Source organism: Silene latifolia, chromosome X (genome assembly GCF_048544455.1).
Source record: "Silene latifolia isolate original U9 population chromosome X, ASM4854445v1, whole genome shotgun sequence".
Lineage (NCBI taxonomy): Eukaryota > Viridiplantae > Streptophyta > Magnoliopsida > Caryophyllales > Caryophyllaceae > Silene > Silene latifolia.
The window spans coordinates 308,702,147-308,774,235 of NC_133537.1; the positions used below are offsets into that span (position 1 = coordinate 308,702,147).

General features: G+C 37.0%; 2 protein-coding genes, 1 long non-coding RNA gene and 1 other non-coding gene across 4 annotated transcripts; 2 read left to right on the forward strand and 2 right to left on the reverse strand.

The window, feature by feature from the left end:
- Nucleotides 1–13,973: 13,973 nt before the first annotated feature.
- Nucleotides 13,974–14,080, reverse strand: LOC141624204 (small nucleolar RNA R71). Its single transcript, XR_012534015.1, has one exon. It is a non-coding gene; the product is annotated as a small nucleolar RNA R71 (small nucleolar RNA).
- Nucleotides 14,081–30,073: 15,993 nt separating this feature from the next.
- Nucleotides 30,074–39,582, reverse strand: LOC141620494 (uncharacterized). Its single transcript, XM_074437350.1, has 2 exons — nt 39,292–39,582; nt 30,074–30,385 (listed from the first exon to the last, which is right to left on the reverse strand). The coding sequence occupies exons 1-2, from the start codon at nt 39,580–39,582 to the stop codon at nt 30,074–30,076; spliced, it is 603 nt and encodes a 200-aa protein (XP_074293451.1).
- A 1,556-nt stretch (nt 39,583–41,138) lies between these two features.
- Nucleotides 41,139–43,247, forward strand: LOC141620495 (cytochrome P450 CYP72A219-like). Its single transcript, XM_074437351.1, has 3 exons — nt 41,139–41,417; nt 42,580–42,588; nt 42,819–43,247. The coding sequence occupies exons 1-3, from the start codon at nt 41,139–41,141 to the stop codon at nt 43,245–43,247; spliced, it is 717 nt and encodes a 238-aa protein (XP_074293452.1).
- A 4,377-nt stretch (nt 43,248–47,624) lies between these two features.
- On the forward strand, nt 47,625–49,682 carry LOC141617409 (uncharacterized). Its single transcript, XR_012531107.1, has 3 exons — nt 47,625–47,800; nt 48,778–49,057; nt 49,148–49,682. It is a non-coding gene; the product is annotated as an uncharacterized LOC141617409 (long non-coding RNA).
- Nucleotides 49,683–72,089: the final 22,407 nt, after the last annotated feature.

The following is a 72,089-nucleotide window of genomic DNA, read 5'->3' on the forward strand; positions in this document are numbered from 1 at the left end:
GTGTCTCCCAATCAAACACATTTATATTCTCAACAAACAACTAGTTAGTGGTTAAGTCGAGGTCGATCCACGGGGCGGTGTGTTTTGGGTTCTAAGTCTATCTATCTTAATTTATGCTAGTGTCACAATTGATTTGAGTTTGTAGTTGTGTTCTAGACTAATGAAAGCAATAAAGTAATAGAGATGTAAACAAGTATTAAAGAGTACTGGGATATCATGGGGTCATAGGAGATTCATAGCATTGATCATACAAACATGTTTACAAAGTTGCAAGCAGTTAAGGTTGTGGAGGAACCGAGTTGGTTTATGTCTTACGGTTCATAGGAAGAGTTGGGTCACGGAGCCGAATCGATTAGATTGTACAACACCTACAAGCCGACTTACTTTCCTCCTATCCACTTCTATTGATCCGAAAATGGTTAGCTCGATTTAGGAGAAATACTATAATTTTTGTTGCTGATATTTTAATTAGGAGTTTAATAAAGGTTTCCTAAAAACCATAGAACTAGGTTATTTCCTAATTAGATTATTACTAGTTTATTTATTTCCTAGTTTCAGAATAATAGAATAAGGTAATTGTATAAGTCGAGTTTTAGGAAAATATTAACTTGTGAAGCAAGACAGCACTAGGTCGTTTATATTCTAGTATAAATAGAGGTCATTGTATGTTATTTTAATATAAATTGAGTTATTGAATAAAAACCGTGAGTTTTTTGTTTACAGTTGTAAAAATCGGTTCGACGAGTTCGTTCCAAAATTGTTATTGTTTGACGCGTTTTCAAGCATTAACCCGAAATATAATCAATAGATCTTGATTATAGTTCACTATTGTTCGATCTATAGGTCTAGATCGAGCAAATATCCCATTGGTTCGAGATCTTGACAGATTTCGAAGCAAATATCTCTCATTTCATTATTGTTTCTTATTCTATAAACCGCTTCCACGCAACTTTAGTATCATAAGTGGTATCAGAGCTCAGCTCTTTATTTCCCTAAATCTAGATGGTCCTAGGCATGTCAAAGCCAAGTTATTAGTTGAATTTCTGATTGCGATTGGAGTTCAAGGATTAAACTCGCACAGGTAGTTCGAGGGTTAATCGGTTTTGCATCTCAGGAGCAAGGTTCTAGTAACTTGCTACTCAAGCGTGAAGGTTGCAACAAAAAAAAAAGTTACTGTTCACGACGTGGTACTTTTCATCCGCGAAAAAAAAAAACTGAAAAAAAGGGGCAAAAAGAAGAAGACATGTCGAGAGTATTCTCAAGTCAAAGCACCTACGAGGAGAATGTTAAGTTTGATCCGACATCACCTCCTATCTTTGATGAATATGATCATGAGGAGGCGTGGTACTTTATTGAGATTAAGGACTTGTTGAACTTTAAGATGGTTGATTTTAAAATAGATGAGCATGATAGAAGTGTTGAGAAGTTGTTCTTTTAAGTTGAATCTGTTATCAAAACTGGTCGTGTTCCCTCGTGGGGTTTAGTTTTTCAGTACTTGTCGTTAGGAGCACGCACCTAGACCAAAACACAATTTATAACTTCACAAACAACTCTACAATTAGTAAAGAGGCAAGTACAGGTCGGATCCCAAGGGACGGGAATTGAGATGAGATTTCTATTGTAACTAGTGGTGCCTTAAGGGTGTCACAATTGGGGTTTGATGTAGAAGATCACTAAACTAAATAGCAATGAAAGTAAACAAGCAAGATGAATTAAAAGGGATGTAAACAATTGATAAAAGGCACTAGGGTGTCATGGGGTCATAGGGGATTCATGGGAATTGATCATACAAACATATTCTCAAGTTATAAGCAAGCAATTATTGTTGTGATGGATCGAGTTGGTTTATATCTTACAATCCTAGGAAAGTTTGGGTCCCGGAGCCGAATCGATTAGATTGTACAACACCTACAAGTCGACTTAATCTTCCCTACTCAACAATATGCATGGTCTAATGAGACTCGAGTTGGTTTATGTCTTACAAGTCTCATTGAAAAGATAGGTGATGGGTAAAAAAAATGCAAGGATTCATAGGCTCACATTTCATCAAACATAACATGTGCATAAGTTGAGATCACAACAAGCAAACAAATAAACTATGAAAGCATATTAATTTAAGCATGAATCATTCCCCATGTTGGTTTCCCCTAATTACCCATTAACCCTAGCTAAGGAAACTACTCACTCATTATCATGTTGAACATGCTAGCAAGGTTGTCAATCATACCAACAAAGTGAAACATGATGAATAAATGAAAGTGATTAACAATAATTAAAAAGGGATTAAGAGAATTATACCTACTAATGATTCCAATAATAAAGCAAAGAATAAAAGAAGTACTTGATGCTTGATTGGAAGGTTGTCAATCTCCCAATAATAACCCAAATAATCTTCAATTACCCAAAATAAAGGATGAACAAGAGAGAGATTAGGGAAATAAAACTTGTATTAAAACTTGATTAAATGTTGATTAAAAGATTAAAGAGAGATTTGATTGATATTAACTACACTAAAGATTGCTAAGAAGAACCTCCTCTTCTAATTAGACTAATGGGGTATTTATAGTGGGGATTAGGTGCATGAATTAGGGTTAACTAAGGGCTTAAATGACGATTAAGTCCCTTGTTGAGGAATCGTCGGTCTCTTAGGGAGACTCCGGTCTCTAGGGAGACTCCGGTCTCTAGAAAAAGATGTGCATCCTTCCTTGAAGCTTGTAGAAGACGAAATGGGACTGTCTGGGAATCCGGATGTCTTTAGCACGGGACGGGCGGATTTGGCAGCTTCTGGACGGGCGTCCAGAAGGGAAAGACGGGCGTCTTTGGGTGGTTTTGCCCGGGCGTCCAGCTGAGGAAGACGCTCGGATTGTGAGGTGAAGACGGGCGTCTTCTAGGCAATCCGCACGGATTGTCAGGCAGTCCCGTTCCTTCTTCTTTTCTTCCTTTTTCTTCATAAAATCCTTGAGGATTTCCTCGGGGATGCAAGGATCTTTTCTCATCATTGCCCATCTACTGTAGTATGTACAAAGGCCTTCTAATCTTATCTCTCCTTGATGTTTGGTCATTAAATTCAATCAATTTAGCCTCATTTTGCCATGAAAATGCAAGGTTTGCACTCCTTTCCTACCAAGGACACAAAACCTCAAAGAATATGCAAAACAAAGAACTAAAGACAATAAATGACCCAAATATGCACTAAAAAGCATGGGAACATGGCTAATTCGGGGACTAAATATGCTCTAATTATGGTCACATCAAATATCCCCAAACCGAAACTTTGCTCGTCCCGAGTAAAGAGGTGACAAAGACTAGCACCATTATTTAAACTAACCTAATAACATAGCCGATATGAGACAATTAGCGGGTCTCACTCCGCCCCTTCAACTCACAACAAGACACCCATGAGGTAGGATGCCTTCTTGCAAGGCAAGGTGGGTCTTGCCAAAATGGCGACACATCCAAACATTAAGCACACAAAACAAGTAATGGATGCATGTACAAAAGAATAGCCACTTTCCTCATCTAAGTGGCGGAAATTATCTACAAGGGAAGCAATTCAAGGGTACACACTCCTTCATAGATGCAATTTCTTCAAACTACTAAGCCTAGAAGGATACCAATAAATCACCTCCAAATTGTGTCAAGCTAGGGTACCTTTGTCCTTAATCGTTAAATGCTTTTGTCAAGAATAGACTCCCTATGGTGTTAGAAACACTGGAAGATCGCGGAATTCCCCTTCTTGCCTAGACAAGAAGAAGGGTCGTCCCCTCTCTACCATGCACAAAAATGGATACGATGGATAAAGGGATCGATAGTATTTGAGTTTCATTTGGGAGTTTGCTTTGTTGTTGTTTCTCTCCCCAATTTCTTGTGGCATTTGACATTTTGAGAACACTTTCTTTTGCCATTTCTTTTGATGTTTGGCAACTCAACACTTGACAATTTTCAACTTTTTGCATTTTTGAACATTTTCAAAGTCACCTCATATGTAGTGAGGGTGCCTTATATTTGAAGCTTTTAGGAGTCTATTTTTGCTCCTCTTTTCATTTGATGCATTTTGCAAACTTTTTGACATTTCATTTCATTGAACTCAAATCAATTTCTTTTTGTGCCCATTTCCTTTGATGATAAAATGTATGGTAGAACATGGATTATGGATGCATGGTTTCAAGGGTCACCTTGGAATAAACGGTAGCCAAGGAGTTATCACACCACAAGGTACTCTTAACTAGGCCTTAATCCATGGGTTAAAGGATACTAGCATGACACATCCTAGGGTGTTTTACAAGTATTCTAACAAGCAAAGTCTTAAGAAGAAAAAGCATCTACTAGGGCCTATATACACTTGTCAAGCTTCCCAAGTAGACGGTTTCGCAAAATTTTTCTAACATGCAAAACTACATGCCATGATGCAACTAGCATATAAACATCCTAATGCAAATGATTCTACCAACTAATATGCCATATAATATAAATGCAAGTCCTAAGTTCACATTGTTATACCGCATCAATCAAAATAAAGCCACATAGTCATTAACATAAAGAGGAAAAAGGAGATTGGAAAGATCATACCATGCGGTCTTCAATATCCTCATGTCTCGGATGTGGCGTAGTCAATCAATGTGAACAAGGATAAACACAATATATACAACAATATATACATGACTACACAACAAAGGAAATGAACTTGTTTTTGGATTTTCAAATTTTTCAAATTTTTGTGGTTTTTCGAAATTTTTTTATTTTTTTGGATTTTTGAATAAAAGCTAAGTTAGAATTCCCCATCCTCACACTAATATGGGCATTGTCCTCAATGGCCAAAATGATGGGAAATTATGCAAACATGATGCATGATTTCTACACTAAATGCAAGCTATACTAATCTACACTACATGATGCATGGGTTTTTGTTTATGACGGAGAGCGTAATTTAGATTACCTCCCGTTGCGTATGTATGTACTTCCCCAAACCGAGATAGACATTATTTCTAATGTCCTAAAGTTGGGGTAGTTCATGCACACAAGATGCAATGCATGAAACTAAATTGTCATTTTGGATTTTCAAAAGTGGGAACAATGAAATAAGAACACCTCAATGGCGCCGAGGTGTTAGTCCTCTATGTTGCTAGGACTCTCCAACCATGATCAAGATAAAATAATAAAACAAAGAAAGAAGTAGACAAACCTCAAGAGGGTAGGAGCCTCCAAAGCTTGCTAGTCTTCCACCATATCATCATTGTCATCATCTTCCTCAATAGAAGTGGACTCATCTCCACTTCCCTCTTCACTTCCTTGCTCACTTCCTTCATCATCCTCTTCTTCTTCTTCATTAGCCTCTTCATCAATGCTATCATCAACAACCTCATCACCGACAACCTCATCGTCACCCGGAATCTCACCCCTAGATGCACTTGGAAAGAAGACTTCCCTATCCGCCCAACTAGGCAAAGGACATGAAGGATCAAGTAGTCCTTGCCTAGCTAAATGAAGGAGGGGTGGATATTGGGCTAAGTATGCATCTTCCCGATCCTTAAAAGCTTGTTTGTGCATCTCTTGCATAAGTAGATTCATGTAGTCATTACTTGCTTTAACACCTTCGGGTTTGAACTCTTGATACTTGAAAGGATAGGGTGGTGTGACAATGGAGGAGGAGGGCATTTCAATTTCACCCCTTTGTTGACGGATGATGTATTCGGCTTCTTTTGAGAGGGGAAGAAGGTAATTGGTCCGATGGACACTCAAACGGCATATCTTGGAAGGCAAAGTAAAAGATCTAGCCTCATTGGTGAGCCACCCATATTTGGTGTCAAGAGGGTTATGAGTGATCCACTTGTACTTGTTAATCATGGCATCCATGTCAATGAGATGACCCCCCTTTTTCGCCACATACTTGCTATCCTTGTTGAAATTCGGATCAAAGTACTTAGCCAAAAGAGTGACTAGACCTCCATTTACAATAAAAGTGGTGCCTTGCTTTCCACAATCAACATTTAGCCATCTTTCCACCAAAAGCCTTAGAGAATTGTAAGGCTTGGTGAATTCCCTTCCAATATTTAAGACTGACTCAAGTAGAACACAATCGAGCTTGGTAAAGTGGTTAGTGTCTTTTCTTGCAATGATAGTATTCTCGATGACCTTGTGCCATACTCTAATGCCCGGATGGTGGACTAATAGAGCGCGACTAGCATGATAGTTCTCAAATTTCCTCCCGGAAATCGCCTCCCAAAGAGGAGCAGGGTCATACTTTTCGGGATTCTTGTAATAGCTAGGTGAATCACTAAGACCCAATGCTTTACCCAATTCATCAAAGGTGATATGCCTACTCACATTAGCAAGGCGGAACTCGATGTTTTCTCTAGTCTCTACCTTAGTAACTTTCAAAGAACTCAAGAATTCTAAGGTAAGGGAGGGGTATGTCAATTCTCTTGTAGCAAACAATTTTCCCAACCCCATGGCTTCAAAGAAGGCTTTCGTTTGTTCAAGGATACCAAATTTGTTCAAGGCATCTTTACATATGAATTTGGTGGATAGAAAGGATTTTCTAGCATACTTGGCAAATGTATCCCTATGGGAGTTATAAATGAAAATTACCTCCGGATAGTTTGATAGTTGAGCAATTTCCGGAGTTGTTGATGTTGTTGCTTCCAAGGGAGGTTGTTGTTGAACTTCCAAGTTTGAACTAGCTACCACCATAGCCAATGAGGATTTCTTTGCTTGAAGACATTTTTGTCTTGTTGAGAGTGCATTTGTCTTATGTGCCTTTGTTGATCCTTTTGTCCTTGCCATTGATGAAAATACCAAGAAAAGAGTGAAAATCTTCAATTTCCAAGTATACCCAAATCGATTTTAAGATGAAAGGCTTTGCCTTTATAATTTCAAAAATCGACTCAAAGGTTGAAGATTTTGGTGCTTGGTTTGATTTTTGTTGGAAGATGAGTGATTGATTGTTGTTAAAAGGAAGTTTCGATTTGATTTTATTGAATTTGGTTGAGGAAATCTTGTTTTGGTGATGGAGAGGATGAGGGTTTTGAGTTTTGGGGTTTATGGGTAGTGTTTTGAATGAAGGAATGAAGAAATCAATGTGGGATGGGGTATTTAAAATACCCAAAAATTTCAAAAACTGCAGGGGAAGACGGGCGTCTTTCCTTCGAGACGCTTGGATTATGCCTTTATTTTGGTTCAGGATGCTCGCCTAAAGACGGGCGTCTTTCAGCAAAGACGCTCGGATTTATCGACTGCAGGACGGGCGTCTTTTGCTTAAGACGGGCGGATTCTCAGACAGTGAGCTATTCTTGTTTTACACAGGCAAAAAGACGGGCGTCTTTCCTTCCAAGAGGGGCGGATTTCTGAAGACGAGCGTCTTCTCTTACACACCGCGGGTGCGGTGATTGATGTGAAGCATGAAGAGCTCACTCTAGAAGTGGGAGATGAGAGCATAACTTTCAATCTTTACAAGACCATGAGAGCTCCCCGTTTACATGAACCATGTTTTATGGTTGATCATTATAGCCGGAAGGATGATAGGAAGAAGTCGGAATACCAATGGAAGAAGAAAATTGAAGATGCTCCATTCAAAGAGCAAGTGAATTGTAACAAAGAGAGCTTGAAAAGCTCACCAAAGTCAAGCAATGAAAAGGATGGCCTCATTGGCCAAGATAATAAAGTGGGAGAGTTGTCTCTATCAACTCAAGAGATCTTTAGTGATCAAGTAGATGAAGTTTGTGGTCTTTGGGACGATGAGTTTGAAGGGATTTTCAATCCCTATATTGGTAATGTTATCGATAAAGACCGACAACAAGGGCAAAGGTCTATTGAAGATCTTTATCATGATAATGAACAAGCTTTTGACTACTTTTTCAAGGTGTTGAGCAACATCAACAACACCTTGGACATGCCCCCATGACATCTCACTAAGGATGAGAGTTTGGCGGAGTCCTCCCTAAACCACCATTTGTAAATATTTCTAACTCCCTAACTCGCATTTTAATTCTTACATTGCATTTTTCGTCATTGTTGGATTTTTATGCTTTGATCAAGATAATTATCATTTTTGAGAGAAGTGAGGGAGGGACTAATGATTTAATTGATGTGTAGTGCTTTAGCTTAGTGTGGGGATAGCAATTGCCTAGGCTATTCATGCCTTAGTAGTGCCCCTACAACGAAGAACACGGGATTTGAAGAATGAAAGATGACAAGGGATATGCAAGTGCACGGATGGAACTGAATCCGGGTAAAACAGGGAGAATCCGAGCGTCTTCATGGGAATCCGCCCGTCTTCAGGCAATCCGGGCGTCTTTGTCAAAATCCGCCCGTCCATCTGAGCTGAAAATTTGAAATTTTGGGACTGTTGAAGAATTCGAGCGTCCTGCAATATAATATTATTTATATAATTATAAAATACGGAGCATTACAGGCCGTGAATGGTGTTCGGTCAAGGGGCCTTGTTTCGTTTGTTTTGGATGTTTTTTAATGCCTTGTTTGTTTACCGTTTTTATTGTAATTGTTATTGTAATCTAACACATGTTTGTTTACAGTGCTTGAGTAAGAATTTATTTCCCTCTTTGGTTTTTTGTTTGCTAGTATAGTTAATGAACGCACATGCTAACCCACTTCGACGAAGTTAATTGCATTAAACGACTAGAACGAAATTCCCTTGATAGGTTTAATTTAGTGATTCCATTTTTCTCATATGATACATAGCCATCGTAGTCCATTAGTAAAGGTCGTTATTGCAACGGGCGGGGTTGGGTGTTTTATTTAACGAACTTCCTAACACGTAATCTCACACGAGCTCACGTCTCTAAAATGGTTTCCAATTTTTCTAAAAATTGGTGGAGACTCTAAAAGAAAATATTTTTTTGAAAAGAAACATCGAGTGGATGAATTTCCCTTGTCCATAATTAGGGAAAGGCAAATGTGGTAGCCAATGCACTAAGCAGGAAATCTGTATATTTTTTGTCTATGGCGATGTCATGTGTTAGATTAAGGGAAGAAGATACAAAAATGGGGATTCATGTGATTAGGAAAGGGGATACAGTTAGTGATTTGACAATTGAACCCAAGTTATATGCTGAAAATCAAGAAAAACAGTTGTTGGACGCGAGGATGGTCGCGTGGAAGGAGGGTGTCATGAAGTGGGTGCCTTCGAGGTTCACAATTCATGGCGATGGTAGTTTAAGGTTTAATGGGAGATGGTGTATTTCAGATAATGAGGAGATGAAAAGGAAGTTTCTGACAGAAGCACATAGTAAACCTTACTATGTGCATCGGGGTGGAGACAAGTCGTATAAAGACTTAAAGAATACTTCTTGGTGGCCTGGGATGAAGAGGAAAGAGGCCGAGTTTGTCTCTAAATGTTTGACTTGCCAGAGGGGGAATGGTGAGCATAGAAGACTGCAAGGTAAGGTACAACCATTGTATGTGCCTGAATGGAAGTGGGAATCTATATCTATGGATTTCGTTGTCGGGTTTCCTAGGACATAGAAAGAAATAAACATGATTTGGGTGATAGCAGATCGTCTTAACAAGACATATCACTTTATTCCAATGAAACATATACATGGAGTAAGGCAGAATTGGCAAAGACTTATATGAGGAACAATTCTATTGTTGCATGGGGTGCCTAAATATATGGTGTCTGATCATGATTCGACATTTATTTCGAAGTTTTGGCAAGAGTTGCAAGATTCTTTAGGTACGAGGTTGAAGATGAGTAAGACATTCCATCCAGCTACAAACGGGCAGACTGAGAGAACAATTTAGACTCTAAAAGACATCTTACGTGCGTGAGAGGTTAGACTTAATTAAGTTTTCATATAATAATAGTTATCATGCTAGTATTGGGATGACGTCGTTTGAATCCTTATATGGGAGGAATGTAGAAGTCCAGTGTGTTGGATAATGTGACTTATGCGTTGATGTTGGGGCCACAAATGATTCAGGATATGGTTGAGCAGGTGCAAGTGATTCGTCAGAAAATGAGAGTTGCAGAAGATAAAAAAGAAGAGTTATGCTGATTTGAGGAAGAGTGACATTGAGTTTGCACTTGGGGATAATCTTTTGCTAAAAGAATTATCGATGCGTGGTGTCATTCAATTTGGGACGAGAGGTAACTTGAGCAAGAAGTTTATTGGACCGTCTGAGGTTTTAGACAGAGTTGGAGAAGTGGTCTATTATTTGGTGCTACCTCCAGCACGGGATAATGTCTATAACGTGTTTCATGTATCGCAGTTGAGGAAGTATGTGGGTGATCCTTCTCATATGCTTAAACCTGGGATGGTAGAAATGGATGATTCATTGTCATATGTGGAAGTGGCTAAGGAGATTTTGGCCCGGAAGGTGAGGAAGACAAGAAATGTGAGTCTCTGTTTGTTAAGGTTTTGTGGTCTAATAGCAATGTCGAAGAAGCTACTTAAAAGGCTAAAGATGTTATGAAGGAGCGGCATCCTCATTTTTTTAAGCAGATATGAGTTAGGTTCCGAGGACGTAACCTTGATTTTAGGGGGTAAAATGTGATAATACCATATTTTAGACCGAATATTTGACTTAAGTTGAGTTAATTGTGTCTTAGTATTATGGGTTTATCGGGTAAATGAAGTAATGATAGTTGGGTGTCAATTGTGACTTCGGGACGAAGTTTCTTTTAAGTAGGGAAGATTGTATTACCCGTCAAAATAAGTGTATGTTGGTGTTGGAGGGTCCCTCGACCGAGTAGGAGTGCAACTCGATCGAGGAACCTACATGGTAATTAATCTAGTTAGAAATGTAACTTGACTCGTCAGAGACCGAGATCCCTCGATGGAGTAGGGCCTTTCTTTGAACGAGGAACCCTCTAGCTGCAGCGCGTGTTTTGTTTCCAATTTTTGACTTTCCTAATCTTAGTATATTATTATTATTATTATACTATATCTTAAGACTGGCCTAAGTTATTTGAGCGTATAAATATCTTTGCATAGTTACACATTCATAGACACACATTCATCAGTAAAGGGAGTTTTTGGGAGATTGTGATCTAGGAACGGGAATCGAGCAGATTAGCAAACAAGTTTGTATATTTTATATTATAATAAGTTGTTAATCAATCATCTATGTTAAATATTTAATGTTTGAGATCTGAAAATACATGCCCTTTACTTGTGTAGGTGCGAACCCTAATTGGGATTTGGGGGAAATTAGTTTATGTTCGTTGATTTATGCTAGTTAGTAACTGTATGCTCTTATATGATTATTCTAAGTTTTGAATTCATAGAGGAGCTTTAAAAATCCTTTGCTAAGCTTTTTTTGGGAAAAGAATTTCTAAAAGGTAGGGATATCCTACTCAACTTGTGTAATCGTTGTTGTTTGCGTACATGCTTTATGTTGTGTGACGATTTGATAAGTTTCGTGGTGTTCCTATGAATTATTATGCGAGACGGAATTGTATAAATGCGGTGTTGCTTATTATTATTGTTCTTATAAGTGTCGTGTTGCATATTATAGTTGTTGCTATTATTGAGATGTCGGTCTGCGTAACTGATGTGACCATAATTAGCGCATATTTAGCCCCCGAATTAGCCTTGTTCCCATGCTTTTTAGTGCATATTTGGGTCATTTCTTATCTTTAGTTCTTTGTTTTGCATATTCTTTGAGATTTTGATCCCTTGGTAGGAAAGGAGTAAGAATCTTGCATTTTCATGGCAAAACGAGACTAAATTGATCGAATTCAATGACCAAGCATCAAGGAGAGACAAGATTAGAAGGCCTTTGTACATATTATAGTAGAAGAGCAATGTTGAGAAAGGATCCTTGAGTCCCCAAGGAAATCCCCAAGGAATTTATGAAGAAAAGGGAAGAAAAGAAGAAGATATGTTGCTGAGTGACAATCCGAGCGGATTGTCACCAATCCGTCCGTCCCTTGTTGCACAATCCGTGCGGCTTTGTTTGAATCCGCTCGGATTCCACCTCCACAATCCGACCGGATTCCCTTGAATCCGCTCGGATTCCAACGCCAGAATCCGCCCGTCCCGACCTTATTCCGCCCGGATTCCAGCACAGCACGAATTGTCTTCTCCAAGCTACGAAGAAAGAAGCCCTTCTCTCGAAAAATACCGGCTCCTCCTTGCTCAATCTAAAAAGTGTAATTACTAGTTTAGCCCTTAGTTAACCCTAATGCATCCTCCCTAATTTCCACTATAAATACCCCATTAGTCTAATTAGACGAGGATGTTCTTCTTATCAATAATTAGTGTAGTTAATATCAATCAAATCTCTCTTTAATATTGTAATCAAGTATTAATCAAGTTTTAATCCAAGTTTTAGTTCTTTAATCTCTCTTTTGTTCATCCTTTATTTTGGGTAATTGAAGATTATTTGGGTTATTGTTGGGAGATTGACAACCTCTCAATCAAGCATTCAAGTACTTCTTTTATCTTTGCTTTATTATTGGAATCATTAGTAGGTATAATCTCTTAATCCCTTTTTAATTATTGTTAATTACTTTCATTTACTCATCATGTTTCATATTGTTGGTATGATTGACAACCTTGCTAGCATGATCAACATGATAATGAGTGAGTAGTCTCTTAGCTAGGGTTAATGGGTGATTAGGGGAAACCAACATGGGGAATGATTCATGCTTAAATTAATATGCTTTCATGTTTTATTTGCTTGCTTGTTTTGATCTCAACTCATGCACATGTTATATTTGATGAAATGCTAAGCCTATGAATCCTTGCATTTACTATCATCTTCTATCTTTTCAATGAGACTTGTAAGACATAACCCAACTCGAGTCTCATTAGACCATGCATGTTGTTGAGTAGGGAAGATTAAGTCGACTTGTAGGTGTTGAACAATCTAATCGATTCGGCTCCGGGATCCAAACTTTCCTAGGATTGTAAGATATAACCCAACTCAATCCATCACAACAATAATTGCTTGCTTATAATTTGAGAACATGTTTGTATGATCAATTCCCATGATTTCCCTATGATCCCATGACACCCTAGTGCCTTTAATCAATTGTTTACACCCCTTTAATTCATCTTGCTTGTTTATTTTCATTGCTATTTTAGTTTAGTGACCTTCTACATCAACCCAATTTGTGACACCCCTTAGACACCACTAGTTGCAATAGAAATCTCATTTCAACTCCCGTCCCTTGGGATCCGACCTTTACTTGCCTCTTTACTAATTGTAGAGTTGTTTGTGAAGCTATAAATTGTGTTTTGATTCGACCGTGACCCAACGACCACATCTTAATTTGTGAACACGAAACGGACTCGCATCAAAAATGGCGCCATTGCCGGGGACGGTGTTTGTTTGATTTAGATTCCTTTTTATTGTTATTAGTTGTGTCTTTCTCGCCTTGGGGAAGTAAAACTCCTCAAGGTTTGTTCTAATTGTTTTCGAGTTGTTTGATATTTTGCATGTCTAGAAGGTTACAAGGTGATTTGTTACCTTTTGACCGTGAAATCGAAAGAACCTTGACGAACAATAGGAGACTTGTTAGGAGGAATTTAAGAGGTATTAGTGAAGTTGTTCAACCCACTAGTGAGTTTGTCAATCCTTTCGCAATAGAAGGAGAAGAGAACCCATTACACAATACCCCACAAAATCCACCTACAATGCCTAAATTCTCGTCACACTCTGTACCCACCGAGGAGAATCTACCAAATGGTACTCCTACACCGCAACATCTAACCGGAAATTTTATTGCCAAGTCCGCCTTCATCCAATTAGTTGAGAGGAGCCAATTTGGGGGGATGCCTAGTGAGGACCCTCATTCTCATATGGAAACCTTTTGCGACTATTGTGATGCAATCTCTCAAACGGGCGTGACTCAAGACCAAATTAGATGGGTCTTATTTCTTTTTTCCTTAATCGGCACCGCGAAGCAATGGTTGAAGGGCCTTGATAAGGCCACCCTCGGAATAGATTCTTGGAAGAAGTTGGCTCTAGCTTTCTACAAAAAATTCTACCCACCGGAAAAGACTAACATGCTAAGAGCTCAAATTACGGGTTTTAAGCAAAGGGATGAAGAGTCTTTGTATGAAGCTTGGGAGCGGTTTAAGGGAATTTATCGCTCATGTCCTCACCATGGACTTAGCGAATGGTTTTTGGTACAACAATTTTGGAATAGTTTATATGAAGATTCTAGGAACGTTCTCAATATGGGATCGAATGGAATGTTCACCGAAGTTGATGACAATCAAACATGGAACAAGATTGAGGAAATGGCGGTCCATAACTCACAATATAGTAGACCTCGCAAGGCTACTAGAGGAGGAAAGCATGAAGTGGACTCCGTTACTCAATTGGGTGCTCAACTTAGTGCTCACATTGACACAATCAACTTGAAGTTTGAACAAGCTATGGCTAGACTTTAGGAAAACTCAAAATCATCAAAGCATCATGTTAATGCCATGACGGCATCCTCATCAATCCCAAGTGGGATATGTGAGAATTGTGGAACTTTGGGACATGACCAAGGTGAATGTAGGGGAACAAATGAACAAGTGAATGCTTTCCAAGCATACAAGAGTGGTTCCCCTTATTCCAACTTTTACAATGAAAACACCAAATTCCATCCAAATCTCTCATACAAAAGCCAAAATGTTCAAAACCCTCAAACAACATACACTCCACCACCCATGAGAAACCAAAATCAAAGACCCTTTTACAATCAAAACCAAGGTTACCAAAATCAAAATCCATACAATCACCAAAATGACCAAGGCTTTGATGTCCAAAAAGCGGTCCTCCAAATGCAAAAGAATCAACAAGAATTTTTCACTCAAATGCAAAAAGATAACCAAGCAAAGGAAACCACCATCAACAACATTCTAGCTCACACCAAGATGTTGGAAACACAATTGACTCAACTAGCATCTTCAAGCTCACAAAGACAAAAGGGGCAATTACCACCTCAAAGTAATCCCCCTAGACATGAAACGGTTAGTGCCATTCACTTGAGGAGTGGTACAAGGTATGAAGCACCGAAGAAGCAAGTTGAGGATGAAGTTGTGGAAGCTAGTGAAAAGGAAGAAATTGTGCAAAACTCCAAAGATGGAGAATCATCAAAAGAAGAAAGTTCAAAGAAAAATGAAGACAAGGCCAAGGAGAAGGAGCCCATTGTGATTAGACTCCCTTTTCCAAGTCGTCAAGCCAAGCCCAAATTTGATGATCAACTTGGAAAGTTCATGGAAATTGTGAAGAATTTGGAAGTCTCAATTCCTTTCACGGAATTAATCAATCACGTGCGGCCTATGCAAAGTACATGAAAGATATCCTCACAAAGAAGAAGTCGATCCGGAAGCTTGAGACTATCGCCTTCACTAAGGTGAGTAGTGCAATACTTCAAGGAGTTCACCTCCAAAGTTAAAGGATCGGGAAGCTTCTCAATACCGTGTACCATTGGCGACACAACGATCAACAAAGCCTTATGTGATCTAGGGGCTAGTGTGAGTGTCATGCCGTACTCGGTGAGTAAAAGGTTGGGGATGGGAGAGCTTAAATGCACCAATATCACACTCCAAATGGCCGATAGATCGACGAAGACACCATTAGGGATATGGGAAGATGTCCCCGTGCGAATTGGGAAGTTTTTCATCCCGGTGGACTTTGTCATTGTTGATATGGAGGAAGATTCCAACATTCCAATCATCCTAGGAAGACCTTTCCTACACACCGCGGGTGCGGTGATTGATGTGAAACATGGTGAGCTCACTCTAGAAGTGGGAGATGAAAGCATAACTTTTAATCTTGACAAGACTATGAGAGCTCCTCATTTGCATGAACCATGTTTCATGATTGATCATTATAGCCGAAAGGATGAAAGGAAGAAATCGGAACTCCAATGGAAGAAGAAAATTGAAGATGCTCCATTCAAAGAGCAAGTGAATTGTGACAAGGAGAGCTTGCAAAGCTCATCAAAATCAATCAAGGAAGAAGAGGATGGCCTCATTGGCCAAGAGAAGAAATTGGGAGAGTTGTCTCCATCTAAGCAAGAGATTTTCAATGATCAACTTAATGAAGTTTGTGGTCTTTGGGACGACGAATTTGAAGGGATTTTTAATCCCTACATTGGTAATGCCATCGATCAAGACCAACAACAAAGGCCAAGGTCTATTGAAGACCTCTACCATGATAATGAACAAGCCTTTGATTACTTCTTCAAGGTGTTGAGCAACATCAACAACACCTTGGACATGCCCCCTTGACATCTCATCAAGAATGAGAGTTTGGTGGAGTCCTCCCTAAACCACCACTTGTAAATATTTCTAACTCCCTAACTTTCATTTCAATTCTTGTATTGCATTTTTGTCATCTTTGGATTTTTATTTACTTTGATCAAAATAATTGTCATGTTTGAGAGAAGTGAGGGAGGGACTAACAATTTCAATTGATGTGTAGTGCTTTTAGCTTAGTGTGGGGATGACAATTGCCTAGGCTATCCATGCCTAGTAGTGCCCCCACAATGAAGAACACAAGACTTGAAGAAAGAATGGAAGAATGGTAAGGGAAATGCATTGTGCACGGATGGAACTGAATCCGTGTACACAGGGGAAGAATCCGAGCGGATTCCACAGAATTCGCCCGTCTTCAGTAATCCGGGTGTCCTGAGCAGAAATCCGCCCGTCTTGAAGAATCCGCCCGTCTTGAAAGAAAGACGTCCGTCTTTGCAGCTGAGGAAAACAAGCAAAATTTTCTGGACTGAAATTCGTCCGTCTTCAGGCAAATCCGCCCGTCCCGTGTCAAGCAAATCCGAGCGTCTTCATCAGAATCCGCCCGTCTTTAGGCGAGTTTTGTAAAGCCCAGAAAGAGCAGAATCCGCACGGATTAGGCAGAATCCGCACGGATTGCTCCTGCAGATTCGAAAATTTCGGTCTCTTTAAAACCCTTCTCACCTTCATTCATTCATTCATTCATTCATTCATAAACACTACCCACAATATCAAAACCCTCATCCTCTCCATCACAAAAACAAAAACCCTCAACAACATTCACCAAAAACAAATCAAATCATCCTTCTAACAACAAATCAATCACTCCTTCTTCAATAAAAATCAAAACCAAGCACAAAATCTTCAACCTTTGAGTCGATTTTTGATTTCATAAAGGCAAAGCCTTTCACCTTCAAATCGATTTGGGTATACTACAAATTGAAGATTTTTCATTCTTTTCTTGGTTAGTTCATCAATGGCAAGGACTAAGGGAGCAACAAAGGCAACAAAGGCACCAAAGGCTAAGGCACTCTCACAAAGGCAAAAGGCTCTTCAAACAAAGAAAGCATTGGCTATGGTGGTAGCAACACCAAACTTGGAAGTGCAACAACAACAACAACCTTCTATGGGAGCAACAACACCTTCTACTCCGAAAATTGATCAACTTTTGCATTATCCGGAGGTAACTTTTATTTCCGATACCCATAGAAATACCTTTGTCAAGTTTGCTATGAAGTCATTACAATCCACCAAATTTATATGTGAAGATACCTTAGAAAAATTGGGTGTTCTTGAGCAAACTAGAGCCTTTTTCAATGCCATGGGGTTGAAGAAATTGTTTGAAACAAAGGAATTGACATACCCCTCCCTTACCTTGGAATTTTTGAGTTCCTTGAAAGTCACCAAAGTTGAGAATAGGGAGAATCTCGAGTTTCGTCTAGCTAATGTTAGTAGACGCATTACCTTTAGGGAATTGAGTAAAATTTTGGGTCTTAGTGATGAACCGCGTTATTTTAAGAATTATGGAAAGTATGACCCCGAACCTCTTTGGGAGGCAATCTCCGGGAAGAAATTTGAGGACTTTCATGCGAGTCGTGCTCTTTTGGTCCACCATCCGGGCATAAGAGTGTGGCACAAGGTCGTGGGAAACACCATAATTGCAAGGAAAGATACCAATCATTTCACCAAACTTGATTTTATTCTCCTTGAATCGGCTTTGAACATTGGAAGAGTACACACCAAGCCTTACAATTCTTTGAGGCTCTTGGTAGATAGATGGCTCAACATTGATTGTGGGAAGAAGGGCACAACCGTTATTGTCAATGGCGGCCTAGTCACTATCCTAGCTAAGCACTTTGATCCTAACTTCAATAAGGATAACAAGTACAAAGCAAAGGAGGGTGGCCATCTTGTTGATATGCATACTATGATACACAAGTTCAAGTGGGTTGCCCATAACCCCCTTGACACTAAGTATGGATGGCTCACTAGTGAAGCTAGATCGTTCACCTTGTCTTCAAAGATTTGTCGTCTAAGCGTCCACCGGACCAATTATCTACTTCCCCTTTCTAAAGAGGCCGAGTATATTATTCAACAACAAAAGGGTGATCTTGAAATGCCCTCCTCTTCCATTGTCATACCACCTTACCCATTTGAGTATGAAGAGTTCAAGCCGGAAGGAGTTGAAGCTAGAAAAGATTATGTGACTCTTCTCATGCAAGCAATGCACAAGCAAGCCTTTGAAGATCGGAAAAATGCTTACTTGGCTCAATATCCACCCCTCCTACACTTAGCTAGGCAAGGACTACTTGATCCATCTTGTCCTTTGCCTAGTTGGGCGGATAGAGAAGTCCTATTTCCGGGTGCATCTAGGGTCATTTTGGGTGACAATGAGGTTGTTGGTAATGATGAAGAAGTTGATGATAACATTGATGAAGAAGCAAGTGAAGGAGAAAAGGATGGTGATGATGATGATGAGCAAGATGAGGAAGAAAGTGAAGAAGCAAATGACAAGGGAAGTGGCAATGTGGCCACTTCTAATGAGGAAAGTGATGGTGATAGCATGATGGAAGATTAGCAAGCCTTGGAGATTCCTACCCTCTCATGGTTTGTCTATTTCTCTCTTTGTTTTAAATATAATTTTGATCATTGTTGAAGTAGTCCTAGCACCATTAGAGGACTCACACCTCGGTACCATTGAGGTGTTCTCATTTTATTGTTCCCATTTTCAAAATCCAAAATGACAAATTAGTTTCATGCATAGCATAGTGTGTGCATGAACTACACCCATCCTTGGACATTAGCAATAGTGTCTCACTCGGTTTGGGGAAGTTAATGCATACACAACGGGAGGTAATCTAAATTATCCTCTCCGTCATAACAAAAACCATGCATCATGTAGTGTAGCTTAGTATAGATTGCATTTAGTATAGAAATCATGCATCATCTTTGCATAATTTCCATCATTTTGGCCATTGAGGACAATGCCCATATTAGTGTGGGGATGGGAATTCTAACATTTAACTCTTATTCAAAAATCCAAAAAAAATTGAAAAATCTCAAAAATCATAAAAATTTGAAAATTGAAAACCCAAAAACATGTTTTTTTTCCTTTTGTAGTATTGTATATATTGTCTTGTATATATTGTGTTTGTTCTATCCTTGTTCACATTGATTGACTACGCCACATCCGAGATATGAGGATATTGAAGACCGCATGGTATGATCTTTCCAATCTCCTTTTTCCTCTTTATGTTAATGACTATGTGGCTTTATTTTGATTGATGCGGTATAACAATGTGAACTTAGGACTTGCATTTAGTTTATATGTCATATTAGTTGATAGAATCACTTGCATTAGGATGTTTATATTAGTTGCATCATGACATGTAGTTGCATGTTAGAAATGTTTTGAAAAATGCCTATTTAGGAACTTTGACAAGAGCAACTAAGCCATTACAAATACTTGTTCAACTTAAGACTTTGCCTACTAGAATGGTTGTAAAACACCCTAGATAGTGTCATACTAGTGTCTTTTGACCCATGACCCAAAGCCTAGTCAAGGGTTTGCATGTGAGTCACCTATCCAACCCCGTGATGCGATGTGGACTTGGTTAACTTGTCTAGGTGACCTTGTTTGACCTTGTGGTAAGGCAACCCAAAAATATTTTCTATCAATAAGCTTGAAGTACTCATTTCAAAGAAATTTTGTCATGTGGAAGTAATGTAATGCCAAGGAAACCTCAAATGTTATGAATTGTTGAAAGTTGAGAAATTTAAGTTGTTTTGATGGAGGCGTACCACTTCGATGTGCTTTGGTGCGGGATCCATTGAATTGGGCCCCCATACGGTTGTGAATTCGGCCGCCCGGAGACAGAGTGACTATCACCCCGAAAAGCTATTGTCTAGAGGTTAACCGGTTGCCTAATAAGCGATTGGCGAAAGCAAAGGACACTAGCCCGGAAGGGACAAACCCCATCTTAAATTTTTTAAATGTGAAAGTGAAATGAGGACAATTTTGAATACTAGTCATATCCACCCGTTGTGAATAAAGATTTGAGCATTTCATTCCCAAAAAGCCTTTTGTCAAGCCACTTGGTCGAGTTTGGGACGATCCATGACCTTTACTTTTGTAGAGAATTCGAGACTTGTCATGTCATATGCTACTAGCATCATAGGGATCATCATTCCACCACCATCCGATCGCTCTTGACGAAAGCATTTGGAAATTGAGGACGAAAGTAGTCTAGTTTAACACCATTTGGAGGTGATTTAGTGCCATCCTCTTAGACTTAGTAATTTGTTGAACTAGTATTTGTGAAGGATTACATGCTCTTAAATTTGTTCCTCTTTAGTGCTTCCGCCACTTGATGAGGGAGTGGCTATTCTTTTTGTAGATGCATCCATTATGTGATTTTGTGTGCTTAAAGTTTGGATGTGTCGCCATTTTGGCAAGACCCACCTTGCCTTGCAAGAAGGCATCCTACCTCATGGTTGTCTTGTTGTGAGTTGAAGGGGCGGAGTGAGACCCACTAATTGTCTCATATCGGCTATATTATTAGGATAGGTTAGTATTGGTCCTAGTCTTTGTCACCTCTTTACTCGGGACGAGCAAATGTTCGGTTTGGGGATATTTGATGTGACCATAATTAGCGCATATTTAGCCCCCGAATTAGCCTTGTTCCCATGCTTTTTAGTGCATATTTGGGTCATTTCTTATCTTTAGTTCTTTGTTTTGCATATTCTTTGAGATTTTGATCCCTTAGTAGGAAAGGAGTAAGAATCTTGCATTTTCATGGCAAAACGAAACTAAATTGATCGAATTCAATGACCAAGCATCAAGGAGAGACAAGATTAGAAGGCCTTTGTACATATTATAGTAGAAGAGCAATGTTGAGAAAGGATCCTTGAGTCCCCAAGAAAATCCCCAAGGAATTTATGAAGAAAAGGGAATAAAAGAAGAAGATATGTTGCTGAGTGACAATCGAGCGGATTGTCACCAATCCGTCCGTCCCGCTGTTTGCACAATCCGTGCGGCTTTGTTTGAATCCGCTCGGATTCCACCTCTACAATCCGACCGGATTTCCTTGAATCCGCTCGGATTCCAACGCTGAAATCCGCCCGTCCCGACCTTATTCCGCCGGATTCCGGCAAAGACGAATTGTCTTCTCAAGCTACGAAGAAAGAAGCCCTTCTCTCGAAAAATACCGGCTCCTCCTTGCTCAATCTAAAAAGTGTAATTACTAGTTTAGCCCTTAGTTAACCCTAATGCATCCTCCCTAATTTCCACTATAAATACCCCATTAGTCTAATTAGAGGAGGATGTTCTTCTTATCAATAATTAGTTTAGTTAATATCAATCAAATCTCTCTTTAATATTGTAATAAAGTATTAATCAAGTTTTAATCCAAGTTTTAGTTCTTTAATCTCTCTTTTGTTCATCCTTTATTTTGGGTAATTGAAGATTATTTGGGTTATTGTTGGGAGATTGACAACCTCTCAATCAAGCATTCAAGTACTTCTTTTATCTTTGCTTTATTATTGGAATCATTAGTAGGTATAATCTCTTAATCCCTTTTTAATTATTGTTAGTTACTTTCATTTACTCATCATGTTTCATATTGTTGGTATGATTGACAACCTTGCTAGCATGATCAACATGATAATGAGTGAGTAGTCTCTTAGCTAGGATTAATGGGTGATTAGGGGAAACCAACATGGGGAATGATTCATGCTTAAATTAATATGCTTTCATGTTTTATTTGCTTGCTTGTTTTGATCTCAACTCATGCACATGTTATATTTGATGAAATGCTAAGCCTATGAATCCTTACATTTACTATCATCTTCTATCATTTCAATGAGACTTGTAAGACATAACCCAACTCGAGTCTCATTAGACCATGCATGTTGTTGAGTAGGGAAGATTAAGTCGACTTGTAGGTGTTGTACAATCTAATCGATTCGGCTCCGGGACCCAAACTTTCTTAGGATTGTAACATATAACCCAACTCAATCCATCACAACAATAATTGCATGCTTATAATTTGAGAACATGTTTGTATGATCAATTCCCATGATTTCCCTATGATCCCATGACACCCTAGTGCCTTTAATCAATTGTTTACACCCCTTTAATTCATCTTGCTTGTTTATTTTCATTGCTATTTTAGTTTAGTGACCTTCTACATCAACCCAATTTGTGACACCCCTTAGACACCACTAGTTGCAATAGAAATCTCATTTCAACTCCCGTCCCTTGGGATCCGACCTTTACTTGCCTCTTTACTAATTGTAGAGTTGTTTGTGAAGCTATAAATTGTGTTTTGATTCGACCGTGACCCAACGACCACATCTTAATTTGTGAACACGAAACGGACTCGCATCAGTAACCGAGGGGGTATTCAGGAGTTCGGAGATAGTTGCCAATCTGCGTGATAGAGGAGGTAGTTAGGAGTTCGGAGATGGTTGTCGATCTGCGTGATCGAGGAGGTAGTTAGGAGTCCGGAGTTTGGCTGTAAAAGTGAGTTGTATTAAGTTGTATTACTATGAAAGTGATTTCTTGAATTAGAGTTGTATTACTATGAAAGTGATTGCTTGAATTATACTGAGATGCTATTGATAATGTTATGTTTGTTTGTTGATTTTTCGGTTGACATGTGTGTGTTGTGTGTATCGCACCCAAACGTTTTAACTTGGTGGCATGTTATGATCTATTTGTTATTTCCGTTCAAATATGGAGTAGTAAGATAAGCATATAATATTTTATTTATGAGCTGGATGTTGTGGATGTGCGGCTTGGGGCGTGACGAGCTAGGAGTGACCGAGTCTTGGCTAGTTATCATTAGTTTTATCACTTGGTTGAACAGTAAAATTATCATTAAGACTTCCGCTGTAACAGTTTAATAATTCAGTCTATCAGTTTCAGATTACGTAATAAAACAGTTTGAGACAATTTATCATCTTTATATAACTTTTATTTAAAGTACCTTGTGTTTGTTTATCTTTGTTATTCACTACCTCGGGCAACCGAGATGGTAATAGTCTGATTTAACTAAGAAAGTCTTGCTAAAAATTCTTGGTTTAACGGGGGTGTCAAAATACGAATATTATTTGTGATTATATATTACCATAAATTGATATTAGATAATGTTATTTGATGTTGCTCCATTCACCACCCTTGCACTTTTTTTTTTATGATTTGTTACCATAGACGAATAATCCAGCACAATTAAATACTGACGATATTACACTAAGTTTTTCTTACTACATTTGAGAAAACAAAGAAGGTAGAGCGAGAAATCAAAATGATGATAGGTTACATTATTGTTAGTATCTTATGCGTTTTTATTCTACATTGCATATGTATGATAATAAATTGGGTTTGGTTTAAACCAAGAAAATTAGAGAAACAACTTCGACAACAAGGACTTGTTGGAAACTCTTACAAACTAATCTATGGAGACCACAAGGAAAGTTCCAAAATGAGAATTCAACTCAAAGAAAAGGCAATGCCTTTTACTAATGACTACTTTGGTCGTGTTTTCCCTTATTTCCATCAACTTGCTAAAAAATATGGTAATTGACTTCTTTTTTCTGTATTTTCTAAATTCTTGTGAGGTTTTTTTTTTAGTTACATCGGAAAATAGAATAAAATTATTACTCCTTTACCCATCAAAATGAAATAATTATATGATTGGATGAACCAAGATCTATCATCTTTGATCTATATTTGGTCAAATGAAAATTTGTAATGTTTTAGTGTGAATGTTATAGTTTCGTTAAATTTTGGATAACGATTACTTTCTCCGTTAGATCATTTGTTTATCTGTTTTATTATTTTGAAGGAGTATTTTAACCAATGATAAACAAATGATTTTGGATGAAAGAGATTAGATTTGAATCCGCATAAAAGGTCACGTGTTCATGTTTGGTCTGAATAATGTATATATTTGCTACTTTGTGTAAAATATACCTGTAAAACATGCAGGTGAAAATTGTTTCTCATGGGTGGGACCTACACCGTTTATACACATAACAGATTCGAGTTTAATAAACGATGCCATCTCAAGGATATATGAGTTCCAGAAAATAGAAGCAACTCCGTTAGTTAATTCGCTATTTTGTGGACTTGTTAGCTATGAAGGAGAGAGGTGGGAAATGCACAGAAAACTTCTTAATCCTGCTTTCCAACTACAAAAAGTCAAGGTAAATCATCTAATCCAATTTTATTCTAAGTGAAATTGATCATCGATTATAAGAGGTTGATATGCTTAACAATAACAATCAATCATAGAGACATTTTATGGTAAATTCAATCATGGATTATCTTTATATTGTGTCAAAAATTAAGTTATTGTTAGATAAAGACCATTTAAGTGAAATTTGCTCGATATAAATATCTTCACATGTACCCTAAGTTAATTTGCTGCAAATTGATTCATTTTTAATGGCCTCTTCAACGATTACGTCTATAATTTGATTTTCAAAAATAAAGATAATTTGTCATCGAATTTTACTGTAAACCGGTTTGTTAAGGGGTCCATGTTGACGATATTTAAATATAAAGTTTGATAATTAATATCTTTGAAAATTTATGTTAAAAAACAATTTCTCATATTCCAATGGGGGATTTCTTATCAAACTTCCTCATTTAAATCTCTTTAATATATGTCATATCTTTAGGTAATATACCAGAAAAATCGTTTCGGAAAACATAAGTTATGAGAATGTGGTATATATTAATAAATTAGTTTGAGTTAAAAATAAAATTAATAGACGCACTCACTTTGTTTCAGTTTATGCTACCAATATTTTGCGTTAGCATCAATGAATTGGTGAACAAGTGGGATAAATTATTATCGACAGCAAGTTCATGTGAGATCGATGTTTTTCCATATTTTACATCTATGACTGCGGATGCAATTACCCGAACTTCATTTGGTAGTACATATGAGGACGAAAGAAAAGTATTTCAACTTATTACCGAACAACAAGAAGCTCTTGCTCCGCTAATCAACTCTATTTATATTCCAGGATGGATGTAAGTGTGTGTGTGTGTGTGTGTGTGTGTGTGTGTATATATATATATATATATATATATATATATATATATATATATATATATATATATATATATATATATATATATATATATAGGGTCAGGATCCGGTGAGAACCACTGACATAATGAGAACCGTGAGAACCCTTACTAAATCATCATCAAATCTTGTTCCGAAAGTTTTGATGGATCATTTACTTTTTGTTTAGTTTATTCAAACACATTTTTAGTATAGGTAAACAAATTTTTTTATTTTATTAACAAAATATAAACTTAGTGTACGAAAGTACTACTACGTATACTAAAATAGCTATAGATGCATGAAAACGATTACTAGGTGCATGAAAATTGTTACATGCATGAAAATTATTACTAGGTGCATGAAAATATCAGGCTCTAGGTGCACGAAAACGAGTTCTAGGTGCATGAAAATTGTTAGATACATGAAAATGAGTAGTAGGTGCATGAAAATTAATAAAATGTTTCTCGTCTCGATTTCCGTCAATAATTTATACTTTTTGGACCAAGAAATATGTTATCTAGCCATAAAATTCTATGCCGAATCCAAATATGTCATTATTTTTTAGAAAAAATATCCGTAAGGTAGAGTTCTCACGGTTCTCATTATGTAGATGGTTCTCACTTTGGATCCCAAATCTATATATATATATATATATATATATATATATATATATATATATATATATATATATATATATATATATATATATATATATATGGGAATAGTTTGTCATTGCGCACAAAACTTGTGACTATTAAAGCTCTATTAGATCAATTTTGTCAAATTTATTCCCAATAATTAAGGATGTTAAACTAAATGTTTATTATATCCAAACCCATAACTTATACAAAATTATATTTGATATTTCATAGATCCAAATACATTGATGAAGACAACTTGTACAACTTGTACAATATAGTATATTTTGAATAGATAATGATCTATTTATGTCTTTGTAAAAAAATGGATATTAAAGGAATTAGATGCTTGGCTTTATTGAATAAAGTACAAAGATATATATACAATTCTGAGTGTTAACTAACTAGAAGTTAGTGTCCTATTCAGATGCTATTCTTTAGGAGACTAATATGGGATATTATTGACTATTACTAAGTCTACTCCTAAGATTGAGGGTACGGTTATTAGTTTACAACTAATACAAAATAATACATATTCTATCACACCCCCGCAGTCAAAGCGGGAGGAGGACGGACGCTTAGACTGTCTCGAAAATCATCAAATAAGACGCGCGGAAGACCCTTTGTGAAAATATCAGCTATCTGATGACGAGACGGAACATGAAGCACTCGAACTTGGCCACGTGCTACTTTCTCACGAACGAAATGTATGTCCATCTCTATATGCTTTGTTCGTTGGTGTTGCACGGGATTTCCGGAAAGGTATATGGCGCTCACATTATCGCAATACACAATGGTAGCTTTGCGAGGTGGACAATAGAGCTCCAGAAGTAAGTTTCGGAGCCAACACGATTCGGATACAACATTTGCAACTCCTCTGTATTCAGACTCGGCACTAGACCGTGACAGGGTTGGTTGGCGTTTAGAAGACCACGATATGATATTGTCACCTAGAAAAACACAATAACCAGAGGTGGAGCGGCGTGTATCGGGACAACCACCTCAATCGGCATCTGTGTAGGAGATGAGGTCGGACCCAATCGTACCAAAAAAAAATGCAAACCAAATGAAAAAGTACCTTTGACATACCGGAGAATACGCTTAAGAGCGGTCATGTGGTCAACGGTAGGGACATGCATATGTAAATAGACTTGTTGTACGACATAGGTGATATCGGGTCGGGTGAAAGTAAGGTACTGCAAAGCCCCTGCTAAGCTGCGAAAAAGGGTTGAATCGGGAAATAGAGGGCCTGTACCACTTAACTTAGCCTTTGTATCAACCGGTGTAGCAGACGGTTTACATGAAGCCATACCTGCTCGCTCAAGTATGTCTTCAGCATATTTTTGTTGACATAAGAAGAGACCACCAGAATGACGTGTGACCGCAATCCCAAGAAAGTAACTTAGTGGCCCAAGATCTTTCATAGAAAATTCAGATGCAAGACGCGACATAATAGAAAGGCTAAGAACATCCGACGAGGTCACAAGAATGATGTCGTCAACATAGAGCAATAAGTAAGCAGTGTCGACTCCCTTGTTAAATATAAATAAAGAATGATCACACCGACTGTGAGAAAACCCAATCTTAGCAACATAATCAGCGAAGCATTGGTACCACGCCCGAGGGGCTTGTTTAAGACCGTATAGGGACTTCTTCAAGAGGCAAACAAAGTCGGGATGTGTAGAATCACGAAAACCAATCGGTTGATGCATATAAAATGTTTCCTGTAAATGACCATGTAAGAAAGCATTTTTTACATCAAGTTGGTGTATTTGCCATGATTTAGAAAGAGCAATCCCAAGGACAGTCCGTATTGTTGCCGGCTTTACGACGGGACTAAAAGTCTCATCACAATCCACACCTGCTTTTTGAGACCTGCCATCACAAACGAGTCGGGCTTTATACCGCTCAAAAGAACCGTCAAATTTCTTTTTATGACGAAAAACCCACATACATCGTACAACATTTACTTCACGAGGCCTAGGCACTAAAACCCAAGTCTTATTTTCCATAAGAGCATTATATTCAACGATCATGGCCTTGTTCCAATTCGGGTCGGACAAAGCTATTGTCGGGTTTTTGGGTATAGGCGAGGGTGTGACGATAGCTGAGAGATTCATGGGTTTTTTTTGGTTTGAAAATGCCTTGCATTGCCCTAGTCATCATGGTACGACTAGGAAGAGCAGGAGTGACGGGTTGTAGCGGGGTGGAGGACGACTGGCTAGTGTGAAGTTCATGGCGAGGTTGGGAACTAGGCAGTGGCAGACAGTGTCGAGAAGGCTGGACAGACTGTCGTGGGGAGTGCAGGACAGTAGTTTGGGTGGCACGGGATTTGGGAGAGCGGGTCTGTTGAGGTGAGTGCACCGATGACCGTGGGGAAGTGGTGGGGGAGGGACGCGGCGGATGGCCAGGATGTGGGACAGTCGGGTCTAGGACATGGTCCTCAAATTGATGACGAAACAGAGGAGACATATCATCATTAAGGAAATCGTAGGCTTGCGTATTTGGCTTATTAAGTTCAGCAAACGAAAATTTAGTCTCATCGAATATAACATGAAGGGAGACAATGATTTTGCCACTAGATAAGTCATAGCATTTGTAACCTCGGTGATGGGACGGGTATCCTAAGAAGACACACGGGGTAGAGCGTGGTTGAAGCTTGTGTATTTTTGTGGAAGGGTACAAAGGGTAGCATAAACAACCGAAAACTCTAAGGTGTGCATAGGAAGGATTACGGTGGTAGAGGATTTGTGTCGGAGATTGAAAAGAAAGTTGTTTATGTGGAAGGATATTAAGTAAATAAGTGGCCATTTCAAGAGCATGATGCCAAAAAGAGACGGGTAAGGAAGCATGATGTAACAAAGTACGAATGATATTATTTATTGTGCAAATTTTACGTTCGGATTTTCTATTTTGAGATGAGGTGTGTGGGCACGAAAAACGAAAACGCATGCCATTTTGGTGACAAAAGGCTTGAAATTTGGCGTTATCATATTCGCGTCCATTATCACATTGAAAGCATTTTATGTTCTTTTCAAAATGTGTATGAACGAATTTTGCAAATGACAAAAAAAGGTTACACACTTGTAATTTTTGGCCTATGAGAAAAGTCCACAGATAGTTCGAAAAATACTCCAAAAAAAAGAACATAATATCGATGACCAGCAGTGCTCAAAATAGGGGATGTCCATAAATCGCTATGAATAATATCAAAAGGAAATAAAGTTTGACTACAAGACTCGAGAAATGGTAACTTAACAAACTTCCCAAAAATGCATGACCGACACTTAGAAGAACATTTCCTAGAGCTACAGGAAATAAATTTATTATTACTAAGAGACTCTAAGACTGAAGGGCCCGGGTGTCCCAGACGACTATGCCACAACGCAGGTGTCATCGCGGCAAGAGCGGATGGTGGGGCTTGGGGCTGAGCTACGGACTGAAAAGGGTAGAGGTCACCAGTGCTATCACATCTCTGTATTGGAATCCCCGTCTGTAAGTCCTTCACAGAAAAACCGAGGGGATCAAACTCAACAGATACATTATTATCGATTGTAAAATGACGGACATAAACTAAATTTTTAATAAGTTTTGGGGCATGTAGGACATTCTTTAATTTGAGCGTGGGGTTAGAATTATGGAGAGTAGTATGTCCATAACCACGAATTGGAATGCCCTGGCCATCGCCGACGATAATATTTCGGTCCGTGCTTAATGGAAAATAAGACGAGAGCATACCTTGGGTGTATGTCATATGAGAAGTGGCACCGGTGTCCATATAGAAATTTGGATCAGGAGCATTGAGAGTCATAGTATTAAAAGCTGCGTCAATCTCAGTAGGAACGCAAGAAGGTCCAGTTTGCGCCACATGTGCTTAAGCTGGTCCTCGACCAAGAATACCAAGTTGGCGATTGTAGGGTGGTCTTGCCCACGAGGTAGTAGGATAGGGACATGGTGGTGCTGCCCACTGACCCCAAGGTCCCCAAGGATAATAAGCAGGCCATGAGAGAGCCGCTGGAGAAACAGGAGAGGCAGACGGTGTCGGCGTCGGCTCGGTCTGAGAAGTTGCCGACTGAGGAGAGTTAGATCCACCACTGTTGCCTCCTCCACGGCCACGGTTGGACTTGTTATTACCTTTTTCGGAACCACCGGATCAGTTGTTATTCTTCCGTGAGCTATTGCGACCACCACCTGAATTAGAAGAGTTATCAGAGCGTTGGTCAGAGGAGGAAGAGGCCGAATACAGGGCTGTTCCGGCAGCCGTGGCATGCTTGGACTTGCGGGTTTCTTCAAGAATAAGACGAGACCGGGCTTCATAGAAGTGAGGTAACGGATTACTTTGCTGAAGAATAGTTGCGATTCCGTCATAACTCTCATTTAAACCCGAAATGAGTTGAAGAACAAGACGTTGATTTGTGACCGGGGCTCCAACATTACTAAGTTGTCCGGCTAATTTCTTGAGTTCCTGGCAGTATGCATAAACAGAAGGAAAGTCATCAAGATGAGTTGATGAGAACTGGTGCTCGAGATAAACTGTAGGGTAATATCCGTATAAAACCCTTTAATTATAGGATTATAACGCAAATTTTATATGCAATTTATTGTCATAAACGAAAAACAACAATGAAACGATAAAGACAAGAATTAACCTTCGGTCCTAGTGCAAATTGGCAATGAGAGATCAAAGTAGATCTCCTCCTAAATGATGCACCCAAGATCGTCCGAGAAATGCCCTTGTGCTAGAATGAATCCTCTAATTGCCTTGCAATATTGAGAGGATCGTTTTTGTAAGTTTTCTTTAGATGAGAGATCTAGGTTTAGAGAGGAAAATGCTCTACCAAAACCCTAAAATTTTTGTCAAAAAGAATTAGGTTTCAAAAGAGAGAAAAACCTCTCTTTTGTCCTCACTTGGTCGGCCATGGGCTCTCTTGGGAAGTGGGCTTCCACTTAAACTTTTAGTTTTAGCTCATGGTCTGGTTCGCAAATCGCTAAAATGTATATGACGCGGTTTTGTTATAAATCGTCATCGGTTATCGGCTATTAAAGCATCAACTAATAATACGGATTAGTTGAAATATTAATACATGTCCGACAAAGACGATATTGTATAATTATATTCAATATACATTAATCAAATATAAATCGCTTATATTTAATTTACGAATTAATTGCTTAATTCGCCTTAGCCGTTATTATTTAATCCGTATTAAATAAAATATCTCAACATCACATTTTGACTAATTATTAGTCAAATAACTCGGACTAACTGGTTAGTCAAATTTGGCATCTACATGACTGTATTTTCATACCGTCACATCTCTCAAACGTATCCTATAGGTGTGACTTTTAGGGACCGTTGATCACCGCCATCAGAATGACAATAACGTCAAACTTATCTAGCAAGCCAACCGTTATTGATAAACGTGGACCAACTGATTATGATACAAAAGTATACCCTTTGATCCTTTTAGAGATTTATAAGTCCTTGCACTAACTGTAAAGGACACCAGCCCCAACAAGCTCCCACTTGTCCGTACAAGTGTATGTGCAATGACGTTATCCGCACTAACTGGAGGACACAGCTCCAACAAACTCCCACTTGTCCATACAAGTGTATGTGCGATAACCGATTCTCATATTCATTTAAAATTTCTCCCACTCAATGTAAAACAATTTGCAGATCCGGATCCGCAAAGGTCGTATCTTACAATCGATCCAGTATCAAGAGTGGTTTCCCGACTAGAGAGTAACTTAAGCGATAAAACGAATACGTATTCGAGCATGGCCATGCATTTCGATTCTGACTCCTCGAGTGGCCCCGAAAAATATCGAGTACCGATAAAGGCTGAATATTTCCTTCAACTCGAACTCCTTCCGATCTAAGCACAGCATGAAATGACCCATAAACAATCTACTTGGCCCCCTGTTACGGATGACCGTGAGAAAGAAACCAAAGTCACCCAAAATCTGTCTTAGTCTCAAGAGACAGTCGTTAGTCAAAAGAATCGACTCTTAGGATCACCATGGAGGTCCTATCCACGACCGGGCACCGAATGTTATAAAACATTTAGGACTCCACGTTGATGTCACAATTGTGTCCTACGAGATATCCGTATAACCCGCTTCTGTGATTGGTCAGTCAACCTGTTGACTTATGGCTCGTTGAACCCACCATCAACCAACGTCACAAAATAATTACCTTGAGTTATCAGCTCACGTGGGCAATTAAGGACCAAAAATATAATGTTTGTTCAGTTCACTTTGTGGTGTTCAAAATTTGTCGTACAAATCCACATGAAAAACAAAATATATAAAATATCAAAACAATGATGTCGTATAGAGTACAAAAGAGAATGAATCTAATCCATAAAAGAGTACTACAACTTAGGAACACGTTTAATTCCCATGGAATTAACATGCCCTTCATGCTTATCTTGTCGTAATGGTTTAGTGAGAGGATCTGCTATGTTATCATCTGTAGCAATCTTTTCTATCACTACTTCCTTTTGCTCCACGTAATCTCGGATTAGATGAGCTTTCCGTTGTACATGTCTAGACTTGTTGCTAGACTTTGGTTCCTTAGCTTGGAAGATGGCACCTCTATTGTCGCAATAGATGGTGATCGGGTCATTCGAACTAGGCACTACAGATAGTCCATGTAAGAATTGACGCATCCATATCGCTTCCTTTGTAGCTCCGGACGGCATAGTACTCGGACTCGGTCGTAGAATCTGTAACACTTTGTTTGGAACTCTTCTAGCTGACTGCAGCGCCATTAAGAGTAAAAACGAATCCAGACTGAGATTTCGAGTCATCACGATCCGTTTGGAAGCTAGCATCTGCGTAACCGGTTGCGCATAGCTTTTGTTCGCCTCCATAAGTCAATGCCCAATCTTTAGTCCTCCGTAGGTACTTAAGAATTTTCTTGACAGCCATCCAATGTGATTCACCTGGATGCTATTGGAATCGACTTGTCATACTCAATGCATATGCCACGTCCGGACGTGTGCATATCATGGCATACATGATTGATCCTATAGCCGAGGCATAAGGAATCCGTGTCATGCGCTCTTTCTCTTCCGGTGTCTCTGGTGACTGAGACTTGCTCAAATGCACCCCTGGAGCCATAGGAAGAAACCCCTTCTTGGAGTTAGTCATGCTGAATCTCTCTAGGACTTTGTCTATGTAAGACTCTGATCGAGAGATAACATCCGTCGTGATCTATCTCGATAGATACGGATGCCCGGAATTCTTTGTGCCTCACCCGGATCTTTCATCCTGGAAATGGTTTTTCAACCATACTTTCACCGAAGTTAAGAGAGGTATGTCATTCCCAATCAGGAGTATGTCATCGACATACAATATTAGGAAGACAATCTTGCTCCCACTCGACTTGATATAAAGACATGGTTCCTCGACGGATCGAGTAAACCCATTTTCTTTAATCACTTGGTCGAAGCGATGATTCCAACTCCGAGATGCTTGTTTAAGTCCATAAATGGAACGCTTAAGCTTGCACACTTTCTTAGGATGTTCTGGATCGACGAAACCTTCGGGTTGTACCATGTACAACTCTTCCTCCAAAAAGCCGTTTAAGAAGGCGGTTTTCACATCCATTTGCCAAATTTCATAGTCATGAAAAGCGGCAATCGCTAAGATAATCCGAATGGAACGCAACATGACTACGGGTGCAAAAATTTCATCGTAGTGCAAACCTGGCACTTGGGTGAAACCTTTAGCAACTAGTCGTGCTTTATAGATATCTTGTTGACCTTCCACAGAATGCTTTATCTTGTAAAGCCATTTGCATTGAAGGGGACGAACCTTAGCAGGTAAGTCAACAAGATCCCATACGTTGTTCTCATACATAGAGTCCATCTCGGATTGCATGGCCTCAAGCCATAGCTTTGAGTCAGAACTAGTCATGGCACCTTTATAGGTTGCGGGTTCACTACTCGTTAAGAGTAGAACGTCATCTATGTCATGTTCCTCGACCATACCAATGTATGTCATGCGGAGGAATAGAGACTCTTCCCGACCTCCTAGGTTCCTCAGGAATATTAACCGCAGCCGGGATTGAAGGGATTGGTTCCTCCAATGGTTGCTCGGTATTTGGTTCTGGAATCTCCGACAGGTCGAAGGTTCTATCACTCTTTGCATTCTCGAGAAATTCCTTCTCTAAGAATGTCGCACTAGCCGCAACAAAAACACGTTGTTCGGTTGGCGAATAAAAGTAATGACCAAGTGTTCCTTTAGGATAACCTATAAAGTATGTCTTGACCGATCGCGGGCCGAGCTTATCCTCGTATCTCCACTTGACATAAGCCTCGCAGCCCCAAACCCGTATAAAGGACAAGTTAGGGACCGTTCCCTTCTATAGTTCATATGGAGTCTTGTCAATGACTTTAGACGGACTTGGTTAAGTATTAGAGCGGTGACAAAGAGCATAACCCCACAATGAGTCGGAAACACGGTGTGACTCATCATGGATCGAACCATATCAAGTAGTGTTCGATTTCTCCGTTCGGACACACCATTCAATTGAGGTGTTCCAGGTGGAGTTAACTGTAGGGCAATCCCACAGTCCTTTAGGTGTTGATCAAACGCGTGAGAAAGATACTCGCCACCACGATCCGAACGCAGTGTTTTAATCTTTCTACCCAATAGGTTCTGTACCCTATTCTGGTATTCCTTGAATTTCTCAAAGGATTCACTTTTGTGCTTCATTAAGTAGACATAGCCATATCTACTTAAATCGTCCGTGAAAGTGATGAAATACCTATAGCCTTCTCGTGCGGTAATTGACATAGGTCCACATACATCCGTGTGTATGAGTCATAATAGGTCAGCAGCGCGCATTCCAACACCTTTGAAGGAAATTCGAGTCATCTTACCGATGAGACATGATTCACACGTGCCAAATGATTGAAAATCAAAGGCCGAGATAGCTCCATTCTTGATGAGCTGTTTTACGCGTTTCTCATTAATGTGTCCCATACGCAGCGTGCCATAGATACGTTTGATCTTTGTCACCAACCTTTAACTTTTTATTCATTACGTGTAATATTTCGGTGGTCTGATCTAAAACATAAATTCCGTTCATGGAGACTGCCTTGCCATAAATCATATCGTGTAATGAGAAAATGCAAGTATTATTCTCTATTACAAATGAAAATCCAAGTTTGTCAAGTGCGTAAACCGAAATAATGTTTTTGGAAAGACTGGGTACATAATAGCGATTATATAAAAATAACTCAAATCCGCTAGGAAGTCTGGATCACATATGTTCCCCTTGAGACGGCAGCCACTCGTGCTCCATTCCCAACACGCAGGTCCACCTCACCCTTTACGAGGGGTTCGATGTTTCGGAGCCCCTGCACATGATTACACAGATGAGAACCACAACCAGTATCAAGTACCCAAGTTCCGTAACTTGCATGGTTAATCTCAATCATATGAATAAAAGTAGAAGAGGATGAAGACATACCAAACGGGTTTAACGCGACTGCCTTTAAGTCCTCATGATAAACAGGACATGTACGCCTCCAATGCCCAGTCTTGTGGCAATGATGGCATTCCATGTTTTCATTCTTGCTCTTTGTCGCGCCTGATGAGGTGCTCGACTCACCAGGCCCACTCTTACCTCGGACTCGACTTCTTGAACTTCGGTTTACCTCGCTAGGTTTGCTCGAGCTTTGCCCTTACCCTTTCCCTTGTTTGTTACAACGAGAACATCCTGTTTCAAGCTCCCACTGAACTTCATGTCCTTCTCGGTTTGTACGAGAAGGGAGTGCAGTTCATGGGGACTTTTCTTCAAATCATTCATATAGTAATTCGCTCTAAAGAGCGCAAAACCATCGTGGAGTGAATGAAGCATGCGGTCAATCACGATGTTCTCGCTGATTTTACAATCAAGCGTCTCCAGTTTCTCGACATTCTCAATCATGCTGAGAATGTGTGGGCTAACCGGTTGGCCTTTCTGGAGTCTCGCATCAAAGAAGCGAGTGGTATGCTCATAGGTCACGATTCTCGGTGCTTTCGAGAATTCCTTGGTGAGCGTGGTGAAAATCTTGTTTGCACCTTGGGCTATGAAGCGTTTCTGCAAATTGGATTCCATTGCAAAAATGAGTACGTTTTTAATCGCACCCGCTTCCATGACGAAGTCGCTATACGTGGAGACCTCGTTAACTCGAGCCGTGGGACCTGGGGCTGGCGGGAGGGGCTCAGTTAGATACTTGAGCTTCCCGTCAGCAGTGGCAGCATTCCGTAATGCCGCCTCCCAGTCCGCGAAGTTTGATCCATCATTCTTCAGTCTAGTAGACTGATTCATCTGATTCATGAAGATCCGAAGCCAGGACTCACGGTCCAATGTGGCACTTGGCATTGGGTCATCGAGGATGCCAGCCATTAAGTTATTAGCAGTTTAAAATGCGTGTTCTACACTGAAAAAGAAAAACAAAAACGAAATAAGCAACTCATCGAGGTGATTTAAGTCTATTTAAAATTCATTTTAATCGTGTAGACTCATTGCACTTGCATAATTGATCTCCCTCAAGAATAATACAAGTGATCCCAAGACTCAATTTCCGTAAATTGATAAGCCAACTGTTTAGCTAATTCTTTCGTAAGAACTCTTGGTCGATAGATTTCCGTAAATCCTATCTATAGTCCACCATAATCACAGGATCGTACGAGTGATCATAGTGTTGAGATAAAATAGGTCAATCGGTTCCAACTTACCCGACGTAGAAGGGGTCATATTATGCCTACCGACGAAGAAGGGATTCATTGGAGTTTGACCTATAAAGACCGTTCTCAATTTTTGTTTATACGAGAAAGATCCCATCAACTAAGTTTCAATTCATTTTAAGTGAACGAATAACTAGCAACTGCGTGAATGAATTAATTAAGATGATGGCTTAAATCGTGTGACATAAGAATGTCATAGAAAACTAACGCGTGACCTCTACATGAGTCAGTTTTCATGCAAAAATTAGGTGGTTTGGTTTTTAGGCGGAAAATGATGCATACTATCGTTACATGAAAATAAATAAAAGAATGCAATACGTAAATAAAATTCCTAGTGTGGCCTATCCTAGTAAAAAGAACATAATACAACTTTGGAATCCACCGTTGGACCCGAAAAGCTTGTCTTGATGTTCCATCTTTATCCATGCAGCGGGAGTGAGCATCCGATCTCCTTCTTTAGTCTTCTCAAAATTACAATTAAAATTTACAAAATATAAACCTATTTACATTCTAAATAAAAACTGTAATTAAAAGAAATAAAAAAAAGGGAGATACGAGATCTCAAAATACAACCAAGACCGTGTTCCATCATTACGGTAACACGTTCTACTAAGGCCACACTAAGTTACAACCGTTTGCAAAATTAAATAAATACGTAATTAAAAGCATTCAAAGTAATCAAAAACGATAAATAAAATGCATCAACTAAATTAAATTTATTCGTGACATAATTCCGTAATTATGTTAAATTATCCAAACCACCTTTTAACAATTAAAATTATGTGACAAAACCGCTTCATCAACTAAATTTTAATTCATGATAATCCGTTACTTTAAATCGTTTTAAAGTAACTAAATTGTTCGTGGGTGAACCGTTTCACTATCAAGCGAGTGCATAAATCCGTATCATGCAATAATTGGCCGAAAAAAAAAAACAAAACAAATTTTTTTTTTTTTCTTTCACTGCTGGGCGTGAACAGTACCCAGAAAAAAATTTTTTTTTTTTTTATTTTATGCTGAAATGCCGAGAGCCTCAAAAGGCCAAAAAAAAAAAATAAACGGCTCAAATCGTGAGCAACAAAAGGTCAAAACAAAACGATTTGTTAAAACCCAATTGCAATTTAATCTAATCTGTATAGAAATGAAATTACAATTGAAACAACTTTAACATATTGCAATAATTATCGATTAAAATTACAATATGCAAAGAACGATTGAAGACAAAAGATCGAATGATCTATCAAAATTTTGTGTGGCACGCAAATCTATACAAAAAAACAGAAAAACAGGCCGTGTCAACAAAGGCCACACGGTTTTTCCAAAAAAAAATGCCGAGACAAAAAAAAAAATTTTTTATTGTGCCGCACTAAATTTTATGCAAACATTTTGATGGATCTTTAACATATTGCAATGAATATCGATTAGAAAACAATATGCAAAGATCAAAACGAAAACAAGACGAACAACAACCAATACCGTGTATACTTGACACGGTTCCCAAGACAGAAAAAAAAAACGCAACATATAAAAAAAATTCTGCCGAGATGAAGAAATGGCTGCCGTGACAAAAATTAGAGAAAAATCCATCGCTTCAAAATTCGTTTGATGAAAATCACATAGAAAAATTTACGTGGCCTCGCTCTGATACCACTTGTAGGGTAATATCCGTATAAAACCCTTTAATTATAGGATTATAACGCAAATTTTATATGCAATTTATTGTCATAAACGAAAAACAACAATGAAACGATAAAGACAAGAATTAACCTTCGGTCCTAGTGCATATTGGCAATGAGAGATCAAAGTAGATCTCCTCCTAAATGATGCACCCAAGATCATCCGAGAAATGCCCTTGTGCTAGAATGAATCCTCTAATTGCCTTGCAATATTAAGAGGATCGTTTTTGTGAGTTTTCTTTAGATGAGAGATCTAGGTTTAGAGAGGAAAATGCTCTACCAAAACCCTAAAATTTTTGTCAAAAAGAATTAGGTTTCAAAAGAGAGAAAAACCTCTCTTTTGTCCTCACTTGGCCGGCCATGGGCTCTCTTGGGAAGTGGGCTTCCACTTCCTTTTAGTTTTAGCTCATGGTCTGGTTCGCAAATCGCTAAAATGTATATGACGCGGTTTTGTTATAAATCGTCATCGGTTATCGGCTATTAAAGCATCAACTAATAATACGGATTAGTTGAAATATTAATACATGTCCGACAAAGACGATATTGTATAATTATATTCAATATACATTAATCAAATATAAATCGCTTATATTTAATTTACGAATTAATTGCTTAATTCGCCTTAGCCGTTATTATTTAATCCGTATTAAATAAAATATCTCAACATCACATTTTGACTAATTATTAGTCAAATAACTCGGACTAACTGGTTAGTCAAATTTGGCATCTACATGACTGTATTTTCATACCGTCACATCTCTCAAACGTATCCTATAGGTGTGACTTTTAGGGACCAGTTGATCACCGCCATCTGTATGACAATAACGTCAAACTTATCTAGCAAGCCAACCGTTATTGATAAACGTGGACCAACTGATTATGATACAAAAGTATACCCTTTGATCCTTTTAGAGATTTATAAGTCCTTGCACTAACTGTAAAGGACACCAGCCCCAACATAAACAGCACGGGAGTGTTTATTATCTTGGAAGAGGCCTTCCAAACGCTCCCAAGCATCCTTTGCCGTTTGTTTCGGCTCCAGTATAGTGTGTAGAAGATCGGTGGAAATCGTGCTATAAATCCATTGACGGACTAAAGCGTCAAGGCGGGACCAAAGTGCTTTCTCAGCAGTCGAAAGAGTTGTATCGACGGCGGAGGTAAGATGGTCATGTACCATATACGCTTGACAATGATTCTCGAAAAGAGTTGCCCATGTAGCATATTCACCATTTTCCATTTCTAAAGTAACAGGGAAAAGGTTTTTGATGTTGGTAATAGAGAGAGCAGGATGTAGGGAAGCCATGAGGAAGAAAAAAAAAGAAGAGAAGGAGAGAGGTGTTTATGCGTGAGGCAGAGAAAGCACGAAAAAAGTCTATACCATAAAGGAATTAGATGCTTGGCTTTATTGAATAAAGTATTGAATAAAGTACAAAGATATATATACAATTCTGAGTGCTAACTAACTAGAAGTAAGTGTCCTATTCACATACTATTCTTTAGGAGACCAATATGGGATATTATTGACTATTACTAAGTCTACTCCTAAGATTGAGGGCACGGTTATTAGTTTACAACTAATACAAAATAATACATATTCTATCAGATATTGTGCTTTGATCAATATTAGTAGCATGAGTACTCAAAATACTAAGATTGAAACGAAAAATTATAAAAAAAAAAAAGATTAAAATTGAAGAGGAATATTTTTTTTAACGTACAATTTTATCAAGAAATCAAACATTCCCATAAAAATAATACATTTTTTGATTGGTTGGAAATGAACGAAGAATTACTAAGTCATCTTATATCAAATATTGAATTTTTGCTCTTCCCAAAATTTTTACTGCTTTTTAATGCATATAAAATGAAACCGTGGATCATAAATAAATTCACTTTTTTTTTCAAATTGTTATGAAATTGATAATTTTAGCAAAAATAAAGACATGAATAGAATGAAAAAATAAAAGGTATTTCTACATGATAACCCTGTATTTTTTTTTTTTAATTCTAGCTGGTAACCCTGAACATATAAAAAAGATAAGCAATAAAAAACACAGAGTCACTACGTAGAATAACCCAAAAAAAAAACACACTTTTACATCTAGAATATTAAATGAAAAACACCAATGCATGTAAAACTTAATTAGGAAATGTACGTTCTAGAAATTTCATGTATGTTCGTGAATGTAGTTAAACAACATTTCCACCATTATAAATAAAGATTATGCATTCGGAAAGGTGGAGTCCGAACAATACCAATGAGCTTCTAAGCTTCTACTTTTATTCATGAGATTGCTCCTACTAGTCTCCTCACATATCATGTAATATCATACACATTGAACATTTAAATAAAACCATCCATGTTGATAGCATCTTATTCATTAACTTCCGCTTCCAAAATTCAAACACTAGTAGTATAGTAAAGGGGTCAACATGGGTTGTCACCATGAGATTTCTTCTGAAAATACTAGTTAAAAGTTTATGATTTTTCTCCAAGTAAGTTTTACAGTATATGTATTACCAACTATAAAAAATTTAACTATATTTTCAGCTCCTTAATTTCAAACCTTGACGTTACTAGTGTCAATCTCTAAGTTATCAAACGAACTCTTAACATTATCATAAATTTTTAGAATTTTATATATACTTGAATAGTTTTATTATGGTTAATATTTGGGTAATATTGCATGCTCATATAGGTATATACCAACAAAGAGGAATAAGAGGATTAAAGACAAGAACGCATTAATAGAAAGTCTAATGAAAAAACTTATTGACAAAAAGGAGAGGACAATGAGGGAGGGAAGAGGAAGCATTGATGACTTGTTGGGGATTTTGATAGCATCTTCAAAGAAAAGAGAGGGTAATAAATATACTATTAATTATCAAGAACTACTTAATGACTGCAAGTTATTCCTTTTTAGTGGACACGAGACAACGTCTACGCTTTTAGCATGGACAATACTTTTGTTAAGTAAGCATCAAGATTGGCAAACTCGGGCTCGTCAAGAAATTCTTGCAACATTTGGCATGAACCCTCCTGATTACGATGGTTTACATCGTTTAAAGATAGTAAGTCGATTTAATTCCCTTAACTCCAACGTTGTTGTCCTTTTTGTTTTGTATGATGAGCAACAACGATAGTGAAGTACTCCGTATAAAAATATTGGGTAATTAAATTTACGGCCTAAAATATAGTTATTTGACATTCACAATATCATTGTTGTGATACCCATTATATTTTAAAATTTTGGATTTTATTTCAGGTTAGGGTAAATATATAAACACTACCAACTTTAGTCCTCTTTTTAATAATGAATATCAACATAATCAATAATTAATAATCAGTACCAAAATATTGATTTTTTCTACGATAGGTACAAAGTTGTCTTTTTACTCTAATTTTTTTTCCTACTTTATAGGTGCTTTCATCTAAAAGAGATATTTTGGAAATGGGTGAGTGAAATTTGTACTTAAATGATAGCTTTTTTGGACTCTATCGAGTAGGTTAAGATGAAATTTTCAGGCGACTTGGTACCTATCGTATAAAAAATTAATATTTTGATACTAATTATTAATTATATTGGTATTGATTATGAAAAAATTTCCTTATATTGGTACTGTATATCAATTACCTCATACATATTCAACATTCACAATATATGTCACGCAATATACCTAGTGATTTAAATATCTTAATCACAAAATGAAACTACTTTTAAATTTTTTCATGGAAGCCTATGCTATCTATGTGCCCAAGATTGTTAGACTATGCTAAAAAAATGAACGATTCGTGATCAATTTATTTACTTGGGTGAAATATTATATGAGAGTCTTATAGAAAACACAAAACGTGTAAAAAACAATGTTAAAAAGTTAAACAATAGTCACAGATCAGAAGTAGAAGAAACTGTTCTACGAGTAATAATCAATAAGAAGTATGACATTTGTTATGAAACATTATTTTCATATATGTCTATGTTAATTTTTCTTTTTTTTTTCTTACTCAACAATTTAATAATTGGGGAAGGGTGGAAGCCGCCCAAGTCTTAACGCTTATATTAATCATGGTAATCATCCAAACGAGAATGCCTCAATCATATTTTACTATGTTATGGTATGGTATGATTCGTAACCATGCACACATAGTGCACATGAAATTAGAACGGTTAATTATCTAAAATTCATTCATATGGATTCATCTGATTTGATTGTACTTCTACTCGTTGTACAGTTAGGACAGGTAAGGTTAATATAGTAGAGTAGATATTTCTATCACAAATTACATGTCTTTTTAATTTTTGTGACAACTAGCTCATTTTAGGTTATATGTTTTATTTAATAAAAGAGTACGTGTCATTGACCATATTATACAATCGTAACAGACTTAGTAAAAATTCTAATTATATTATGAGTTTACATTTCTAATCACAATATTACTCGCCACTCAATGGACACTATATTTTGAAACAGATGAAGATGGTCCTAAATGAAGTGTTGCGGTTGTATCCTCCAATACCAACTCTGACTCGAGTGATAAGAGGCGATGATACAACATTAGGAAACTTATACATACCAAAGGGTACGATAGTGAATTTATCTGTAATCCATGCTCATCATAATCCCAAATATTGGGGAAATGATGCCAAAGAATTCAACCCCGAGAGATTTTCTGAAGGTATTGGAAAAGCAACTAACGGTAACATGTCATTCTTTCCATTTGGTGGCGGCCCACGCATTTGCATTGGACAAAATTTGGCACTTGTTGAATCTAAGATGGCCTTGTCAATCATTTTGCAAAGGTTTGCATTTGAGCTCTCACCATCATATGTTCATGCTCCTACTAGTGTTATTACTCTTAAGCCCCAACATGGTGCTCATGTTATTTTACACCATGTGTAATGTGGCGTAGCTTGACTCATATTTTGTAAGGATTTTCCTCATAGATATATGTTGAGGATGGACAAAAAAAATTATAAGTATGGACTTCTAATAAGAAATTTATGATAGCTTATAATTTATGATCAACATCAAGCTGAAGCAATGTTCATTTGATATATGTACTTTACATATCGTATGAGGTATATCTACGGAATGGCATACCCTAGGTCGTGATAGTGGGTTTCGTATTTGACATTGCACGTCGATCTTTATCTATCAATTTCGCTTTTTTTAAGAGTAAATATAGTAACTATGTAACACCCCAGCCCAAACCATGGGTCGGGAGCGGTCACTCACGGTAGCTCGTCAGGCTGTGTACGTGGCCCACATATCAACACGGGTCCTTTATAGCGCATTTTGTCCTCACTCATGCGCATCTCGGGAACCTTCCCAGGAGGTCACCCATCCTAAGACTATTCCCAGTCAAGCACGCTTAACTTTGGAGTTCTTTCGAATGGATGACCATAAAAGAAAGTGCACTTTGTTGAAATGAGTAGTACTTTCAATCCCTTTAAGCACTAGTCAGATTTTAAGCCAATCAATGGACCTCTTTAAGGGGTTACTCCACCCGAATATCGTCTTCGGTTCAGTGGAGTATTACAAACTACCTCATCTATTTTAGTAAATTTTTTATGTCTCATATTCACATAATGTCCAAATATGAAATAATTGTACAAATTAACTCTATTTCCTCACACTATTTTACTTTTTTAAGGTGTACTTAAGATTTTAATTAGGACACTATCTTCTAATCTTAGACAGTAAAAGCAAGTCGTATAAGAAAGGAGGAAGCATTGGTTGAGGTTTAAAAACCTGGATTTAATTTTTATTAAATGGTTTAAAAACCCGGATTTTAATTAGGACTCTATTTGCTCATTTGTTTTAGTAAATTGTTTATATCTCATACTACACGTTATTAATTTTTCATATTATAATAAAGATCGATTAAAAATTGAAAGGAAAAACTAAACAAAAGAATTGAGTAAAGTCATAAAATGCGTATTTTAATGAATCTTTTTAGCAGAAAACTAATGATTTCAATTTATAAATTTTCTCAAATAATTTTTTTGTCACGAAATTAATAATATCAGTTGATAATTTTTTTATATGAATTAAGTACGTGGTAAGGTTTTTCTATACAAAACTAATATATCAATTTATAGGTTTTTCATATACGAATTTTTAGATTTATATCAGTTTTTTTTAATTAAAGATTATAATTTAATTAAAAAAATATCACAATGATTAAAAGATTATATATTAATTAAAAGATAACAACTTAATAAAAACAAAGTAATATTTCTTTCTTTAATCAGATTCCTTTTGGGGGGAAATTACTGAGAATTTTTATTGTTTTGTTAGTATATAAGAGATTCTTTTAGTAGTAAGAGATTATATCATCTACTTTTTGTACCACTCACTCTCCTTCTGCAACACCCATTTCTGCTTTTAGGGCAGTTAATGTATTATACAACTGATTATATATACAACTTATTTTCTCTCTTATTTTACTCTCTCATCTTATATTTCTTACACTTCATCTTCACTTTCCTCCAACTCGAGGTTTACCATTTCTTAAAGATTAACTCATTTTTTCCACATTGAATAAGTTTTCTCTTCCTATTTTTTTGACCCCACAATACATCACCCCATTTTTTCACTACAATACTGAATAAGTTATTTCAAAAACCAATACGTAATTTTATTGTTGCAGAATAAAAACTAATCCTACGTATGCATATTTGTGAACTGAAATCTGTAAATTAAGTAGCTTTAACCAAATTATATATTAAAATTTGAAAAATTTAGAGGTAAGTTAATGAGAAATTTTAGTAAGAAAAATACCACAAGGACTTGGGTAAGCCGGTGTTAATACAAATTTATCGTAAAACATGATCTTTAGCAGTAAATATTATCCACATATAGAGTTATATTTGGACCCATTTTACAATTATATTAAAGTAAAACCGTCTTACATAAGAGTAACTCGAAAAATATATCGATATTGGACTCTATTTATACATCGGGAAAAAGTAAAATTTATCTAAATTAACTTTACCAAAATACCTTGATAAAAAAATGCACAGCCTATAAATAGTTGTAGAAAATGTTTAATGTAAAATATTACTCATATATAAGAAAAGGAAGGAAAAACAATGAAGAAAACAAATGATGATAGGGATGACGAGTTATAAAACGTATTGGTACAATAATATAGGTCTGGTCAAATTAAATTTGATTTAAAAACTGTTTAGAGTCTTAAATTATGATGGAAAATAATTTTATTAAAATTTGCATTTGTGTAATATATAAATAAACCGTAAGAGACATTGGGTAATACTTGACCCAAAAGCAAAAAATATGACCCCTACACGAACTTAGTAACTCAAACCCATAAACTTTTAATTTAAAACATAAAGTTTTCAAACTAAATTCAGTAGTTATTAAACTAAAATCTCACTTAACGTAAATAAAACATTACTCATTTTTTTATTAATAAAAAAGCAAAATTAAAAGCCTTGAGTTTTCATCTAATCATGTGAAGGTTTCAAATTAATATAGTGAGTTTTGAACTTAAAACATTAAGATATTAAAATATGTATATGGGGGAGTAAAAACATTCAATTGAGCATAAATCACAACCTATAATTTTCAACATAAAACATAAAGTTTTTCATTTAAAAGCACAAGTATTCATCTTTACAAACTGAACTTTAAAATCAAATACGAAACTAGTCGTCGGTTGTTGGCATCGAGGAGCCGTCGGCAATGCTTATCGGGATCTTGAGCTTTGAGTTTTAATTGATTGATGTAGGGGGAGAACAAAAGGGCCAAAAGAAGGTGATGGGAACATCAACCGTGATGGGGGATGAAGAAGTGGCGTTTTTGTGGCCGTAGAGGAGGAGGTGGTGGTGAGGATGCGGGCGGCACCGGAGATGGCGTAGTCAGGCGCGTCTAACCCATGGCGCCCTATGTGCAATGGCACTAGGCCTCAAAATTTTGGGGCCCAAATCTTCCCATTCTCATATAATCAGTCATATGACTAAAAAAAAGTAATGGAGCAGATTTGCAGAAACCACGGGTGATTATTGCATTTCCCAAATCTCAATACAATCTCTTTCCTCAAATAATTAATCCTTCCCCAATTAATTAATTTTCTTCCCCAAATAATTAAGTTTGCTCTTTAATCTTCCCTTCAAACGTTTTATTGTAATCTTTAAATGACCATCTCTATATCAATTCTTCACAAATCACTCTAAATTTACAATTAGAATGTGATTAAAATAAAAACTTTGCAACAATTATTTTCAATCATCTATTAAAATCCCAGATTTACACTTGAGTTTCAAAGAGATCGAAATAGGTAATTTTTCTTCTTAATTTTAATGAATTTCTTATTTCAATACGGTATTCATAATTATTGAGTAACATTATAAGGCTGAGCCATTTTTATTTTAAATTTGAACGATTTTGATCTAAAAAAAGTTTAAATTTGAATTTACCTAATAAAAGCTCACGAGCATATGTATGTATATGTATATACTTCAGTTGGTTAATTGTTTAGTTTTGGGTGATGATGTCGATTTCTTATGAATCTTTGTCTTCTTTTTTCTTTTCTTTTTTTTATTATTGACTTATTGTTTATTTACGTTCTGAATTTTCAAAATTGTTCTTAAATTTAATGCATTTGTAGTTATTGAATCAAGGAAGAACAACGAGCCAAAGAGTCGGAGATTAGACAACTTTGTTTTATCGGTTTTTAATTCACGAATAAGTTTTAGTTTGCATTAATATTTTATATAAACCACTTCGGTTTTCTAAATTTGAGGCTTTATATATTTTTTTTTTACACCGGGCCTCCACATTTCTTGAGACGGCCCTGATGCCATTCCTAAGTTTAATCACATTACATCTTAGGTCAGTCCGTCCTGTAATTATAGGCCATTGGATGATGCGAGATCTAACGCTTTACATTAAGCCACGTCGAAGTTAGAGCATCCGCAAAGGAGGGAAATAAGCTCCCCTTTTACCTTCTCTTTCCTCAAATGAGCAACCTCATTGTTGCACTAACCTCCCCATTTTTTGGGGTTCCACTGTTTTTAGGGAAGGTCCCCAACAAAAAAGTAAGACAATTTTTTTTACTTTTGGGAGCTTCCCAAATTTATGTGTGTGAATTGGGGAATCCCATTATTGCATTGATGTAGTTATGAAATGGGGAGGGTAAATGGAAAAGTTAGTGGAAAATGAGGTGGACGAATAAAAAAAGGAAAGAGAAATTGTGGGGAGCCTCACCTTTGCGGATGCTCTTAGACTTCCCTACCCAAAACCTAACCTGACAAATAATCAGATTTCACCTCTTTCATTCTCTCCCCTACTCCCTCCTTACCAAAACCCCTAAAATCAACAAAAAAAATCCCGAAAAAGTCTCTGAAAATCAGGAGAAGTGTACAAAGTTCAATCGAAATCGATCAATCACGAATCTGATTATTTCATAGTTACGACAAAAATAAGAGGTAAAGTCAACACTATTTTTATTAGTTTTAGTTCTTATGTCCATTTTTAAAGTTATATTGTGTGATTATACGCGATTATTCTGATATTTGAGATTTAGTTATGCTAATATTGTTTGATTTAAAGTTTGAGTAATTATGTGCTATTTTATTGCTTAATCGAGAGGTTTATGTTAATATTGATCATTTTATGAGTTTTACTCTTTGTTATAACATCATTTTCATGTCATACTCGATTCTTTGTGTACATGATATAATTGATTATCTCATTTTTATTGATTTATGTTCACACACTATTATGTGTGCTCTTGATATTACTGCTCGAATTTCTAAATTTCTGAAATAAAATTTGTCAAATGATCCAGGTGTGATAGCATACAGCACAACTTCGATAAGTATAATGTTCTTTCATAGCTTGAATGGTATTGTTCAAATGAATGAAGTGCTGGTGTTATTCTATAACATAATTAGTGGTACTTAGTAGACTAACTATTGTAACTCCAATGACTTGTAGGAGCTATCTCTAACCATTGAGTTTTTGGAGATCTTATGAACTCACAATAACACTGTTATACTAACAATACAACAATAACAGTGTTACCGTAACACACCTTGTGATACAATATTAGCGTAACAGTGCTACAACAAAAATGTTAATATAACGATGTTACAATAACAATGCTACTCTTACTTCCCTCTTGATACAATTTTAAACTAGTAGTTTTAGAGTAAAAATATTAGAATAACGGTGTTACAATAACAGTGCTACTCTGACTCGCCACGTGATGCAATGTTAAAGTAATGGTGCGATTAAAACACTACATTAATGGTGTTACAAACATGCCATATGATACAATGTTAAAGTAACCGTGTCTCAGTAATAAAACATTACAATAAATGAGAAGCAAACAATGTTGCTGCTTTTTACGATTGTTGTTGTTGTTGTTGTTGGTTCTTATTGTCACCATGATTATTTTTAGGGACTCTGAGACTATTGGTAGCACCACCACCAAGTTATGAAGGTGGCAGCGCAAAATTAGGTGAATGAAAGGGCATAGGAATTTTGGGCCATAGAAACCCATGCTGGGCCGGTTCCGACTATCATGACTTGATGGGTTGTCCTCGCCACCGACATCCCGACCTCTAGTCCCTTGAACGTTATGCAAGATAGCATTCTGATTTGGGTTCTAGACATTGCTAGCATCACCTCCTTGGTGCTGCGGTTGTTGGTTCTGGAAATGTTTTTAAGAGGTTGAAGAGGTAATGGACATGCTAGCAATCATATGGTTTTGCTGCATTTTCATGGACTGCAATAGACTTGACCATGTTGTGCTTGTTGTAATTGTGAAGGATGTAGCACAAGGGCGGGCAGAACCCATTGCCTATTGTTTGCCTATTGGGAAACAGAATGTCGGACCGTGCTGTACCTGTTGAATTTATGCTTGTGGAGACTTATCCTTTGAAGAAGTAGACAAAGGAAGTTGTCCAGAGAAGAATAAAAGGTTGTCCTTTATTATATTGGGCAGGGTTGACCACATTTGTCCCAGAGAAGAGACCAGTTGATAAGCATGTCTCAATTGTTCGGCTGGGCGCCAATGATCAAAGCTGGAGATGCGGCAGCTACTGCAGACCAGTAAGGGTTCATCTCCATCAATTGGGGGACCAAGATTGACTTGGCAATGTAGGAATGTGTGGCACATCTTTGTAGCCTCTTCTCTTGATGACAATATCTCAATAACAATGTTACAGTAACACTTTTATAGTGACATTGTTACAGTCAGACGGTTATAGTAACACGGTTATAGTAACATTGTTACTTTTGATGTTGTAACATTCCATACTATTTTTAATTTTATTATTTAGCAGAGTATAACGTAAGTTTGTGCCAGATTATTGAGTATAAACCTCTCAAAATTTTATGTTCATGCCAGTTTAAAGCATACCACTTTGATAGCATTTGTCTACACGTCACAAAATTTTGAAGTAATTATTTTTTTATGATTTATAATTTTTTTTAAATCTAAATTTATGTTTTAAGAATTTTTTGAAGACTAACACATTACAATAACAATGTTAGAGTAACACTATTACCATAACAATATTACATAAACACCCGCTACCGTAACAAATATTATTGTAACCAAGTTACAGACCTTATAGTAACAATGTTACTATAATGAAAATAAAGGAAAAATGTTGTAGTAACATTATTACAACAATGAAAAAAAAGTAACAATTCTAAAGTAATAACTGTTATAATAATAACCGGTATAGCAACAATGTTAATGTATTATCAGTATTACAATAATAAGTGTTTTAATAGCAAGACTCGAGGTGTAGTTCAGAACTCTAAATCAACGATAAATGACCGACTAAGATGAAGCTTTACACAGTTCCAGTACACAAATTTACATCATATCCACTTTGGACTACTCTTACAAGATCTAACACCTAACTTCTTCACCAACAAAATACAGTAAATTTCCAAATACGACGAGTTTTTTTTTTTAAAAAAAAAAACACCACATATGATTTGGTATCGTCGAGGATAGAGAAACCTCTTATCTTCTCAGTTGTGATAGCTTACATCCAGGGCCGTCTGGGAGATTCTGGTGGCCCTGTACGGAATCTTTATAAGAGGCCCTAACTAATACGACTAGGAATACATATACTTATTAAAAAAAAGATATACTCCCTTTGTCCCGGTCAATTATTGTCCTTTTCCATATTAGGGTGTCTCAGTGAGTTGTTGTCCTTTCTATTTTAAGAATGAACTTAATGAACAATTTGATCATTCACATTCAATTTGTTCCACTTGTCATTTAGTACTTGACCCCTTTATCTTTTCTTAGTCTTTGTGCCAAAACCAAATGACAACAATTGACCGGGACAGAGGGAGTATATATTTTTCACGACTACACAAATAAATTTTCTAAGCCCGGACTACCAAAATACTCAGAATATTATTTGAAGAATAAATTGTTGAACCACTTAATCAACAAAAAATTATCAAAAACAAAAATATTGTCCAAAGTGTTATAAAAAGCTACCTGCAAAAATTTTAAAAAATAAAAAATAAAACAAAAAAGACACCGCAACAATCAAAGAAGATTTATACTCCGTACGTATGTTGGTAGTTTGGGCCCCTTTCATACTACACTGTCACTTTTTATGGTTTAGTAAATATTGTCACTTGTACAGTTATTATTAGGCCGCACAATCAGATTTTGAGGCCCCAAATTTTTGGGGGCCCTGTTCAATTGAACAGGTTGTACTCCCTTATGGCCGGCCCTGCTTACATCACTTATATTGAACGTCTTTCTCTAACTATGTCCTTAGGTCCATGTCCAGATATGAACTACCGGCATCCCTCATTTCAGCATGCGATTAAGGAGCTTCCGAGAAGTCCAACAATGATATCTCTTAAACGTTGAAGCCAAAGATGCAAAGCTCTTTGAATCTTATCAGCAACTAATCTCAACCTACTGTGGGATATATCTACTTAAGGATATTCAAGCACTTCAACGGAACAAAGCCACCACCTTAATCAGCTAATCATAATCATTTTTCAACGAAATCACCTCCTATCAAACATGCAATCATACAATCACCATCTAATAAACACAATACTCCCCAAACCCCAATTTACTCAATTAGGGTTTTAACCAAACTCAATGAAACAATATAAAAACTATACAAGGATCTTACTCTCGACACGACGAACTCAACGGTGTAAAGAACGTGACGATCCAACAACCTTAGCCTTTGGGATTTGATAATAATGTGACGATGGAGACAACGTAACTTCTTTTCTCTTTGAAGAGTTTTTAGAAGAAGTAAAAGTGATGACTAAAGTGACGGAAACCTTTAAATATGAATCACGCGTTATTAACAAATCCCATCAAAAACAACCCGTAAAAGTAACTTACTCGATCGAGTAAGTAACCTACTCGATCGAGTAAGTAACCTACTCGATCGAGTGCCCCTTACTCGATCGAGTACCCATCAAACAGACTACTGTTTCGTATAAAAATATACTTACTCGACAGAGTAAGTCCCACTCGATAGAGTACCCATAGACATAGAAAACCGTAGTATTACAGTCTTCCCTCCTTAAAAAGAACTTCGTCCCCGAAATTCAACCCATACTCAAAAACAAACATACTAACTCGATCAAGACACAACAACGCAACTAAGAACTCAAAACAAAACCCCAACCTACCAAACATGAACTCGTAACACCAACTCCACCAACTATCCCTACCTCCACAACATGGCTCACGATATCGTACCAACTCCATTATATCTCTCTCGACGCTAACTCCATACACTACCAACTACCGTCCACAAACGCTGCTAGCTCCGTAATATATCATCCACTAGCAAATCCAATATCAAAACACTCATAAACATCAAACGGAATGTTACATTCTACCACCCTTAAAAGGAACTTCGTCCTCGAAGTTTACTCACACTCATAATATCATCATCCAACTGTTAACACTGTTGAAATATTCTCCCATTCCTAAACATCACACTACTACAAGCACAGTTATGACCTTTAACAAAATCAACCACAACAGAAAACCATCCTTTATTCTCCATTAAGACTCAAACTTCCAAATATACTACAACATCTACAACCATCAAACTCTCTTTACCGCATCCTACTGCTCTTAAGATAAATGTTAGTCCTCGTAACTCACTAATACTAAATCCTAGCTATATCTTCTCATTATCCTCATCATCACCGCATGTCAAAGATAACCGTCTATAATCTAAACACTCGCCATGCATATATCTAAGACTCTCTTACTTAAACAATTCTCATACTTCAATTCACTCGTCACACCACCTAACCTATACCTCAAAATCTTTAGCTTGACCAAAACTTCAATTGTTCCTTATTACTGCCAAAACGACATAATCCTCTATACCTGCACATATCTCCATACTCATAACTCACGATCCACAATTATTACATACACTCACACTAGATCCTCAAGTTCTTTTCTTTTATTACCGCAAAACTCATTCATCACTTAACATGATACTAATTTCCAACACCCTATACTCACTATCCCAATAAGAGATTATGAACCACTTACAGCTTCCATATCAGAACAACACATGTTCCACAGATCACTTGCCATGACTATGTCTACCGATGCCTCATCTTAAAACAAGATCAAAATTTCTGTAAAAACCTCTCACAACTGTGTCCCATCAACAGAATATCACTATACCATGACAACAACAAAAACATACACAACTCTCTTCCATATCATACTCTACCTTCACTCCCAAGCCGAAACTAGCAAGAAACATCAACAAACAAAACAACAGTCTATATGTACAACCCGAAACTCACAGGAAGCAACATCAAACAAAACAACAATCTATGTATAACTGGTATGTACTTTCGAAAACTCGTATCGTAATCACCCTGCCTACGTCACCATAACCGGTGACGACATCGCAACACCGCCACCAACAGCCGCACCTCAGTGCGAAAATACCCGCATCACAACACGAGGCACCGTACCCGGATCACCACCCGGGGCACAACAACCATATCGATAAACATCACAACCACATACAATTCTCATAAGCACTGACTCGGTACAACTTCCCGGACAATAAAACTTACTCAAAACCGCTTTACTAGGTCACAACGCACCATTTAATATGGAATAAACAATTAAGCACCTCATGAACATCATCCTTACCATTTCACAGAATACACACGTGTTATCAATACACATAAAATTATAACTAGTCATGCTAGATCAATCAAATTATTACCTTTCTGAATATCATTCAATTAGGCTACCGTACTCAACATATAGAACATTCAGATAACAACTTCATAATTATCACACCATACCACTTCTTGTGAGGTCAGAACCTCACACAAACATTTATACAAATCATAGACCCGTAATCACATCCAACTAGTCAATCCTGAACACGTAAGTTACCACGTGGTAAAGGTTACCTCTTGCCCGAGCTTAACTCATAAGCCCCTCATAACACATTTTCCCATTCGCATAACCATCACCTCCTGCCAAATATAACCATATAACTAACACTCGCTAGCAGAAACCGCCTCCTAAGACTACATCTTATACTTTCTCACAACCATACATATCAATCCGGTCTCTACAAAATCGCCCTCGTTAGATTGGCCATTTTTCCTCTTTATCATTACTCTTAACCACTAGCAACAATAACTCAACACTACCACCGTCCGGACATCAAGCCTCTTACACTCATCTATAAACATCACGATTTCTTTCCTATCTTTAGCTAACAACCTAAATAACGAACATCAAACCCATCAACAAAATTAGCTCAACATTATTCCCCATACTATCTTAATTGTATTGTCCTCCAACTCTCCACCAATTATCTCTTATCGTGCAAATTCTTTACCCAACTTTTACTTTCCTTAATTCCTCGAAACTCATGATTATCATGTCGGCCTGGAACTCCTATGTAACCGTTAACTCAAATCCTCATGATAGTATCATACATCTCGACGATTCCTTACTTTTATGTCACATAACCTCGGTGAACATTTTCCTAGTTTTACACCCCTCATTCTTTTCTTTTACACTCGACAAACTCAATTAACCCTTCAACTCCTTATTACTTCTACCTAACTCTTTAGTTCCTCGGTTACCTTCTCATTGCTCCAAAACTCTCATCTCATTATTTCATATCAGTGTCATCTCACTCTTTCTTATCATGGATCCTCTCTTATCATGCCATCACTCACCCTTATCACCAAATAGTCTAGACCGTCTCATGCTATCACTCACATCACTCACACTGATCTCCAATCACTTCCTTTTTTTTTTAAAATCCCAAAACTCATTTCATAACCTTACTTGCCCAAGGAAATCACACATTAGTTTCACCTCTTGATAATGCAAATTCCCAAACTCACTCCCTATCTGCAAATCCACGTCGCGACATGTCTCCACTAAGTTCACTATATACCACTCTTCTCCATCCTTCTACAACAATCTTTCATTACATACACTCCTAACCAACACAATCTAACCAAATCCCTCCCTAATTCCTTACACATCTCGAGTTGCCATTATTCACATCCTTCCTTTCAACCTTTTCCTGTTTATGTTCCTTAGACTCGCATCATCCCTTGCCCATATACACTTACCTTTACATTACTCCACACACAATCATATCACTCATCCCGTTTCATACAAGATGCTCTATACCTCAATAAGCCATACCGATCTTCCTTTTATTTTTCCACTATCTATCACAACCACATATAACTCATGTCCTCCCCACCGGACTCATACTCACCATAAAGTGCCACTCCTTACATCATAAGATTGGGTAACCTACGTATCAGGACCGACACATACGTAAAACAATGCATAAAGAAGCAAAAAGGACACCTTTGAATTAAACATAATAGACTACTAAGTCAAAAGATAAGCATATGACCCAAAACAGGGGTCACTAGATCGAGTACAGGCCACTCGATCGAGTGGGTAACTGTAACACCCCGATTTATGAAGGAGCCTTTAGCAAGACATTCCCTAATAAACCGGACTGTTACCATCTCGGTTTCCCGAGGTAGTGAATAACAAATTAAACTCCAAGGCAAAATATATAATTACTTTAACTTAATTATTACAAAACCTCTTTTACATCAAATTACAAGGAACTAACATAAATGAAAGTGAAAGTCTTCTAAATGATGATCTAGCTACTAAGTCTTCTGATCCAGTGTCTCACGCCCATCAAGCTCCCAGCCTATCTCATAAACCTGTCAAGCCTGCTCCCCAATATTTGGATCGTCACAGGTGTTCACGAATACACAGGGTCAACCACGAGGTTGAGTAGGGAATACAATGAAACAACAAATAATGATATGCATGCTCCTCCGTCACCTCCATCTCCATCTAAACTCATATCTTATAACTCGGAACACCCAGCCATAGCGATCCCCGGTAGACTATATATCGACCGCAGCCCGATCCCCTCCATTTGAGGACACCATGGCAAGTCTGCGAGAACCCGCCCGGGCCTTATCACAACATCATCTTCACCACACCACATCACCACAACATCCTCCATCTCCAATGCATATGAATGCTCAAAAGAAATTAATGCAACACAATATATATATCTTTGAACTGATCAATCATAAAATCATGCCGGTTACCAAATGTTGTGATAACATACTCAATACGATCAATTCGGTCAATCACCTTCCAAAGATATGAATCATAACGTAAATCAACAGCCACGAAGCAAGTCAACGTTCACAGTTTGGTCATACGAAACACAAACAAGTCAACACAATTCAACATCAACGATAATAAGTCAAGTGTTTTTCCCTACCTTTTCGCAATCCAAGCACACACAAGCAATCACTTATGATCCTTCACTTATCCATCACCTACATAACATAATTATATATAATTACCATCTACTCAGTCAATTAATCATGCACATAACCTAGACTCATCATAACTTAATAGGAATATCAATTTAAAGAACAAACACGACTTTTCCTGATTTTCCTGCTCATGGCAGACTCGGTATAAAATGAATAACTAATTCCAGAAAATTCGAATTGATGCAAGGCCAATTGAATTGGAACCCCATGAGTCTTAGCTACAATTTATATCTAACGTGTATTTCTCAAATTCCAAACTTATCAAGGGTTTTCAGACTGATTTCCAAAAACTGACATAAACCGTCGCATAAAAAGTATTGATTCATAAAACGAGTTTGACAAATGATTCTTAAGTAAAACCAACGCCTAACTCATCTAAACTCTTTAAATTAAATATATGAAAAAGACCCAGCACCAACTCAATATCTAAATTATGTTTTAGAAGTAATCTTTCAGCCTCTACTGATTTGCGGACTTTTTAGATAGACGTTCACAAATAATTTCTTCAGGAAAAACTACACGGTGAAATGCTACCAATTTCCACAGGCATAAACTAGGCTTGGAATAAATATGAGTCTCTTCTTTAAATTTTTGCATCCCACGGCTTTAAGACAGGTAAAACACTCAAATAACACAGACCAACGAATCTGTAAATTGCTGTAACTATTCCATTCATTTATCTCATACAATTTATAATCAAAAACCCCCAAACCAATTCTAGGGTTACGAAAATTATCCCAATACTACTATAATTATGCTAATAATTGAATAAAGAGGTAATAGGATAGTCTACTTACGAAATAGGATGAGAATAGGCTGAGAAATCGCCTCGCAATTCCTCACGCGGCTCCCTTCACACACGACTCCCTCTTCTCTCTTTTCTCTCTTTTCTTATGGTTAAAATGAATATGGTGATAGGGAGATTAGGGTTTGGTTAGATGGGTTATACATATAGGATAGGTGCTATTAAGACGATACGGGCCTAGCCTAGTTAGATTAATTAAAACCCGAGTCACATAATTACCCGAGTCACAAATACACTACACGACCGGTGGTAACTCGGCCTAATATAATATCATATTAAAATACCGGGTATTACAGTCTACCCTCCTTAAAAGAAACTTCGTCCCGAAGTTTAACCATAACAAAAACACATCATGTAACACTTCAACATAACCCACACAACGCATAACCAATATAGCCAAACTGAGAAATCACACATGAAAGTATAAAGATTTTACAATCCTACCCTCCTTAAACATGGTTACGTCCCCGTAACCTTCATTATTATAACAAAAGTTCTCAAAATACTGCTAACAACTGAAAGAGGATAAAAGATTCACAACTCACGTTCAAGTTAACTAATCCCTACTAAAGACAATCAATATACAAGCTCTCTCAAGGAAGCTACAGTTACTGCTGCTACAGCACATCGCCACGGATCGGAGCAAAAGCCACGTTGAATAACTTAAGACATTTCAGTATTAATCTAAACACTCTTCATATCAATCAATACATGCAATAACATTCACAGGATCTGCTTGTCAATCTAATTTATACATTACTACTCAGGTTACAAAGATGAAGATGCTTAGGTGCTCACATATGGTTCATGTCAAATAGCATATTTTCCAAGAAATATTGGTCGAATGACGAATGACGAATGCACATTGATTGGCAAATTTTACAAGCTTATTGGTCGAGTCAGTCAAGGGAGTAAACAGCGATATTGGAAAGTTAACATACAATACTATCATACATAAAATTTCATTCTTGGTGTTAAATATATTTAAACTGCACCCAACACCATGACATAAAAGATTAAATGTATTTAACTACACCAATTTTACAAATATTCATTACATATCATGCTAATATCAACATACCATGTTAACACACAACTCACTTAAATCACCACATTACATTTCCCGTTTTGACATTCGTAACTAACCACAACCCACTAATTCACTACATGAACGAACAACATGACTAAATTAACCCACTATTTGTGACTCCGTTCTAGCTTCATTCCCCAGACTAGCAAATATCATGAAACCATACAACCAGACACTGGCTGGAAATCTCATTCCAAATTTATACTCACACGACAAAATTTAACTTCATTTTCAAAACTTTTACTTTCATACTGGACGGTGAATAACTTTCTTAACATAAATCTTATAACAGAGCCGTCCATAGAATCCATTTAACTCAAAATCAGATAAACTTAACTCAATTCCTTCAAACAATACGAGCTTAGGTGTCGACTCATATTTCGTAATTTACAGGTTCATCTTATTCATTTCAGTCCTATCTTTACTAATGAACGACTATTACCTCAACATCAGGATTTTAGTTGCACTTCTTTACTCAGTTATATTCACGGCTAACACGACTACATCATTTAATCGGAGACCTTTTAGATAGTACACATTCCCTGGTGACGTCTCATCAAAGCATACGATTCGTACCATGATGTAAAGCAAGTAACTACAAATTAACTGTGTTCAATCAAAATTTTACCTCTTTATTACAGATCTATTTATCACGGGTTGCATGGTCACACAAAAGTATAAGTACCAACTCAATCACATGTTAAATTTTAAAACGATTTATCACGTCATAAGAACTAGACAAGAGTCTAACCATATAGTCAATATAAGAAGATTATTAGTTTAGATCGGAGGCACATTATAAAATTCCCAGTTAAACTCCTTACGGAACCATCGGTATGCGTCATGAGTAATTAACTTAATAATGTAGAAGTCAAACAACTGAAATTACAATTGAGTATTAATGGTTATATGATTCACAATAACAACAAAATTACTTCCATATCACACATATGTTTAACATTTTAGCAACCATACCATTCAATTGTATCCATCAACTCAAGTATAATTCATTTCAAAGCAAAATAAAAGATATCGCATAAACAACTTAAACATGTACATATACCATCATATAACTTGTAAAACATTATCTATGACAAAAGATTAGCAAGGTGAACAAGTTCTCTGGTTTGCACGGTTTGAACAAATAGGCAACTCGCGGCTCAATTAAACGTAACTATAACGACTATCATTTAAACATACGCATAACATGTGAATCATCAAAGGGTTATCTCATTATAATTCATAGCGACGGTTCGAGAATATATTTCAAATATCGTAACTATATCGTAACTATATCAAACTATATTTCAAATATCGTGACAATTGCAACAATCACCTTAGCATTTCATGACAATACAACTATGAACATATCCAATAAGGAGCAACAACACTATTTTATTATCATATCATAAGTTTAGGTTCAACTGAAATAAATTAATGCAATGAAAGTAATAAGTATAACTATAGGCACACAGACTCACATAAAAGACATTAGAACTCAGATGACATCCTACATGTGTGAACATTTAGACATACTAATTACTACCATCCATGTGTAAACATTTAAACATAATTATTATAAATATTCATGCGAGTATATTAGAACAATCAAGTTAACATTTAACGCCACCAACTTTACCAAGATATGACAATATAGTTTTATATTTATATATATCCGACCACTATTCAAATATGATGAACACACCAGAGATATTATAACATGCCAAGCATAAAATATGCAAACAACTGGACTCGTATAAAATATTTCACCCTCGATTAAGAATCAAATTAAGCTATTCAATTTCACTCATACTATCATGCCAACAATGTTATAAACTAAACTTTAATTTTTTTTTATCACTAGTTAAGATACATAACCAATGAATATGTGTGCTACTATCATCATATAAGGACACTATAATTTCACATTAATAAGTCTCATGAAATAATCGAACAACTGCATGAAAACTCAACATAGCATTCACATTTTAAAAGTTATGATTCACGTTGTAACTTCCAAAAAAATCACGAAAAAATAACCGTTCAACGAAAACTTGAGTTATATTACTTTTTATAACATACAGAGAGTTAATAATTCGTGAGAAAAAGAATGAGGTCCAAAGCTCAAGAATTCAATTTTTAAAGGATTTTACAACTCAGTTGGTCCAAACAAGTATGTGACAGCAATTGGTCCGAAACTTGGGTCAGTTTGCAAAACTTACCATTTAATATAGAGACATCAAGAATTTTCGTGGCTTATCAATTTGAAAACATATGAGAATCTTCTGATCGATGGAGTTGGAATTATGCAAAAATTATTAATACAATTTAAATGAGGATTTTTACAAAATCGTTGGTCGAAACATCACTGCACAGGAACTTCCTGACCACAGCCCACTAAAATATTTATTACTCCTAATCCGTATATCCTATAAGCATGAAACCAACGCCAAATGAACACTAACTCACGAGGATATCTCTCATAAAATTTTCATCCATAGGCAATAAACAGAAAAGAAATGGCAGTAAGGTCAATTAAAGAGTAAAATCAAACAAAACGAGTTTCAGCACTAGGTCATTCTTTACTATGTTACAAGCTCTTATGAACATACTATGTATACTAACCCATCCCAACTTAAATCTCACACTTTGTACTTATGTAAACATCTATCCCATAGAATCCCTTCGCATCTCGATCTACTCCTTACATCTAAATCACGATTGGTATGACTAGAAACAAGCAATTCAATAGTGTTTCTGATTACTATCACAATACTATACTAGCATGGCTTCGGGATCACATAACCGCATATCACTAGACATAATAGCACTATCAACACGTCATTCACATCCATCCAGATAAATATCATCAATTCGCAATTATTTTCACGCTCACGATTACCACAATCCAACACTTCATTGATTATCAATCTGAACACGAAAATTTATTTCTCATCTCCACAACATCATATGATCACGTCATCATTCATACAAAATACTTACCGTAACGTTGTCCTGCAGAATGGTTAGAATATATGGGTCTCAAGGTATACATCAACTCGATTATAGCCAAGGTTTTCCTTCTAACTACCCCATTCACTCAATTTTCTCTCGGGTTACCTGGTTCAAAACTGAGAGGGAAAAAGAGCACGGATTAAGGGCGCCTTCTTAACCGCCTTTGTGAGCTCCTAACAGTTTATTCCCAGGGGGTTCATTTTATTTAGACACATCCTACGTTCATTGGGTTCATTGGTTTAGGCATGAGGATCGTTCGCTCTGATACCACTTTGTAACACCCCGATTTATGAAGGAGCCTTTAGCAAGACATTCCCTAATAAACCGGATGTTACCCTCTCGGTTTCGAGGTAGTGAATAACAAATTAAACTCCAAGGCAAAATATATAATTACTTTAACTTAATTATTACAAAACCTCTTTTACATCAAATTACAAGGAACTAACATAAATGAAAGTGAAAGTCTTCTAAATGATGATCTAGCTACTAAGTCTTCGGATCCAGTGTCTCACGCCCATCAAGCTCCCATCCTATCTCATAAACCAGTCAAGCCTGCTCCCCAATATTTGGATCGTCACAGGTGTTCACGAATACGAAGGGGTCAACCACGAGGTTGAGTAGGGAATACAATGAAACAACAAAATATGATATGCATGCTCCTCCGTCACCTCCATCTCCATCTCAACTCATATCTCATAACCGGAACACCCTGACCATACCGATCCCCCGGTAGACTATATATCGACCGTAGCCGATCCGCGCATTTCGCGGTTGAGGACACCAGGGCAAGTCTGAGACCCCCGGGCCTTATCACAACATCATCTTCACCACACCACATCACCACAACATCCTCCATCTCCAATGCATATGAATGCTCAAAAGAAATTAATGCAACACAATATATATATCTTTGAACTGATCAATCATAAAATCATGCCGGTTACCAAATGTTGTGATAACATACTCAATACGATCAATTCAGTCAATCACCTTCCAGTATATGAATCATAACGTAAATCAACAGCCACGAAGCAAGTCAACGTTCACAGTTTGGTCATACGAAACACAAACAAGTCAACACAATTCAACATCAACGATAATAAGTCAAGTGTTTTTCCCTACCTTTTCGCAATCCAAGCACACACAAGCAATCACTTATGATCCTTCACTTATCCATCACCTACATAACATAATTATATATAATTACCATCTACTCAGTCAATTAATCATGCACATAACCTAGACTCATCATAACTTAATAGGAATATCAATTTAAAGAACAAACACGACTTTTCCTGATTTTCCTGCTCATGGCAGACTCGGTATAAAATGAATAACTAATTCCAGAAAATTCGAATTAATGCAAGGCCAATTGAATTGGAACCCCATGAGTCTTAGCTACAATTTATATCTAACGTGTTTTTCTCAAATTCCAAACTTATCAAGGGTTTTCAGACTGATTTCCAAAAACTGACATAAACCGTCGCATAAAAAGTATTGATTCATAAAACGAGTTTGACAAATGATTCTTAAGTAAAACCAACGCCTAACTCATCTAAACTCTTTAAATTAAATATATGAAAAAGACCTAGCACCAAATCAATATCTAAATTATGTTTTAGAAGTAATCTTTCAGCCTCTACTGATTTGCGGACGTTTTAGATAGACGTTCACAAATAATTTCTTCAGGAAAAATTACACGGTGAAATGCTACCAATTTTCACAGGCATAAAATAGGCTTGGAATAAATATGAGTCTCTTCTTTAAATTTTTGCATCCCACGGCTTTAAGACAGGTAAAACGCTCAAATAACACAGACCAACGAATCTGTAAATTGCTGTAACTATTCCATTCATTTATCTCATACAATTTATAATCAAAAACCCCCAAACCAATTCTAGGGTTACGAAAATTATCCCAATACTACTATAATTATGCTAATAATTGAATAAAGAGGTAATAGGATAGTCTACTTACGAAATAGGATGAGAATAGGCTGAGAAATCGCCTCGCAATTCCTCACGCGGCTCCCTTCACACACGGCTCCCTCTTCTCTCTTTTCTCTCTTTTCTTATGGTTAAAATGAATATGGTGATAAGGAGATTAGGGTTTGGTTAGATGGGTTATACATATAGGATAGGTGCTATTAAGACGATACGGGCCTAGCCTAGTTAGATTAATTAAAACCCGAGTCACATAATTACCCGAGTCACAAATACACTACACGACCCAGCTGGTAACTCGGCCTAATATAATATCATATTAAAATACCGGGTATTACAGTAACTTACTCGATCGAGTAGGTGAAGGTCAGAAGCACGTAAAACAAATTACCAGGACTACTCGATCGAGTAAGGGCTACACGATCGAGTAACAAGAGGTTCACTCGATCGAGTAAGGGCCACTCGATCGAGTACCCTACGCATTTCTCAGCACTATCCATTTTTCGTAAAACAGACATAACTCACTCATTTCTTGGTCGTTTTAGGCATGTGACCTATCGTTAGAATCGTAATAGAACAAGCTATCACATCCAATTGGAATAACCTCAAAATCATTTATGAATCTCAAGTTATAACAGTTTAAAGACAACTTTGTTGAAATAAGACGGTATAACTATTTGACTTTTTCTTTTTTTTTTTACTTCCAAACAACTTAAATAACAACAAGGTAAACAAAAACAACTCAATACTCATAAAACCAGTATTCCTAATCACATATTACTATCTTCAAAAGCCAAGCAACAACATTCATTATGCACATAGATTATTTAACTCGTCAACCATGATTTTCCCACATGTTTTTATTCTATATATTTACATACCACAAAATCACAAATATATGACAATAAGGTAAACAAAAACAACTTCACCCAACACATGTTCAATTCACACTCCCAACTTTCTATACTCTTACACAAAATGACAACAACAACATATATACTTACGCATCGCTTTATATATTTAATATAAACAAAACACTTTTCCTTTCATAACTATAACATGCCACATTATATATATCAATCATTATACTTTCATGCTTTATAATCAACCAACATACAATTCACGTCATCATCATCTTTCAACTCAGATCTCCCATCCTCCACATGCATGTGTCCATCAATTCACACAACATACTACTATATAGATACACAAAGCACACGATAAGCACATAACGATCCCGACACATACCCCATGTGACCGGTTTAAAATTATAGGGCGAGTTCGCGACTTTAGGACGTCTCCCAAGTCTTTGCATTAGCTCCTACAACTCCTACCCCGGGTTCATTTTAATTGGCTCCCTATGTTCATTAGATTCATTGGTTATAGGTTTCAGGATCGTTGCTCTGATACCACTTTGTGACACCCCCATACTCCAAGTGCCTTACCAGGACCACTCAGGTATAGGAACGTCACCATCTTGGTTACCCGAGGCAATGATAATCATAAGACAATAAAGAAACGTACTTTAAGTAACTATAATTTAAGTGATTACATGTCTGAAACAAAACTGTTAAATGAAATACAAAGTACTCAAACGGTCTACTGATAAAACTATCAAAGCTACTAGACATCGTCTGACACAGCGGAAGACTTCTAACTGCAACATGATGACTCATCCCAGCTATCCCATACGCATCAATCATACCTGCTCAATAATTGCTCACCACCCCCGATGGATCACCACAGTTTTTAAAACATTTAAACGGGGTCAGTACTAATTACACAAAAACAATGCACAATGAAACAAGTACACAAACAGTTCAAACAGCTCAACATAACCCCAGTCTCCATCTCCAATCTCCACGCAATTGACTACACACTAAAGTGTGTAGCCCTGTCAGAGTACCCATCGCAACAGGTTACTCCTTGCCGCCAGTGGGGGACCGCAGCCGTTCCCACCTAAGCCCCGCTCATCTCCATCGAGCGATAAACCCAAATCCATTAATGTGCACATCCCTTCTGTGGCGGGTTCCACAGAAGTTGAATCATGGGCGTGAAGCCACTCCCGCAACTGACTCCACTCAGCCAGGGACGCACCCCGAAGAACACAGACAGATACAACAACAATCAATAACAATAAACAACAACCGTCACAACACCAACAATTACCAACAACCAATTCCAGTACGATAATTACTCAATAACAATAACAATCACCACACAATCATGTAATTAATACTGAGTAGGGAAACCCTTCCTGAAATAAGCCATCACCAAGATCATTATAATCAGCTAATCATAATCATTCTTCAACGAAATCACCTCCTATCAAACATGCAATCATACAATCACCATCTAATAAACACAATACTCCCAAAACCCTAATTTACTCAATTAGGGTTTTAACCAAACTCAATGAAACAACATAAAAACTATACAAGGATCTTACCCTCGACACGACGAACTCAACGGTGTAAAGAACGTGACGATCCGACAACCTTAGCATTTGGGATTTGATAATAATGCGACGACGGAGACAACGTAACTTCTTTTATCTTTGAAGGGTTTTTAGAAGAAGTAAAAGTGATGACTAAAGTGACGAAAACCTTTAAATATGAATCATGCGTTATTAACAAATCCCGTCAAAAACAACCCGTAAAAGTAACTTACTCGATCGAGTAACTAACCTACTCGATCGAGTGCCCCTTACTCGATCGAGTGCCACACATACTTGATCGAGTACCCATCAGACAGACTACTGTTTCGTATAAAAACATACTTACTCGACAGAGTAAGTCCCACTCGATAGAGTACCTATAGACATAGAAAACCGTAGTATTAGAGGCACTGAGACATAAGAATAACATTCAAACATGTGTAGTCAACCATAAATAAGGCATATGATACATACATATTAGACGTATATGACACAACACAAGTATCCGGATCAGAGGCTACCTTTAAAGTATGTCCAAAACACGACACACAAGTATCCGGCTCAGAGGCTAACTTTAAAGCATGTACAAGACACAACACACAAGTATCCGGCTCAGAGGCTCCTTTTAAACCATTTTCAAGACACAAAACACAAGTATCTGGCTCAGATGCCACCTTTAAAGCATGTCCAAGACACAACACACAAGTATCCGGCTCAGAGGCTACCTTTAAAGCATGTCCAAGACACAACACACAGGTATCCGACTCAGAGGCTACCTTTAAAGCATTTCCAAGACACAACACACAACACACAAGTATCCGACTCAGAGGCTACCTTTAAAGCATGTCAAAGACACAACACACAAGTATCCGGCTTAGAGGTTACCTTTAAAGCATGTCCAAGACACAACACACAAGTATTTATTTATAATAAATTTCTCACACTTGTATTATATTAATAAATATTTAATTTCATAAATATAATTGTCGGTGAAATAAAATATAACAAGCGATAATGAATAATTTACGTCACGTAAAAACTGAGATAAAATATGAATAGCCAAATACGGGTCATTTGGAAGCCCATACCATCCTAATAGATTGGCCCAATAGCCAAAGTATGAACCAGTCCAAAACACAAGACAACAAACTACAACACAATGTGTCCCAATTTAACAAAATACCACACAACAAAATGCAATATAATGTGGCTCAATCTAACAAAATACAACCCAACAAATTACAACACAATGTGACCCATTATAATAAAACACTGTTGGAGTATGTGTCCTCAACAATAGTGCGATCACATGATTTAATATCACAATTAAATCTCATAATAAGAATACGAAAGAAATGATAAATTAAATAGTCAATTGATCAACATTAATCGGTAACGATTGGCTTGCAAAGAGTTTGACGTTACTGTCGTAGGACGGTGGTGGTCAGTTGATCCCTTAAGGTCACACCTAAAGGATGATGCCCTTATCAGTAAAGTTAATTAATTGTATGACGATACAAGTTAATCAATTCATTAAAATTAAACAATTCATTTGTGAGAGAGAATATTTATATCTTATTGTAATTTGATTAAATAAGATTTATTTTAGTAATTAAAATATTTCATTACTAAAATTGATTATTTTTTATGAAACAATTGAGATAAGAATGAATGATTAATTATAATTATAATACGTTATGAATTATAATTATATGGTCCATTTTATTTATGTGATCAAGAATCACTAGTCAAGTTGTTGTATGTAATTTAATTAATTTATAAAATGATATTTATTTGATAAATATAGTATTCGCCCCTAGTTACTTAAAAGAGGTGACGTCTCAAAGTGACTAGAGTGTGATGCGATTGATGGCAAGTTCAAGTACCATAGAGTCATATGGGATGACTAGTTGATCACATAGGCAAACTATATAGGACACTCTGTCGGGCAGTGACCGCTTATAGAGTTCTGGTAATTCATAAAGCCTGGTCGTGGCAAGAGTTTCTATAGTATTCTTATGAGTCAATTATTTTGACTAGAGACTATTCGCCCAAGTTGGCACATTTTTCTGACTGGCTTTGATTTATGCTCTACGCCTATCGTAACTGAGGTCAAATGAGTAAATTTTGGGTTATGATGAACTGTGGCTATACGAAGGGAATAGTGCGATAGGAATTGTCCACCCTCTTGTCAGGGTTGTTTGAAATATCAAGGCCACTCGAGGAGTAGTGAACTGAAAATGCGTGGTCACGCTCGGAAGCTATCTACGGTAGATAATTCCGGTCAGACAGTTACTCTCCAGATCGAGGAAACCACTCAAGATATGATCAAATGCAAGTACGACCTGCGAGACACCTTGCATTAAGTGGGAGATTGTAATAGGACAAGAGAATTGGTGACGCACACTTGTCTCGGACAAGTGGGAGATTGTTGGAAAATGTGTCCTCAACAATAGTGCGATCACATGATTTAATATCACAATTAAATCTCATAATAAGAATACGAAAGGGATGATATATTAAATAGTCAATTGATCAACATTAATCGGTAACGATTGGTTTGCTAAGAGTTTGACGTTAATGTCGTAGGACGGTGCTGGTCAGTTGATCCCTTAAGGTCACACCTAAAGGATGATGCCCTTATCAGTAAAGTTGATTAATTGTATGACGATACAAGTTAATCAATTCCTTAAAATTGAACAATTCATTTATGAGAGAGAATATTTATATTTTACTGTAATTTGATTAAATAAGATTTATTTTAGTAATTAAAATATTTCATTACTAAAATTGATTATTGTTTATGAAACAATTGAGATAAGAATGAATGATTAATTATAATTACAATATGTTGTGAATTATAATTATATGATCTATTTTATTTATGTGATCAATAATCACTAGTCAATTTGTTATATGTAATTTAATTAATTTATAAAATGATATTTATTTGATAAATATGCAGTAAATTAATTAATTACATGTAACATACTACATGTGTGATGTGACTCTTATTTGCGTACATTTAGTCCCCTAATTGAACCTATTTTACATACCGTTACAGCATTTCATGGCCATTTTATCCGTCAATTCCTTCCTATTTTGCTTTCCTAGTGCATTTCATATGTCTTGTAGGAAAGAAGATAATGAGGCGGAATTCCTGTCTCTGGCGCATATTCAGAAGCATGTTTATAATCATAGATGAACTAGTATGAAGGAGAGGCAAGGACGACGACCAACGAAACAAGAATAAGGAGAATGCAAAGACTAAAGATGTGAAGTAAGGATCACACTGAGGAACAATCCGAGCGGCTTAGGTAGGAGACGAGCGGATCCTCCTCTCATGATCCGAGCGTCCCTTGCTCAATTCGAGCGTCTCCAAGACCCATGATCCGAGCGCATTCTCCCAGAGACGCACGGATTCCTTGGCAGAACCAACTGTGCTTCAAGGCGGGACGAGCATATTGTGGCGGGACTAGCAACGTGATATGCGCATCTCGCTTCGAGACTTGCATTTCTCCACTTTAAAACTTAGCATTGTTATTTACTAATTTATCCTTACTTAACCTAGTAATACACCACTATATATGTAACACCCGCGCTTTTCCTTATATTTTAAATAATTTTTTAAGTAATTTTTATCCAATAACTATAATTTAAGTAATTTTTATAAAATATCGTCGTAGTCGTATAACGGTAGTAATAGGGTAGATTTTAATAATATTCTCCGTCTTGAGTTATAGTAAGCTTGAGACGAAAGGAAACCGACTCATTTTGAGTTATTGGGCTTATTTTGACTCATAAGCCTTTTTCCATCTCTTTTCTCTTCACAAACCCCACCTAAACCCTCGCAACTTCATCTCCTTCACTCCTAATTTCTGAACATCCAAAACAAACACACCACCATTGTTAAAACATCTTCACTCAACCCTAAAAACATCATATCTCACTCAATTCTTCACCAATCTCGTTCATTTTCGCGCCATTCTCCTCCTTGTCTCGTTCTCCTTCTTTCTAAGTAAGAAAGTTGCCATCTTTTCCCTTATTTCGAAATTCGCATCTTAGAAGGATGTGAATTCTTGACTTAACTCTTTCATTTTTGTGTTTAGGGGAAGATTTAGACAACCTGGAAGATGATAGATACATCATTGACGACTCATTAGAAGATTGAAGTGCGAAAAGGTAACGGTGATGGGTTACTCGACTTTTATGTTAAAATTGTGTGAATTATGTAGTATTAGACTCATATGAATATTAAATTTGGTGTCTTTCATGACTTGTGGTGGATTGGTGTTGCGTAGAATACTTGCATGACATTTATCATATGTTTAAAGAGCAATTTCATGTCTTTTTATAATATGGTGAAATATGAGTTGTATTAATGAAATTCCCTCATAATTACAGGCTTAAGTCTTGCATTAAAGATTCATAATCATCCCCACATGCCAGTTTTATCTTGAATAAGATAGTTTTTCCAAGTATTCGTCATATTAGATAAGTATAAAATGATTGAATTTATGATGATTGAAATTGAAGAACTTTAGATGGTTATTTGTTGGGTTTTTCGTGTACAGGGTGTCCCTGCCGGTGGGTCGGCAGCCGGCCTACCCAACCGACAACGTCCCTTTGTAATTTTGGGTTGGAAAATTGGGAATTTAACCTTAGTATCTCTCTGCCGGTGGGCCAGCAGCCGGTCCGACCACCAACCGGTAGAGAGTCCCTTGTGTTTTTGCCAAGTTCATATGGTAGGATGTATGTCCCTGCCGGTGGGCCGGCAGCCGGCCTACCCAACCGGTAGTGAGTGTATGGAATTTTGGTGTCTTTTATAACAGGATGTGTTCCATGTCGGTGGGCTGGCAGCCGGTGGACCGGCAGAGAACACACAATGTGCAATGTTGAACTTAGTTAACTATTAGCAGGTGTTCCCTGCCGGTGGGCCGGCAGCCGGTGCCCACACCGGGATGGAGTACCTGTTTCTTATTCCCTTCTTACACTCATACATGCTTCAAATGAATTGTTTACATTATGTTTATATAATCACTTTTACTCTTATTTGTGACTCAAGTGTGACGTTTTACATTGTGTGACTACTTGACATTCCTTATTTACCCTTTCAGACCTTTGGTTACGGATATGTGTGCCATGTTTCCGGATTGGGTTATCCTTCCGCCTTTCTTCGGACCTTTGGTTATGGCTATGTGTGCCATGTTTCCGATTTGAGGTTACTCGACCTTTGGTTACGGATATGTGTGCCATGTTTCGAGTCTTGGATACGATTGGTATATCGTTTGTCGAATCGGGTGACGTCTATCCCAAGAGTCTGGATCCAGGATTAGACTAGGACCGTATTATTATGATCGTCCTACCAAGAGGTTGGAGTTTAGGAGGTTGTCTTGTGAGTTCATACTAAGTATATGTCTTACACTTGTTGAGTCGAGTCGATATGGAATTGGTTGGTTTGGTTATTCTACTTTCTTGTATGCATATTTATTCTAATATATCATGCCTATTTCATTATGAATGTATTATGCCTATCTCATCATGATTTTCATTTATATCCCCTTATTCCTTATCGTTCAAATATGTTGTATCATCAATGTGTTTAATTAAGTGCTTGTTTACTTGTATTTTGACATATTGTGGCCGGGAGAACCCTGAGTTACTCCCCACTGACCGTGGCTTTCATATTTATATGATTGACAGGTTTGTGATGAAGCTTAAGTGGGGGAGACCGTGTGAGCTAGCGAGTTCTTACCCTGGACCTTATTTACTTATCTATTAGACTCACTCTTTTATTTGTGCGTATTCGTGGGATATCTTTTCCCCAAGGCATTTCTTTGGTTTGTAAAACTTAAATTTACACTTATCGCACTTTATTTTATTTATGGCAAGTGAATCTCGTGCTTTGAACTTAAAAAGGTTTTGAAAACCCATATTTTCTGCCGTTTATTTATTAACGTTATGTGGTCTTATCGCGGGGATTCACAATATATACTCCATTTGTAATAATCAAGAGGAGAAGCTTTGCGAGAGAAAAAGACCTCCCTTAGATTAGATTAGGAGTAGATTAGAATAGATTAATCTCAATCATTCCACAAATTACAAATTAATCTTTTCTTAGTTATTGTTTAAGCTTTATTATTATTGGGTAATTGAAGATTATTGGGTTATTATTGGAGAATTGACAACTCTTCATCAATCAGTCAAGTTTTCTTCTATTATTCTTTCCTTTTCATTTGTTCATCTTAAGTTTGGTATAATTCCTTTACTCTTTACTCTTTATTGTTTATTTCCTCAGTCTCTGATCATGTTTATACTTGTTGTGATGATTGACACCATTAATGACATGTTTCCCATGATAATGAGTGAGTAGTTCTTTGACTAGGATTAATGGGGAATTAGGAGAATCAAACATGGGGATTAATCATGCTTAATTTAATATGTCTCCATAATTAATTTGTTTGCTTGTTGTGATGTCAACCTATGCTCATGTTATGTTTGATGAAATACTAAGCCTATGAATCCTTGCATTTTACCCATCTCTTATCTATTCAACAAG

Excerpts from the sequence above, each read along its gene's own strand:
- LOC141620494 (XM_074437350.1), bottom strand. The coding sequence starts at position 39,582 with ATGGAAAATGGTGAATATGCTACATGGGCAACTCTTTTCGAGAATCAT. Across the intron at positions 30,386-39,291 it reads CTGTTTATGTTGGGGCTGGT|GAACTCAAGAAATTAGCCGG; the intron begins GTCCTTTACAGT and ends GCATACTGCCAG.
- LOC141620495 (XM_074437351.1), top strand. The coding sequence starts at position 41,139 with ATGAGGGAGGGAAGAGGAAGCATTGATGACTTGTTGGGGATTTTGATA.